The sequence below is a fragment of the Sminthopsis crassicaudata genome, chromosome 5 (genome assembly GCF_048593235.1).
Source record: "Sminthopsis crassicaudata isolate SCR6 chromosome 5, ASM4859323v1, whole genome shotgun sequence".
In the NCBI taxonomy this organism is placed as follows: domain Eukaryota; kingdom Metazoa; phylum Chordata; class Mammalia; order Dasyuromorphia; family Dasyuridae; genus Sminthopsis; species Sminthopsis crassicaudata.
This window is the reverse complement of record NC_133621.1, coordinates 243,571,606-243,643,694: the sequence shown is the minus strand read 5'-3', so window position 1 is coordinate 243,643,694 and position 72,089 is coordinate 243,571,606. Positions and strand designations below refer to the sequence as shown.

Below are 72,089 nucleotides of genomic sequence, written 5' to 3'. Positions count from 1 at the left end.
GGACTGGCCACATTCAAATGCCAAACATATACTTGCCAAAAAAATTATTTTATGAAGAACTCACATAGGGCAAGTGCTCACAAAGTGTTCCAAAAAAAAGTGATACAAGGACACTCTCAAGCTATCTCTTAAGAACTTTAAAATTATTACATGACGTGGGAGACACTGGCACAGGACTTCCCAGCATGGCATCACCTCATCAAAGAAGATGCTGTGCTGGGAAATGCTGTGTGATTTTAGGCAAGCCATTTAAACCTTCTGTGCCTATTTCCTAATCCAAAGCATTTGTTTGAAAAAGGTGACCTTCACAGGCTCCTCCATTGCTAATTTCTATGATTCCATAATCCAACAGTCAACAAGTACACAATTATTTTAAAAAGGGACAGTATTTCTTAAAGTGCTAATTGAGCCCCCGAGATGATCTAAGCTAGAGAAGGGACAGAAATTGGTATAGACTGGATTCACCAAAGCAGGCTTTCCAAAAGAGGTATAAAAATGTTTCTCTTTGCATTCTCATTCAGGTGCCATTGGATATAGCAACAATTAATGTATGGCAATGAAAGGGGCAGAAATCTATTTCAGTCTCTCTCTGAATTCTGCACTTAACAGATAAGTTCTCTTATTTGAGATAAAGATCATTTAGTTATAGCTTATAGCTGGTAAAACCTTTGAAAAAGCGTTCTCCTATGGGAAGTGGGAATTGCAATAGAACAGTGAGCACAACAGGACACTTGAGGTTGTAAGTGTGGGTAATAGATATTCCAAGTATTGAGATAGAAAGACTTGAGATTAAGAAAGACTTAATCCAGTCCCAGATCCCCTTCCCCCAACTTTTTCTATTTTTAAATGAGAAAACTCAGACACAGAAAGCAACTTCCCCATCTTCTCCCTTGCTCTTTCAGCATACATTAGAAAATGTAATTAATTCAAAAAAGAAAACAAAACAAAACATTTGATAACTGTGGTATTTATAGAGCATGGTGCTCAATTTCAGAAGATATAAAATCAATTTTGCAAAAGAAAAAAAAGATGATAACTATGAATTATGCAGAGAGATTTAGGCAAAGTTGATGCAGAATGAAGTAAACAGAACAAAGAGAATAATATACATGATGACTACAATGATGTTCTTCAAAAGGCCATTTCTTTTTTTAAAAATTTTTTAATTTTGGGGGGGATTTTAATATCACCTTCATTTCTAACTCTATCTCTTCCCATTCCCTTATCCTGTGAACTATAACACAGGATAAAAAGGAAGGAGAGGGAGTAAAGTAATTCATCAAAGGACACTAACACAACAACCAAATCTGATAGAAAATGCAACATTCTATATCCATATTTCCCTGCCTAAGCAAAACAAGAAAGTATATTTTCTCAATACACTTTACACTTTTTCTCAGTTACCAAAGGGCATGTCAAAAAAGTATTTGATCAACTGACATCTCCATTGCCTATCAGGCAAAGCACAACAGAGACAAGAAAACTATATTATTCTTTCGACAGCTAAGTTGGTATTTCTGCTTGGTCAATTTTGATCAAAGTTAATAATCAATTAATAATTGGAGGGAAATTCTTTTCTGTGTTGCCTGTTTGGTCTGCGGCTAAAACTCAGGAATGTATAGCTTCAGGGCCTCCAGGTGGGCTCCGTAATTAGAACATCTATCTATCACCAAAGCATGGAGTCTCTGGTTGGGATGCCCTACTTCATTATTATGACAGGAGTATATGTGTAGTTGAAAGGAGCTGTATGCTTTTCTGGTCCAAAAGGAAGAAAATTAGTCTGGACCTGTCTGACCCTGGGAGAACTTTGCTGCTGTCATCAACTAAGTCTCGGAGAAAATGTAAAAGATTGTAGAAAATTTGTTCTTTCTTTCTCAGATCTTATACATGTCTTATATGCAGTTGAAGCAGAGACAGAACATCAAATGGAGCTAAGGTCACAACACAGTGCCTTAGAAAGATTCAGCTTCACATCCTGGTTCTACCACTAACTCCCTGAAGGATTCTGATTGACTTTATCATCTTGTCACTATTGGCCTTAGTTTCCTCATCTGTAAAATAGAGTGTGAGTGACTATATGTTTTCTAAGATTCTTCCTATTATAAGTCTATGATCTTGGTCTGCACCTCAATGCTATAATGTAGTCCATCTCAAATTTGAATCTAATTCAGGACCTGAAAGGTGATTTGTTTCAACCCCTTTATTTCACAGATGAAGAAATTGTTATAAAATGACTTGTATAAAGTCACACAGATAGTAGAGCTAGGATTTCCTTTTTATCACATCTTAAAATATTCCATTATGTCATATGTCATAAATTGTTCAGTTACTTCCTATTTGTCATCTCTTTGTTTCCATTCTTTGCCACAACAAAAAGTGTTGCTATGAACATTTTTGTATGTGTAGTTTCTTTCCTTTGGGCAGCTAGGTAGTGCAGTGGATAGAGGTCCAGCTCTGGAGTCAGGAAGACTTGAATCATCTAACTTCAAATACTTATTGCTGTTTGACTCAGTTTCCTCATCCATAAAATGGGCATACTAATAGTACCTATCCCACAGGGTTATTGTGAGGATCAAATGAAATAATGATTGTAAATTGCTTAACATAGGGTTGGCACATAGTAAATGCCATATAAATATTAGCAATTATTATGGCAATTAAGCAGGACAGTGCATAGAATGTTAAATCTGGTATCACAAAGATCTAAATTCTAATTCTGACTCAAATAGCTATGGGACATTGAATAAGTTACTTATCCTCTGTTTGCCTTAGGTTCCTTATTTGTAAAAATGGGAATTAAAATAGCATCTTGGGTCAAATAAACTAAAATTTGTAAAGCATTTAGCACAATGTGTGGCACTTCATAGATGCTATATAAGTCCCTCTCTTCCTTTTCTTATTTCTCTTCTTCTTCCTCCTACTTCTCTTTCTGCTCCTCCTCTGCTTCCTCCTTTTCCTTCTCCTCCTTCTTACAAAATCTGTTTCAAAGCCTATTATATGAGACTGTCTTATTGCTGGAGATAAATGCTCTGTCCTGCATGAAGGTTGAGGCAAAGTTAGTTAGAGAGGTAGAATCTCCTTCAGGATTCTTCAAATTACTTTAGATACTTCTGGCTTCCAATTTCAAGATAGAATAGGCCAACCTCACTTTAGATTGCTGAAGAAAAACACTTTGGGAAGACCATAAGAGCTATCAGTCTCTATCATCCTTATTACTAGCTTATTACAGTAGAGACGACAGGGAGTTTCCCCTTGGGTAAGATCTAGAAGTCTCTTGGTTGAATTGAGTTAATTCTTTCCCAATGAGAGAACTCCTTCATTCTGTATCATATGGTGTATGTATATACATAAACACACAACACACACCTATGTATATATGTAAAAATATATATGCACATATAAACATACACACATGTATGTATATGCACATTGCATATACATGTGTACATACATATAATGTATATATGTATATACACATATATTATCTGATGTATACCTTCTTTGATTTCTATTTTGCTATGATCTAAGTTTTTTGACATTTACTGTGTTTAAATTTATCAAGGAATTGGTATTTGTTAGAAAAAGGGTTAAATTTTGAATATGAAGCTTGGGATCCCCACTTCCTCCCAATTATAATGAAAAATAGATAAGAACTTAGGCTGAACCTAATTATATTCCCTAGACTAATAATATTTACAGAAGTAGAGAGATATAATTCTAGTTCAGTAACTCCTTTTTCCTGAGGAGAATAGGATAGTCTCTGACTCCTATTTCCCCTACTGGCAAGGATTAAAGCCTCCCTTGAAAAAAAGAAGCTAGAGATTTCTATTCTGCCTCCCTTCGGAACTCCACAACAATAGCCCTTGCCACACTTGGGTCCACTCTTCATACTATTAGTAGAGCATTTCACAATTCTATCAAATTGTCAGTTTATATATATACATATATATTTGGAGGGGGCCATCTTTGTCAGTCTAATGGATGTGATGTAAAACATTCAAAACGTGACATAAAACTTATTTTAATTTTCATTTCTCTTATTATTAATGATTTGAAATATTTTTACATAGTTGCAGATGATTTGCATTTCTGTTTTTGAGAATTGTCTACTTATAGCCTTTGACTATCTATTGAGAGATGGTTCTTATGTAATAGTTCTTGTTCTTTTATGTTTATAAGAAATTTTTATAAATCTTCAAAAAAATTTCCCCAGATAACTATTTTCATTTTAATTTTAATTACAGACTCTCTATTAACAACTGAATCAAACACAAAATATTTTGATTGGCTTTCAACAAAATATACTTGTTTATATGTTGACACTACCAATAGAATGTGAGCTCCTTGAGGGTAGGCACTAGCTTTTGCGTCTTTTCATATCCTGGGTTCTTAGCACAATGCCCATTATACAGTAAGCATTTAATGAGGAATTATTGATTGATTAATTGTGAAGTAATTTTTTAAGTTATGCAGTCAAAACTGTCTATTTTAGCTATGAATTTTTTCCTATCCATAGGAATAATAGCTTTCTCTTTCTGTGATTTTCTTATTTACCCTATGACCTTTGATATTTAGGTCATATATTGATTTTGGATTTATTTTGGTATATTTCAGGAGATGTTAGTTTAAACCTAATTTCTTCCAGACTTCTTTCTAGCTTTTCCAGCAAATTCTGCCAAATAATGAGTCCTTATTTCATTAGCTTTAGATTAATCAAACACTATGCTATGTTGTTTACTTCTGGATTTTGTATGTGTAGTTTCTTCTATTGCTTAACTTTTTAATTTTTAAACTATTTCTAAATAGTTTTGGCAACTACTACTTTGTAGTATAGATTGAGATCTAGTAATGCCGGATCACTTTCTTTCCTATTTTTTTATCTCCTTTGAAATTGTTACTGTTTTCTTTTTAAATATAAATTTTTTTTCTACTTTCATGAAGTAGTTTGGTATAGTACAGAATCAATAAATTAAATAGGGTTATTGTGAAGATCAAATGAGATAATTTTTGTAAAGTTCTTTGTAATCTTCAAAGTAAAATATAAATGCCATTGTTGTCATGGACCAACCATGAACAATCAACATTTCTTCATTTGTGGCTGTTTTATTTCTGCAGTGATAACATGGTAGAGAAATACTGTAGCACCAGGAATATCTGGGTTTAAGTCTCATCTATCACACATATTGGCTTCATGACCTGTGCAAATCACTTAACATTTTAATGCTCTAGATGTTTCTATAAAATCTACAAACTACCAAGAAGTTTCTTTACAATTGCAAACTATAAACAATACACTGGTAGAAGTTTGTTCATCAATGAAATCATAGATCAAGTCCCTATTTCAGTCCTTTATTCTATAAAGTGTTTTGAAGTTCTGGTCCTATGTGTATCTTGGTAGAGAATTAACCGATATTTTGTATGTCCCTTAGTTATTTTAAATAGAATGCATTATTTTTTTCTTCTCTTTCTTCTGAGATTTGCAGGTCATACAGTTATGATTTTTATGAATTTATTTTATACCCCCTACTTTAGTTATTATTTCAATCAATTTTAATTGACTCTCTATAAAAAGTGATAAATTTATTTCCTTTTTGCCAAATTGATTACCTCAATTTTTTCTTGTCTTTTTGCTAAAGCTAGTATTTTTATTTATTTTTTAAAAATATTTTGGATTCGGGGGCAGCTAGGTGGCAAAGTGGATAGAGCACCAGCCCTGAATTCAGGAGGACCTGAGTTCAAATCTAATCTCAGACACTTAACACTTCCTAGCTGTGTGACTCTGGGCTAGTCACTTAACCCCAGCCTGAGGGGGTGGGGGGGAGAAATGTTTTGGTTCCCCCATCATATGTTTTAAAAAATTAAACATTTTATTTTAACTTTTGAGTTCCAAATTCTATCCTGCCCTCCTTTCTGTCCTCTCTTCTTCTCCCCACTCTTTGAGATAGTGAGCAATCTAGTATAGGTATACATGAGCAATCGTATAATCTATTCTATATTAGAATGAAAGAAAATGAAAATAGCCTTAAGCTAGCACTTTTTAGAACCATATCAAACAATAATGGTAATAATGGACTTCTTTGCTTTACCCTGATTTTATTGAAGGTTCTCTAACATTTCTCCATCATAGATGAAGCTAGCCTTTGATTATATATAGATAATACTTAACATATAGATGAATTATCCATTTATTTTTATGTTTTTGGAGGTTTTTTAAAATATAGAAGCATCATTTATTTTATTAAAAAATTTTCTGAATCTATTAATACAACTATATGATTTTTATTACCTTTCTTATTAATGTGGTTCATTCTGTTTATTATTTTACTAACATTAAATCAACTCTGAATTCCTGTCATAAATCCAATCAGATTATGGTACATAACCTTTTAAATATATTGCTATAAACTTTTGCTAATATTTATATTGAATAATTTTGTCCTGACATTGGGTTTTTTTCTGTGCTTCATCTCTTCCTAGATTAGGCATCAGTATAATATTTGTCTCATAGAAAGAATTTGGGAGGATTCCTTCTTTCACTACTATGGCAAAGAATTTTTGTGATGTTGAAATGAATTGTTTTACAATTTGTAATAATTCACTTCTAAATGTCTCTGATCTTTTTATGAAGGTAGAAAGGTGAAAATAACTTCCTGTGTGATAGAGGTGATATCTAACGTATTTCCTCTTCATTTGTTCATTCTTCTTTTTAAATTTTTTTGATATTAGGTAATTTGATTTTCTTGTATAAAAAATCAGATTAGCTAATAGTTTTATCGATTGGAAAAAAGTTCCTACCTTTATTTATAATTCACCTATTTCCCCCCAATTTTGTTACTTTTTTGATTTTTATAATTTTTGTTTTCTATTTGATTAGTTTGATTTCTTCTTTTTCCCATCTTTTTCATTGTATGCTTAGTTCATTGATTTTTTTCCCCTTTTTTCATGGATGAGTGTTGAGAGATATCAGATTTTCCCAAAGATTAGCTTGAATTCCAAAGGTTTTGCTAAATCCCCTCATTGATGTAGTTTTCTTTAATAAAAATATATGTTGTTTGCATAATTTGATGTTTGGTCCGCCAATTCTTTAAATTGTTAAAATCTGTTCATTGTTAAATTTTTGAAAAAAATTCTATCAAATTTCTTAGTCTCCATGTAAGCTTGCATCTTTCTTTAACTTTTTATTATATTTATTCTAAATATATATTCTTACATTTTTGAGTGCTTGTTATTTTATTGTGTGCTGGTCAATAATTTCTGGTTTTATTTTTATTTTGCATTTCTGTAATATCTTTCTTGTCTTTTTTTTTTTTTTTTTTGCTGAGGCAATTGGGGTTAAGTGACTTGCCCAGGGTCACACAACTAGGATCTGAGATCAGATTTGAACTCAGGTCTTCCTGACTTCAGGGCTGGTGCTCTATCCATTGTGCTACCTAGCTGCCCCCTATAACACATTCTGTAAAACAAAATGGAAGACTTTACACACACATATAATATTCCATTTTATTTCCATTCAGTAATTACCAAAGATATATCCTATCTAACTTTTCTAAAATTCCATTCAATCTTGAAAGGGTAAATGAAGTAATTCTCATTAACTTAGTTAGAATTTCCTAAGTCTGAAAGAAGTATATTGAAACAACCAGTTATTATAAATTAATTTTCCATTCTCTCCTGTAATTTTGTTATATTTACCTTCAAGTACTAAAATACTATATCATTCAGTTTATATGTATTTATATATATGGGGAAAGAGAGAAAAAAAGAAAGAGGTAACATTGATAATATTATGGTGTCTTTAGGCATAACATAATTTCACTGCTTATTCACTGACTTGATAAGACTCTTGAGCAAACATGATTAAAGCAGCACTTTAGGAAGGTCACAATTTTAAATAAAATAATTCCACAAAGTATCTTGGACTGCCTTAAATTATGAGCTCCTTGAGAACAGGGACTATTTTACTTTGTATCCTCACTTAGCACTATGCTATGCTAAGCACAATTTGTTCACAAGAATATTTAAACCTAGGCAAACACTGTAAATAAAGGCTTTATTTGTTGACTTACTTGTCTAGACTTAAGAAAATGTTAATAATGAAGATTCAATTTAAAATATATTGTGTATGGTAATTTTTTTCTCCCTAGAGAGTTGGTTGTTAAACATTTATCAGCATATTCCTGCTCTTGATTCCTTCATAATTCAGGGCCAGCATCATACATAGTTTTCACATCAGTTCCCTCATATAGTGAGGATGTTGTTAAAACTTTTTCTTAATGAAACCTTCATAGTTTGTCAGAATAAGGGCACCCTCACTTTCCTACAAACTGACTGGTTAGAGATGAATACCTGAATGGCTAAGTGTGTTGTATGTGGCCTTTCCATCTCTTTTCTATAGCCATTTACTGATATAAAGTCATAGTTAGGCTGTGGATAGTATCTCCTACCAGAGAGTCAGTGTAATATAGAAAAAGAGTGTGCTAGCCTAAAAATGGAAAGGCCTTGGGGGAAAATGACTGCAATACTTATCAGTTTTGTAAGTGACCATAAATGTATCTAAATATTTCTTTACTCATTTTTTAAATGGGGATATGAATAGTTTGCATGAGCTACCTTGTTTTTTTTTTTGTTGTTGTTGTTGTTGTTTTGTTTTTTTTCCAAGGAAGACACTTTGTAAATCTTAACATGCTACAAAAATGTGGCTTGCTTGGTATTATTTTGTTTCCTGTTATTTGAGGCTGCAGAGATGGGAGTGAGACTCATTCCAGTTTTGCATTTGATCATATACAGGTTATGTGTTTATGTTTCTAAAGGGTATACAATACTATATGTATATATGTATATATACATATATATATATATATACATATTATAAATCTTGAAATTTTACCTTAGTTATTTACAACTAAGATTGCTTTAAAAAAAAATAGAGGAAAACACAAACAGATCTTTAAAGCATGCCTGAATTAACCACTCAGAGGAAGCAGAGTAATACTGAGTGAGTGCTGCCAGTCTCTCCTTCAATTGCTACATTGTCTATGTTCAGTATGACCAGAGTTCTGAGATGACTGTGGGTATTGACAGGCTGCCATACTTGGGGTGGGCTCAACTCTTGGAATGTCTTTCTTTCCTCACTTTATCACTATTTTAAAATTTGTGAAGAAGGAGGAAAGGAGAATTTTTTCTTTATAGCCTACCTGCACATCTATTTTCTAAGAAGCTTTTGTCCACATGATGCTGAAAAATAAAAAAAAAAATGAAAATCATAAATCAGGACACCAAGCAACTATTTTGATCCATTTTATTGACTGGATTTGATGTCTACATGATGTGCATGTGTTATCTTTCTGATTTTCATTTTTGCTGTTGGGTGGTAAACATTTCTGCCTTAAAAGGTAAATGAAATACTAAAGTTACTTTCAATGTCTCATTTATGAATGTTTGTATTTTGCTGAAACAAAGGCTAAGTGCCTTTGAGACGCATTTGGAGTATAGTTCAATGCTTCTGTTTTATTCGAATTTTAACAGTTTTAGAAAATAGAATGGATTCTCATTGAATCGACATCATAGGAGAGTGAAGCACTCCATATAATTTATTTTTAGGAATCAACTAAACTTATTCCCTTAAGAACAAACCTTTAACAATTTTAACCATTATGAGAAAAAATATCTTAGAAGTCATCCCCGGAACTTCTTAAACTTTTTCCACTTCCATCTCCTTTTTACTTGAAAAAAAAATTAATGTGACTCTGGGAATATAAGTATATAAAATAGGTAAATAAATCAAACATTTACTGATAATAAATCATAATTTTGTGACCTCCCATATTTAGTCACAAGACCCTATATGGGGTCCCAACTCGTCATTTAAGAAGCTATAAGACCAGTCCCTCAGTTGCAGATGAGGAAATAGAGACTCAAAGAAGTAATATAACTTGCCCATAGTCACAAACTCCGTTCAGTGCAGAGATGGGATGAAGATCAAGGTCTTCTTATTCCAAAACCTGGCTTCTTTACAGTGCCTGAGATTTTTTAAAAATGGATTATTGGCTTCTCTAGCTTCTTGAACAGCACAGTTTAATCATAATTAGTTAGGGTCATTACTATAAGCAGCAATTACTTAGCTGATACTGTAACACAGTGATATCCTTGGGGATTATTGAAATGTATTTTCAATTCTTGTGATCTTTGGGCACTAGATAATTAGCATCATCTCTCATTTACACAGAAATTAAGTTGCTCACACTTAAACCCTAGGTCTCTGATCAATTTCAGATTTCTGACTGTTTTCATACAAAGGTGATCTTTGGCATACTTATTTCAGTCTTTGATCAACCTTTTTCTTCCTTCTGTGGTCTGAGCCATAAAGGGGGCTTTTGTGAATGTATAGAGAGATTCTCGGTGAAAAGAGTCCTCAGAAATAGTACTAGGTGTTCTCATTCAGCCAACCATCTCAGAGCTCCATGAACTTTACAAAACCAAGAATTGTTGCTTTCAAAGTCCACATTTTCCCTCTAGAGACTAACAAGCACAGATAACTCTCACTTCCACACAAAATAAGAAATGGGAGAAAAAAAATGTGGGAGGTAGAGAGACAAAAAGCTGAGGAAGTTGAAATACAGCAGGAATAGAAGGGAAACTGAGATTCTTTCTCTCTATTCTCCATACCTTATTCTAGCTGGATCTGTCTCCTCCACAATCTAGACCATGATTACAGTGGTGACCAATTGTATCCCAAAGACTTTGGATCTGAATAATTTCCCATCTTCAAATTCCAGTGTTCGGAATCCACCCAAATATCCTGCCAAGTTGCATTGACCTCATATCTGACAGAAAGGCACAAGATTCTTTCTAAAACAAAGGACCACAATCCCCAACTCATCCAAGCCTTCAAATCCAAAGTCTTTCAACTGGTCCAGGGCTCCCTGATATATCATCTACTTCTCCGTCTTCTTGCTAGTCACTACCCCTTCATACAGCACCATATTTTTTCTCTTTCCTTCCCTTCCCTGTTGGAGGTAGGTCTTTTTTGTCTGTATCCAGTGTTTTAAATTTATTCTGCCTTTTCCACAGCCAGACCCATAAGTGAAAAAGACTTCTCTCTCATTCACTCTGATTCACATGGTCAGATCCCACGGCTCAGAGACCTCTGGAGGAGAGGGACTTGGAGAAAAAAATTGGATAAGGGAAAGTTCTAAGAATTTGGCTCCGGCTTTCCTGCCTCAGTGGCCTTGAATTCGATTTCCTTAACAGCTCCCCGCTGCCCCCTGTCTGCTCACACCTGCAGATGCCTTTCTCTTTTTTGCTTGTTCTGCTTCCTCCCTCATTCCCTTTTCCATCCAGGGCTCCGAGCCCTCTTTTCTGCAAACACATCCCTCCCTCTCCTGCTCCCTGGGCAGAGCTCGGAAGGGAGGGACCAGAGACACCCCCTCCTCCTGGCAATCTCTTCTGCTTGTCAAAGAGGTGATGGTGGGGCTCTTTGCATTCCTGAGGGAGAGTGGGAGTGGGGTGGGGGGTGGGGGTCCAATGTGACTGTCTTCCCTTTCTCCTCAAGGGGGGGGCCATCCTGGAAAGGGGAGAGTGATGGGGTGTTGGGAAGGAGAGGTGCTCTAGAGAGGGGCAGGTGTAAAATGAGGGACAGGGTGGGAGGAAGGGTCTGGCCCAGGGCCTGATACGGGGCGGGGGGCGGGGGGGGGGGGGGAGAAGCTCAGGTTACAGCTTTGCAGGGAGTAGGGGTGGCCCGTGCTCTCGGCTTATCCTCTGACTCCCGGGAGGGGCAGAGCGCATATAACGGGAGCCGCAAGCGGGTGCTAGGAGCAGAGTCCTGCGAGGTTGCTTGAGACTCCCTCCAGCTTGGCCTTTTCCTGCGGGGCCGGCTGCATGAGGGCACGGTAGAAACCGGGACCAGCACCTTCCTCTGCCGCCTCCTTCATCCTCCTCGGCGCAGGGTCCCGGGTTAGTCATGTTTCACCTGCGGGGTCCAAGGACTCTCCTGCTTCTGGCCACTGCCCAAGCGCTGCTGATAGCTGCTGTCCTGTGTCAGGACGTGGATATCCGTAAGTTCTTCTTTCCATACCTTTTCTTGCACCTCGTCCCAGCGCGACGAGGGTCCTTCTGGAACCCATTGGTCACTTCTTCCTACCAGCAGGTGAAATAGTAGCAAGTGATACTCACTGGGGACTTGGAGGGGATCGGGGACTTAGACGGGATCAGAGACCCAGGACTCTCTCCCCGAGCTGGAGCCCTCTCTCCCCCCCTCTCCGAAAGCTGGGATGAAGATACTCTTGGCGGCTAATCACAGCTGATATCCGTAGAATAACGGATACGTCCCTAAATCCTGTAGGGTTATTCCATGGAAAATTGTCTGAAAATCTTGAGAAGGCTTATAAATTCATATACTCTTTCTTTCTCTCCTGCTTCACTGTTCTGTTTCTCTCTTTTTTCTTTTTTTGTGTCTGTCTCTCCTTCGCCCAAGACATTCACACTAACTTTAGTTCAGGCGCCTCACACTTCTCGCTTGAACAGAGGTCAGCAAACGGGTCACAGCCCATCTATCTATGGAGGAGAAGGATAGTCTGTATCTGTTTGTTGACAAAGCAGCCAGGAGCCAAAGGGTTAATTTACATGGTCTGGTTGGGGTGAGGGTTCAAAGGGGAGCCAGACAAAGGGGATACTCTGAGATAGACTTGCCACAAAGAAAGATTTTTGTGCGGCTTTTAGAGATCTTATTCTTTCTTCCTTCCCCCTACTGTTTACAAGGTGCAGTCAGAATCTGAAGGCTTAAATTACTTTGCTGCAGCATCCCCAGAAACTTTCAAGGATTGCGCTCTCTCCTTTCCCTCTCTCTCCATCCCTCCCTCCCTCCCTGCTTCCCTCCCTCTTTTTCTCTTTTTCTTTTTCTCTTTCCCTCCCTGCCCCCTCCCCAACAGTAGAAAGCATTCCAGACTCACCAGGCAATTTACTCCTCCAAACATCAGTTAAAATAGTCTCCTCCCTTTTCTGGTTTGGAGGTGGGGGTACAATACAAAGAACTATTTTGGTACACTTATAGAACGCTACACACCACAGAATCAAGAGGAGGTGAAAGGAGAAGCCAGTTGATTATGTCTATACATTTTTCATCTCGATGCAACTGGGGGTCTCAAGGTTTACAGTCCAAATCTAAACCGGGATCTCCTGCACCCTCCCTTGCAACCATTTTCTGAAAGGTTCCCTAGTTTGAGATTTCAGTCAGGACAAACGAAGCCTGGAAAGTGTATTAAGTACAAAGGATTTTTTTTTTTTCCTTTTCATATTCTTTTCCTCCTCGTCTTTGGGCACGTTACCTATAGGATGCCTGCCCCTTTCTTTGTATATTGCAGATTGTAAATCAGTCTTAGAGGGAAAACTTTAAAGGGAGAAAAAGTCACTCTCCAGACGAGGCACTCTCCCTCTTCCCTGAAAGCAGGCAGAGATTCCAGAAATTATGTGGAATGCTGTCTCGCGCCACTCAGACGGAATTTCCATTCATTAGCAGGGCTGACTTGCCAGGGAAAGCTGGAGCGGCCAAAGAAGTGCTCGCCATCAGGGGCACTGGGGAGGATAGATCAGGGGATATACAAGGCGGTTCAGTGATGTGGCATTTTCTGCACGCAGAGTAAATTATAGTCTTATCTTTGCCTAGCCACCGAATTGACACTTTCCTAACCTCAAATTCTCTTTTCTCAAACCACTCTAATTACTGGTCTGTGAATCATCTGTGCATTCGATATAGTTTTTGAAAAACACCCAGCCCCTCCCCCCATTAAAAAAAAAACTACCCCTCCCCATCTAAAGTTTTCCATTCAGTGTCTAAATCGTTTTTCTAAAATGGCAAAGGGCTTTCTTTGCCTTCTAATAGCTCTAAGGAATTAATTTTGGAGGTGCCTAGTTGTGCCCAGAACTTCAGTGGCTCCTCCCAGGAGGCAGTTTAGGTAATGTTACCCTAGAAAGACTGCCTGCCCTCGTGTCCTGACTCATTTTCTACTGCTCCCCTTAGTCCCCAAGATGTGACGTAGGGAACAGGCGCAGCCCAAAAAAATGTTTGAAACCTAGAGATCCCTAATGCCTCCCCAAGGGATTGAAGTGTTTTTGACTCCGGTGTCTTTGACCCACATCTGCATTTCAGAGTCTGAGTCTCTGAAAGCTCCCTTCAGTTCAAGCTAGAGACCTCAATCCCCTATTGTGAAGGTTGTTTGCGTTGGGGAGATTGGCAGCGATGGGTTCCAGATGGAGTTGAAATGCTGCCCGTATTTATTTTAAGCTGGTTCCTCGCAGAGACCTGTTGAATCGGGCTCTGTGTGAGCTCAGAAAAGGCTCATTCATGAAAGGAGAGGTCCGGTGGGCTCCCCTAGGGCTCCCACCTTTAGTACAATGCCCCCTCCCCCAGCTCCCAGCCGCCACCATAGGGGCTCCAGCCCTTCTCTGGTGGCAAAGACAAACAATTCCCAGAAAGAGGTAGCTTTTTATAGGGCTTCCACAAAGGGTAACATACAGTACGGCTATAATTAGGGTAACCTTAGAGGAGTTCATTGTGATGCTATCACCAGCAATTTATTAACAGTAATTAAACCTATTAATGGTGCTGAGCTCCTCTGTCCACACCTAAGTTATCCAGTTACTACATTGGCTAGATTTTAAAACAGTAGTATTTGTTCAGAAGCACATTTCCACAAGTTTCAGTCATAGATAATTCCTCTGGTTTTCTTTTTCATAATTTACCTAAGGTCACACCTGACTCAGTTGCTCAGTTTCTAGCTTCTGCTCAGCTCCTGACCCTTCTGTGATTCCTGAAGCTAGGTCCCAGTGCTTCCCATAGGGGAATATATCAACAATACATGGGGTTATTCCACCTAGAGCTTTTCTTACAGGAATTCAGCCAATCCTGTCCCCATCTTAGTCAAGACCCAGGTCAGCAAACCTATCAACACCAGCAAGTGGTGTTCCCTTAACAGCTGCATTTTCCCAAGCAGCTTCTGCCTTTTATCAGATTTATTTACTCTACCAATATTATACATCTATATTAGGAATATTTCCCCTGTGGAAAATGGAAAAGTAAAAATCTCTTTATATACAAATGATAACACTGTCCCTTCCAAAGCATTAAGGACTGTCTTCTTTCTCTTTTGATTTAGAAGTCTCTCTTATTATTCTGTGCTTGATGCTCCTACTTTCAGGTTTTTGATGAGAAAAACAGCTCTGAGCTCTCCTGAGCACATGCTACCAATGCAGCCAGCTCTTTGGCACAGTGTGCTCAGCTCCCTTGTCAACAAAGCACTCCTTTGCAGCACAAATTCCAGATGGGATAGGACATCGTTGTTCGTTTCTCTCAGCCTTTCTAGTTTGCCAGGGCTGATTGTCTAGTCTTGACATGATTGGGCAATCTGTGCCCCTCATAGCATCTGGGGAGCCTAATGTTGTGGAAATGGAAATTTGCTCTCTCTAAGGAGAAACAACTACATGACATATTAAGGACTCATATGATTCTGTATTTATTCATTCATTTATTCCACAAAGGCTTTGTAAAAGAAGCTATTGATGTACAAAGCATCCTTCTAGGCACTGAGAGGAAAGCACAAATATAAATAAAGACATAATTTTGCTGTTTGGGGAAGGTATGTAAATTTGATTTTTACATCATGTGTATCTTGACATGGGATTGAGAATTTTTGCACTGTCATGACTCTAGCTGCTCACAATCATCCTAATTCTAACATTGCAAAACAGTTCTCTCCCTACCCCCAACCTCCATCTCTTGATATGTGTCTGATATTTGCACAGTAAGTATCTGATAATAGGTATCTGACTATATTTTGTGTCCCCAATCTGTGATCCTTAATAGGTATTTGATATTGGAGTCTGTTAATATATTTTATGGGCAAAAACTCTGACAGATTTAACAGAATGCCTTTGAGGTCATATGTGGTTAACCAACCCAGGAAAACTCAGGCAAAAGGGTAGGATAAACCAAATACTTCTCACTCCATTTCTGTGAGAACTACCCATCTCTCTGTTTCTCCTGTGTAAGTTACTTTATCTTCAAAGAAAGGTTTATCCTGGGAGACTCAGTGGAGTTATATAGCTTCTTCTTCTTGCCTCCCCCACTTTGTCTTCTTTGTAGCTCACCTGCAAGAGAAAGGAAGAATTCAGACCAGTACACATTTGTGAATCAGGACCTATTCCCAAGAACAGCCATTCCCAAAGGTCCTGAAAGATAACAGAAAACATGCAGTTTAGCCTATTCTACTAACCTCCCTTCTATCGATTGCATTATTGGTCCTGGGGATTTCATGGGTGACAATGTTTTTTGGGGAAAATAAATTCTTTATGTTCTATTTGATAAATGTCCCAGAGGAAAAAGCGGTCTTTACTGAAGCTGTATTTATATCTAAGACCTGAGTTTATATTTGACTTTTTAAATTGTAATGACTGCTGCAACTAATGCTGACATTATAACCCTATTTTTCTTTTTCTCCTCTGGCTTTCCTCTTCCTTACCCATTCCTCCTACTTTTTTTCCACATTCTTACCCTCATCCCTTTGGTACAGAAAATGCAAACAGCTGTGTTCATGAAGGGCAGAGGTATAATGATAAGGATGTATGGAAACCTGAGCCTTGCAGAATCTGTGTGTGTGACACTGGGACTGTCCTGTGCGATGAAGTAATCTGTGAAGACATGAAAGACTGTCTCCACCCTGAGATCTCCTTTGGAGAGTGCTGCCCCACCTGTCCAACTGACCCTTCCACCGCCAGTGGTTGTAATTTATTTATTTCTTTTTTCATAAATAAATTACTTGCAGTCAGTGCAAAAGCTTTCCCATGGATGGGGACAGATCCAGAAAGTAGGGAAAACTGCTCATCCATGGGACTTAAAAGAAAGGCCACTTCTTGCTTACCTAAGACCTTGGGACCACTCCTCTGGCTAGTTGATTGGGAATTTTCTCTCTTTCTGCCCTTCTCTAAACTGCTAGATAATTACTGGTGGCACTGAAGTTTAGTTTAGTCTAGATAACCCAATAACTTTTCAAGAGATCAAGTAATTATCTTGAGAAATCAAAGCTTTTTAGCCAAGTCACAAATCATGTCCTCCTCAGTCACACTCATTACTCAAAGAATCCCTTTCAAATATAATCACCAGAGTGGAGAAGAAATCATGTCAGCCAGAGAGGAGATAGAAAAAGAACTTTTCTTCTCTTAAGAACAGAACTTGAGTGGTTTCTCCCCCCCCCCTTTTCCATGTATTTATCCCCAATAAAGGACAGTATTATGAGGTGAAGTATGAACTAAGTTACAGAAGTCCCACATGTAAACTGAGATTAGTCTGGGACTGTGTCCCTTTAGAGACCAGGTTTTTGTTTTTGTTTTTGTTTGTTTTTTTGAGTTCAAGACTCAACACACTTAAAAATTATTGAGCTCTCCCCCACATCACAATAATTTATGTGGGTTAAATCTATCCTTTTTTACTTTGTTAGAAATTATAACATTTTAGTGTTATTGTGAAAATAGTTTTGACCTTGAAAGGTGCTTGGTCTAAGTGGTTTAAGAACCCATTGCTCTAGACCATTTATATGTGATATGAAGGCTCACTCAATCCTTGTCAGTATCCAGAGATGAAGCCGAGACATCTCCTTTCCCTTCCTTACCCCCTTCCCCAACTCATATTTATTCATTTATCTGCTCCATTTTTACAAAGGAAACAAATCCAAATTTCATGGAATCCTCTCCATTGTTTTCCCTACCTCCACTAGTGTAGCTTAATTTATAAGAAAACAAAAGTGATGGAGAAGCAAGAAGTTTTCTTTCTGTAACACTTTACCTACATTGACTAATGTAGGCTTACATTAATGGCCCAAATTCCTGAATCATCTTTAAGGTGGCCAGTGTGAGTGAAGTGTTGCTTGCAGGTTATTTATTTTACTGGGGAAAAATAACTGGGAGATTGTAATTTGGGATTATGCTGAAATGCTTTTTGTTAACATTTGCATTTTGCTCTTTGCTCTGCTTACTTGGAGGAGACAGGCACCTCTCTAAAGTAAGGTTTTCTAAATAATCTTTAGTTTGGGAAGATTGGGGGAGGGGATGAGAGGGGACTTTCTGACTGAAGGCAAAATTAGACTAAACAAATCCTATCTTGAGTGTTTCCTTTCTTTGTAGCTGATTAACTCTTCTCTTTGATGCTTTACCACTATCTTGCTTCGCTCATTCTGTGCAAGAAACCTAGAGAAACTTCTGTTGTTCATAAGGTCATATAGCACAAAAGTTTGAAATTCTGATAGTTATGTTTACACCTAATTATTCCCTCCTCAGTTGTCCTCCCTCCTTACTTAATCCTTCTTTGTTTTGTCTTCTTTCCTGTTTTGTGTCCCCTGAAGGGTAAACATACATTTAATAAGTTTTATTTATCTTTTCATGATGACTTATGTTCTGTTCTTTTTTTTTTTTCCTTTCTAAATAGGGCATCTGGGACCAAAGGTGAGATTGTTTTTGTTTGTTTGTTTGTTTTTATCAGAAGTTTTACTTATATTTTTGGAGAGTTATTGTATGTTCTTTAGAAAGTATCTCCTATATAATAAGTAATCCCAAGCTCCTATCTCTGAAATGAGAGGTTTTTTTGATCACAGTAAATTTGCTTTGGCTCCTGTTTGATGAGACCTCTGTAGTATAAGTATCTAGAGATTTATTTGGGAAGGGTAGATTTATTGTTATCTAACCTAAGGAATATTTTGCATTACAGGGACAGAAAGGGGAGCCTGGAGATATTAAAGATGTAAGCTGTCAGTTTTTCTTTACCTACATACAGTTCATGTTTCTCAGGGCCAACTGTTTTAGGGATGGCCTATTTGGTTTTTTTCCCTCTAATTAATGGTTCTGAGTTCCTTTCCTACAGGTTGTAGGACCCAAAGGACCCCCTGGACCTCAGGTGAGAAAAAATAGAGAAATCAATGGTCTAACCCTTCTCCTAATTTAACACACATCACTTGCTGTTCAATTCATATGGTATGTGATATCATTGTTTCCTTCCCGTTCAGGGACCTGCAGGTGAACAAGGACCTCGAGGTGACCGTGGTGACAAAGGGGAAAAGGTAAGTAAACAAAGAACATTTATTGAGCTTCATTGCCTCCTTGGCCCCTCTGTGGTCTCACCACATGCCTGGCTGCTTCCCTCAAGGACAAACTGTGGGCAGGTAGTTACTCAGCCTGTTACTGAACACTGATCCCTTTATCTTTATGCCAAGGGTGCTCCTGGACCTCGTGGTAGAGATGGTGAACCTGGGACCCCTGGTAATCCTGGACCCCCTGGTCCTCCAGGACCTCCTGGACCCCCTGGTCTTGGTGGAGTGAGTATGCTTACTTTGTTCTCTTTCCAAAAAATAACCCATATATTCTTTTTGGTATACATATTGATCTGGCTGCCTTCCAGGAAGTCCCAGTATTAACTAGACTCATTATACAACCTCTCTAGACCCTCTAGACTATACAGCATAATATGACCTTTATTCAGTATGAAGCTGGGGATTGATCTAACTAGACAATACTGTTTTCAGCAGGGAAGAACTTCAATTGCCTAACTCAACCTTAGAGCTGTGCAACTGATTGATTCTAGATGTGGGAAAACATTGCCTAAATAGTTGTGTGCATTGAAAAAAAAAAGTGACCAGGATCCTTGCATGGGTATCTGCCCTGGCATATGCCAAATCTTTTCCCTGTTAGATGGTCCCATGTCACTGTGGGGGAAAAAATCTTGGAATTGACTTATTATATAATTTAATAGTTTGGATATTGGCTATACTTAAACAAAATTAACCTTAAATAAGGACATAGAGATTTACCAATCCATTACCAAAGTCTTTGGAGGTCAATAATCTGTCCAAGGCTTCAGAGTCTAATAGTACTATATAATCATATAAACAGGTTTTTTTCTTATGTTTTATAATAAATAATAGCAAATGTACCATTGTTTGATAATTTTTAAATGGATACTCATTTCATAAAACTGAGTAAACATCACATAAGAATTGAAGTAATAACAAAAAGGCAAAGGGTATGGTGATACCAGGACCACTTAAAAGGCATTTCCTATCCTTTATATCCTCAGCGGATACTGTCCAGTAGCTGGAGTTTAAGCTTATAGATTTCATCCCTTTAAAAAATACACTTAATAAAATGAAGAAAACCAAGATAAATTTGTGTCCCTAATTATTAAATTTATTTGCAGAATTTCGCTGCTCAGATGGCAGGAGGGTTTGATGAAAAGGCTGGAGGTGCTCAGCTGGGAGTGATGCAAGGACCAATGGTAAAAAAAAAAGATAAAGATTATCTCAAACTGAAAGGGTCCATTAGTGAGGGAGACGATCTTAGATTCAGGGAACCTGGCCACTTCTATTAGAATATCTGTTTATAGTAACATCACTCTTCATTACTTAGCAGAGAGCAGACTTAAATGTTTGGTCTTAAATGATTTAGTCTTTCTTCATTGAGTACATTCGTTGTCAAATGCCAAGTTATTTAATGAATTACCACAGTGGGTAAGGTGGTGATGTTGATGGTAGAGGTGGTTTGTTGGGGAGGAGATGTGCATGTATGGAGTCATATAGGCTGATTTGTATAAGGGCTAACTTTTATTGCTTTTGGAAGGAATGTTGGAGAATGTAGACAGCAGCTACTGTTCCTTAGGATCCCACAAGATTTTCTGCAGGATATTTCAGCCCTGAGGCTTTACTTGGCACATGCTAAATGAAACTCAGAAACTTTAGTAAACAAGGTTGCTTTCCAGGAGTTCTCTTTTTGAATGGCCTTTATGAATAAAAATAGTTGGATATGTAGCAAAGGAGGCTATATGAAAGAGGTGGCTGATAGTGGGAAGCCCCTGTATATCCTTCTTCCATTATAGAATTACCCCCTTGTTTCTTGTCTGGGTTTCTTGGCTGAAAACAACACATTGAGCAATGGTGGTTAGATGTCTCCTGCTCAGGGCCCTTATTTTGTGTTCCAATGCAGGGCCCCATGGGACCAAGAGGACCTCCTGGCCCTTCTGGTGCACCTGTGAGTATAGTGACAGCCTTTTTAAAAATACCTTTCAAATGATTTTTCAATTTTTTCTTTAATCTTCATACCATGAGTGGCTAACTCAAACATTCTGGCTTTCCATTTTAGGGCCCTCAAGGATTTCAAGGCAATCCTGGTGAGCCAGGAGAACCTGGAGTCTCAGTAAGTATTCAGATGTGACTATGGCCTTCCTCTGGGAATATTCATACAATACAGCCCCATTACCCTGACCACCAACACCTTTGGAGGCCTGCATTCATTTTACTGCCATCAGACAAACACACCAGGGACCATACAGAATGCTATCACACCATTATTTTTCTTGGGTTACTATTGCTAGCCTAAGATATCCCATCACAGTGACAAGAAAAAATTGCTTTACATTGCCTGGGAGGCTGATCTTTCGTATGAAATGTATTTTGGAAATCACTGGGCCACCTAACTGTCTAAAAGTATCCCAGAGAACAGTTTTTTAAAAGGACACACTATGGGATCTATAATGAGGAAGCAGAGCCTAAGATTGTATCTACCCCTTACTACTGAGATTGGGTAAATGCAGATAAAATTAATTACCTTAAAAATCACCTGTTTGGGGGCAGCTAAGTAGTGTAGTGGTTAGAGCACCAGCCCTGAAGTCAGGAGGACCTGAGTTCAAATCTGACCTCAGACATTTAACACTTCCTAGCTGAGTGACCCTGGGCAAGTCATTTAACCCCAATTGCCTTAGCAAAAAAAAAAAAAAAAAAAAAAATCACCTGTTTTAATTATTTTTCAAAGGATATGGGACTACTAAATGAAATACTAATTACAAAAGAGATGTGGTCACATTTCTCTTTTCTCCAAGGAATGAAATCTCAGCAACCTAGATTCTCTTAGTATTCTTTTCTTTATGAAATTGAACCTTAACAACCAAATAACTTGTGCACAGGTCATTCTATGACCAAAGGAGTTTGCACCTTTTCCTCACCTCACCCTGACTCAAACTCAGTGTATTAGGGCTACATCTCAGGGTCATATTCCATGAGTTTGGTCCCCACTCTTGGTGGCGTGTATAAATTAGGTTTGTGATCATCCCTATAGCCTGATACTCAGAAGTCTTTAAGCTTCCCAGAATATAATTCCCAGAATAACTTCATTCTTAGCAGCATCTGCAAAATTTTATAATTTTGTCCTACTGTTTTCTAGGACAATGACATTTGTTTAAGAGGGAGTCAGGGAAACTTTTTCCAGGCCTCTCAAAATACTTCCTCCTGGCAGTGGTAGTCAGACTATTTATCAACTCTTGCTATTGCCCATTAAATTGTTTCAGGTATCTGTCAACTGACATGTATGATTAGTAGGGTTAGCTCAGGTAGTTATCTCTCTTTGTTTTTAGGGTCCCATGGGTCCTCGAGGTCCTCCCGGTCCCCCTGGAAAACCTGGTGATGATGTGAGTATAAAATAAAACTTCTATTTTGAGGAGAGGAATGGGAAGCCTATGAAAAGTACAGAGATACTTGTTTGATGTGATCTTTAATATAAAAGAACTACCATTTTGTTGAGTGTTGAATGCTTACAAGGAAGGAAACCTGCCTACTTTAGGAAAGGAGTTGTTCAACTTCATCTTTGCTTACTTGGATGGGAGGCAATATACTGAGGAGAAAGACTTAAAATATGAAGCTCTTGTTAGTGATGACAATATTCTATGGGAGAATAAGCTCTGGAGTTCAGGGGATAAGAGCTCAGGCTAAAAAAGACCTTAAATATTATCTAATCCCATTTTCTGATTTTACAGATAAGGAAACTAAGATTTATCTAGACTGTTGCTCCAGATTTAGTGAAAAGAAAAATATTGGCCTGTAGCCCAAGAAATGATAGGAAAAGATCTAAAAAATAAAAGTGGGGATAGAAAAAACACAAAGAAAAAAAGTACAGATAGATAAATAGTTACAGAAATATCCAAGAAAGCTAAACTGTTTCAATTTTAAATGAGTTAGAAAATGGACCAATTCATCATTTAGTCAACTAATGAAAAAGGAAAGAGTTTTATATATAAACTATCACTTAAGCCTTCATTACAGAGATGAGTACTTCCTGATATACATAATATTTCTCAAAGATAAATTCGTGTACCTGGAATGATAGGGAGAATAAAGTGGGTATGGTCTTTGCCTAAGTGGAATACTCTAAGATTTATCTTATAAATGACAAAAACATTAGAGGCAATGGTGGGATAAAGATATAGGGAATTTATCCATTGGGGAACTAGCTGGAAAATGGAAAAAAACAATTTTCTTCTTATAGAGGTATGGGTACAGAGGTATTCTGTAGAAGCAGTATCTTTTAAGGAGGAGATTAAAGGATAAAAAAAATCATCTACTAAAAAGAAAGCCTCTAATTTTTGAAAAAATGTGGGAAATGCAATGAAATTAGAAATAAAAGGGACCATTCTAAAGGTCCAAGAGTAGCAATGATACTGTTCTGAAATGAGCTTAGAAATAAGTTTTGCTCCCCTCAGGGTGAAGCTGGAAAACCAGGAAAATCTGGTGAACGTGGTCCCCCAGGTCCTCAGGTATGTTTACTATCTTTCCTCATCTCCCAAACCAGCCTTTTTCTTAGATTGGAGTTAGGATAATCAAACCTATGATTCCATAGTGCATTTATATAAATTAAGTACTGCAACATTTGTCAATTAGGAAGAACTGGTTAGAAATCTTTATAATTTTCCCAACCTGACAGTGAGATAGTACTTTCCTTGTGTTTCACTAAAACCCCTAGCAATGGGAAATGCTAATTTTTTTGATACATAGCGAAACCAAGGCACATAATGGCAAAGGGACACAGTCACAATCATAGATCTGAAGTTACAAACAAAGTACACATTCTGGGAATTCATTCTGATTGCTCTCATGAGGCTTTTCATTATTTCCTCAAAGTATTGTCCAAGAAATAGGGTTTGTACCACCTAGTGTCTATTTCCTTTACATTTTATTTTTGCTTTGCAGGGAGCTCGAGGTTTCCCGGGTACTCCTGGTCTTCCTGGTGTCAAAGGTCATAGAGTAAGTATTTTTTATTAATAGGGATAGGTCATGGTGGAATAGCTGGGAGTAAAGGAAGGACTTGGGTTGAGGTAAGAATAAGAATAGCTATGTTTCCTTTTTTTACCAGATATGTGAATGAATTTCCTCTCTCGTTCTCTAGGGTTACCCAGGTTTAGATGGAGCCAAGGGGGAAGCTGGTGCTCCTGGTGCTAAGGTAAGGAAATAAAAAGACATATAGAATATAGATGCTTTGAAAGGAAACTTTTCCTTCAGTAAGGGAAATCCTACTAACTTGGAATTTACTGCTGGGAAAGAACAGCTTTGGTGACAGTATCTTTTTTAAAAATTAATTTTATAATCATAATTTTTTTGACAGTGCATATGCATGGGTAATTTTTTACAACATTATCCCTTGCACTTACTTCTGTTCTGAATTTTCCCCTCCTTCCCTCTACCCCCTCTCCTAGATGACAGATAATCCCATACATGTTAAATGTGTTATAGTATATCCTAGATACAATATATGTGTGCAGAACTGAATTTCTTGTTGCACAGGAAGAATTGGATTCAGAAGGTAAAAGTAACCTGGGAAGAAAAACAAAAATGCAAACAGTTTACACTCAATTCGGTGACAGTCTTTATCAACATAACATAATTTATCTTCCTCTTTCCTAGTGGGAATTCAAAAGGTCTAGATACTCTTAGGAAAGAGCATAGGGAACTTTTCCAATCTAGAATGTCAATCTGGGAATGTTTTATAGTAAAATGACAAGCTATGCAAGATACTAGGATTTTCTTGCTTTTTGTTCTTTGGGGAATAGGTTCACACATGCTGACTCTTTGCTTCTTTTTCCCAGGGTGAAGGTGGATCTCCTGGTGAAAATGGTTCTCCTGGACCTATGGTGAGTATGAAGTTCATCTTTTAAGAGCTCTGGAGTCAGGCTTTTCCTGGCATCTGAACACACCTTGAAAAAAGTCAAGCATTTTTTACATTTACTAATATATGTCCCAGGGTCCCCGAGGTCTACCTGGTGAGAGAGGACGAAATGGCCCTCCTGGTGCAGCGGTGAGTGTGGAACCACATCTCTTACTTCAGGGATTTGGGGTAGGCAGTGCCAGGGCCTAGCCTTTGGTTGGCAATTACTCTGAGGACAGAGCACTCATTAGTCATTTCAGTTAGCTTTATTGCAAAGCTTCTATCTACTTCATTGAAACAGGTATGTTGATTCTGTGCTCAGGTAAGTGAAATCTTTGCTTTAGACTAAATGCATCCTGATAAGAATTCTTACCCAGAGAAACTAAAAAATAAATCTTTTTCTTTGCCTTTCTTAATCATTTGAAATTCATCACCCAGGTGACCCCTTCTTTTCTAATTTTGTAGTTGGTGTAATAATCTTGCCATCCTATGTTTCATTTTGCACAGATAGCTTCAAAGAAACATAAGAAATTCTAGTAGCCGCACAGATACCTTGGCAAAGAATGGAGAAAGATGTTTGATAGCCCAAACTCAAATTCCACTCACAAAGTAATGATCTCTAATTAAATTAGAGAGGATGTATCACATGATACTATAAGGTTATGTGGTATTTTGAAGATGTGTAAAGTATTTTTACATATTCTTATTTGATCATTCTCTCATTTGAATGTAGTTCTGCCATTTATCACCCTGGAATTCATAGTCAGTTTTGTTTGCCTTGCATTTATTAAGTATTTCGTAGGCTATAGTATTGGAAGAGATCCTAATAACTATTTAATCTAATTTCCTCACTTTATATATCATCTCACTAGATTATATTTATATAAAATATAAAACAACTTCAGGTTTACAAAGCATTTTTCATGAGGCAACACTGTTAGGTGGGTATAACCACTTTCACTGCCAGATAAAGAAATTGAGCTTCAGATTATTATAGATAGTATTGTAGGTAAAAAGAGAAGAAAGTATCTTTGCTCATTCATTCAATAAGTAGCTATACATACTTGTTATTGATATTGTATTCTTTAAGGAATTCTAATCTATTTGCTTAGAAGGCAAATGAGATAATTATATTATTTGTCATAATTATATTTAAACTATATAAATTATGCAAAAGTGAATTATTATTGTTACAAATATAAGAGCATGAGAGACTCAGAATACAAAAGCCAGTGTATGATAATGAAATTAACATACAAAGATAGTATTCAGCAAAAAGTTCAATCCCTGACAAAAAACAAAAAAAGGTAGTGAAACTTAATTCATGAAGAAAAATAATCCCTTAAGCACTTACAATGTGCCAGGCATTGGTTTTTTGAGGAGATCTCAAAAATTTGTATTTTAATAATTATGGCCAAGAAAAGGGAGAGAATCACAAAGGAAAGGAAGCTCCATTGGGCATGTGTTGGGATTGTATAGACATGAGGGCCTTGTATTCCAGGCTGAGGAGCTCAACTTTGTCATAACACACAATAGGAAACTACTTTAAGTGTTTGCCATAGATTCATGACATGATGAAAATAATGCTTTTAAAAGATTGTCTTTTCAACTGATATTTCAGATTATCCGTCACCCAAGCAAGAAATTTCAGCATCCTGAGCAGGAAATAATTTTCTACATTCCTCTAATCAATGATTAAAAAGAACCTTAGTCATACCACTGATTGCACATTTGTACAGGGAAAATTGCCCCTCAAAAGCGCATCAGTAAAATAACTAGGCATGATCTTTATTCATTAGCAAAACTTGCCAAAGGGCATGTTCTGTAATAGTGTCATTTTCTGTGAGGAGGATTAGAGAAAGTATTCTGCCCTAGCCAAAAAGCACTGCCATTCCTGCCAATTACCAGGATCCCAGCTTATAGGTACTAAAGAGTACAAGGGATTGCTTTCTAAAATGCCTCAAGTGACAATGGCATTATGCCCCGTGACTAGATGAAGAGGGAACTGAGAGAACTATAATTTTCTCCCTGTTCTTTCCCTGTTTCTACCAAGAGTCCCTTCTTTTTGGTTTCCTTTCCTCTAGCACATAACAGCATTAAGTTCTGGCTTTCTGACTATACCCACTGATGCTACTTCATTATGCCTTCCCATACTGACCATCTCCCAGTCTCAGAGGCATTACTTAATCTAGTGGTGTGGACCATGTTGCTGATGCTGTAGCAGAATTGAGAGGACTTTCCTAGAGCTAACCTCTTATAAATAATGGAGGCTAGTGACTTTGCAGCTCTGTTGTACTATCGAGCTACCTACCTTTATACCTATATAGGTATATATATACCTACCTTCTAGCTCTGGGGCTATGCACAGCTGGAGTATCTGCCTCATTGATCACATACATTCTCCTTGGAATTAGACTATATAGCTGACAGCCATTCCCTCCAGGAATATAAGTTTAAAAAAAATCCCCATGCTGGATTTTCCCCAGCAGAAGTTTAGTCCCCATGGACTAATATGACAGTTACTATCCTGATCTCTCTGAGTCCCCAGATATTTGCTCTGGAGTTACTCAGGGCCATGGGAGATTACCAACCTTCCCATCTGGCAAGGCAGGTTGAATTCTCTGACCAAGCAGTAGCAAAGTGTTGCTCTCTTCCAATCCTATTTTTAATCCAGTTTTCATGGATGCTAATGCTCTCTCCTTCTCTATGCTTCAGACCAGATTTTCTGAGCAATAGTAAAGACACTAGTTTGTGTGCCCAAGTATGCAAAAGGGAGTAAGATGAGATATGACTAGAAAAGTTGCCCAGATTTCTAGGACTGGTATAGTTGGGGCATAACCTTTCTGAACCCCAAGTGCAAAAAATCCTTTGCTACAATTAGCAATAGCAGCTGGCTCTGTAAATTCTATCCAATCACTACCTCCTATGTCGGTGTCTTGTCCCTCTAGGAACTAACTCTCACTACCACTTTTTTGAATTAACCAAATATTTTGCAGGGAGGTAGAAGTATGCAGAGCACCAGACAAAAACACAAACTGATACTGCTGGAGGAACTGGTCTTTTCTTCAAAACATAGCCTAGATTTATTTCCAGCATTCTCTATAAAGGCTGGCTGGTGCTTTCCTTGTTTGGTGGAAAACTCAACTTATTTGAGTAAAAGGCATTCTTGTCTCAATGAGAATTAGACAAAACAAGATGCTGCTTAATTTTTTTTTTTTTTTTTTTTGCTTCCCATCCCAATTTGGTCTCAGTAGAGGTTTATTTATTTGTATATTTATTTTAATTAACAAGCTTAAATCTTCTCTTCCTCCTACAATATTGAACCAATTGAACAAAAAAATTTAAATAAAAGTACAGCCTTTGGCATAAATATATATAAGCAAGCAAAGCAAATTGCCAAATTATCCATCTACAAAAACATAGGTATCATTCTGAATCTTGAGTTTATTATCTTTCTGTCAGGAAGTGAATAGCATACTTCAATTTTTGTCCTCCAGAATCATGGCATGGTATGGTTATTGTATAAATTGTTCTCATTCTGCTTACTTTGCTTTGTATTAAGTCATATAGGTCATTACAACTTTTTCTGAAATCACCCCTTTCATCATTTCTTCTGGAGCAATATTATTCCATTAAATTTATATATTTTAATTTTTTAGTCATTCCCACACACAGAAAGATAGAGCAGAGATGTAGGGGGACAGAACCTCCTTTTTTCTTTCTAATGAGCCCAGAACAGAATCAGTGACTCATTTCTAGCACATATAGGAATCTCTTCTGGTATTCTCTTTAGCACCATTGGGTACATTCCCCTTGGAATCTCCTTTAGAATTTACAGTTTAATCCCAAAACTTGGAGTTTATTATAAGAAACATGAAAAAGTCTTGGGCAAACTCTTCCTTTTGTGTTTAAGCCTCATTTGAAATGTAAATTCTAATTAAGGAAGACCTCCTTCTTATGGATACTAAATAAAAGTAGCAAAGCTACTAGGTAGATGAATTACTTTGAATTTCAGGGATTCAGCTTCCTTTTAGAAAGTACCATAGTGGTTGATATCAAGTAGAACACAAAGTCACTTAGTGATATCTCTAGTGATCTTGGTGTGGCTAATCCCTTAATTGTCTGTGACTACTTTGCTAGGTAGATTGAGTACAATGAGAAAAAGGTTTCAGATTCAGAGTCCTTAAATTTTGTTCTGTTCTGTGGTCACACCTGCCATTGGTAACTTTATCTGGATGTCTTAAATTCAAGTCGTTGGTTTGGAAGGGAAGTGGATGAGAAAGCACAAATCTACTCCCTGGGAAAATGACTCAAAATGATTAAGTTCATAGTGCTGGATTAATAGTTTCACTTTTATATGTGAAGCATATAGTCTAATTAATGATAAATAACAATAATGTCTTATTCTATAATATTTCAGGGTCTACAAAATGTTTTTCCCCTCTCAAAAGTCAGTTTGGGACAGTGGAGCTCTTTTCCTGTTTCTAATATTAACTGTTTGATGCTGGGTGTGACTTAACCTTTAGATACTTCAGGCAACTCCACAGGATTTATAACAAACATGTAGTTTCCACCAACAACCCCTTGAAATAGGTAGATAATTATTTTCTTCATCTATTTTATAGGTAAGATAACTTACTTAGAGTGACTTGCCCAGAGAAACACTTCCAGTAAATGTTCAAAACAAGATTCAAAATTAGGCCATGGAATTAGTTATGGAATAATGGATTTTAGAGCTCAAACAATCTGATCCAACTATCTCATTTAATAGACAAAGTAACTAAGGTTCAAGATAAATTAAGTTTCTTATTCAAAGTAAAGCAACCAGGCATCCTCTTCATTTCAGTAGTCTTTCCACCATGCAACCTTGCCTCTAAGGAACACAGGGGCAGCAAGTATGATTACTTGTGGAATTCAATAATAGTGGGAAAATGCCTTAGGAGTCAGTGAAGCTTCATCTACCTTGCCTGAGTTGATTTCTGTGGCAATGAGATGTCATCAGGATGAGTGAGGGTCAGAGTCCCCTTCGAGTCACTTAGGTTGTCAGTTGACAGCTGCCCAAGGGCCAGGGAGAGCTGGGACTGACTTCTGCCTTGGACACTTAATGTGTGAGCTTAGCCAAATCTTTGTTCAAAACTTTGAACATCTGTAAAATGGAGATGATACTATCATGTATCCCATAGAATTGCTGTGAGGATCCAATAAGAGAGAAAGCATTATCATTTTGTCTTACTATTTAATTCAGATAAGGTGTAGTTTATTTATGAGCTAATGTCATGAACAGTTCCTGGATATATTGGAAATGGAGTTTTTGATTCTTGTATCTACAACAGTATACTCTCAAACACAGGCAAGATAAATCCAAATGATCCTTTGGTCTTGACGTTCTCAAACCCAGATTGAGTGAAAACAGGAATTATTTTCAAATAATGTCCAGTTTCCTCTTCAGTTTCTAGGACACGTCAAACTTAGTAACTTCCTTAATTCATGTGTGTATATATATATACAAATTTGTTTGCATCTTGGGGACGAGGGAATCTTTTCTATTTGCATTTCTAGGCAATTGAATAACAGACTCCTCTTTCTGATTCCCTTTTCCTTCTTATTTTTTTCACAGGGTGCTCGTGGCAATGATGGTCAACCAGGTCCAGCTGGTCCTCCTGTAAGTTGACTCATAATCATTTTTTGGTGGTTATGGGGAGTGAAGTTAGGGAGAATGTTAGGAAATCACAGGCTTGGGAAAGCTTACTTTTTATCATGTTCAGAATCAGATATTCATTTTGAACTCTGGAGCTAGGCAAGTGGAGGCTGAGGTGTTTCAGAGACTTTGACCTTAGAGTGGTCTTTAATGAGGGCCTCTGTCTGGAGACCCCTAAGGATACTGGCATCTGAATGCCTGTTGTGTTCTTTTTAACTGGAGATTATAGCCAGAATTTTTGTAGAGCTCAGACAGGCTCATGTGGGGGAGGACTGAAATATAGGCTCACTTGGAGTCTTTGAAGTTTTGTCCCTTTCTCAGCCAGAGACTCACTACTTTTCTTTTGACCATAGGGTCCTGTTGGTCCTTCTGGTGGCCCAGGATTCCCAGGTGCTCCAGGAGCCAAGGTAAGTTTGCTTTCAAGACAATTGTGAATCCCCAAAACATCAATGAATTCCCTTCTCCAAAAAAGGGATTTTTGAACTCCTCTTCCCTTCTAAGAAATCTTAATTTTCTGCCCCCATCCATTAGTAATCCCCTTCTATGAAATGAATAAAGCCAAGAATTTCTCTAGGCTCACCTGCTGGAAGGAAAAGTAAAGATAGCATAATAAGTAACTGCAGGTAAAATTACAGACTCAGCAAAGGAAAGGCAGACAGAGAAGTACAGGAAGGAAGAAAAAAGAGAAAGAGATCAGAGAGATTATAGTCAACTAGGAGGGAAAGGTAAGAGGTCTACTTTCTTTCCAACAATCTCAGGAGTTTAGAAGCATCAAAAAGTAAAACAGCTAATAAAACCAGGTTAGAGGGAGAGGAAAAGGAGTAATAATAAAATGAAGAAACAGTACTCTTTCCTTCCTTCTTTCCTACCTTTTTCTCTATTTCTGGCTCTACCAAAGTCTCATTTTTTTCTGCATCAGTTGGTATTCATAGTTTTTATGGGACTCTTTTTAAAATAAATTCCATAAAAAAATAATGAATTTGACAAATATGAACACTTTCATATACTAAGAATAGAAAACAAAGTTTGCAGATGAAAAACACATCTATTATATACAGCTTGGTTTAAAAAAATTAACCCTATGTATATAAAATTCAACAAGTTAGCAAATTAGTTCCCAAAACTGTCCTATGTATGTCTGTCTTCTTTTGGACTTTGTCCTGTTATCTTCTGAAATTTTTTAGAATGTTTTACTGATACTTTTAAATTTTCTCTCTCTCTCTTTTTTTTTTTTTTTTTTTTTTTTTTTTTTTTTTTTTTTTTTTTTTGGTCACAGCTATCACTAGCTCTCCCTATTCTAACCAATATTCCATGTCTTTCAAAAAGTTATTTGTAACAAATAAGCCTCCAAGACCTTCACACTTTGGCCTTGTTTGAAAAAGTGTTTCATTCTGCAATCCTAGGAATCTTAGTCATAGAATTGATTAGATTTCTTAAATTTTTAGTGATTGTTTTCTTTTGCAATGTTATAGCTATCATACAAATTGTTCTGCCTCTGTTTACTTTGTTTTTCGTGTATCTTCCCGAATTTCCTTTTCTGACACCACAACAATTTTTCAATACAGTTATACATCATAATTTGTTCAGTTATTTCCCAATTGAGGAAACTTTCTTAGTCTCCAGTTCTTTGCTATAACAAAAAAGTGATTCTATAAATATTTTTGTCCTTTTGGGTCCATTGCCTCTTTCTTTAACCCTTTTGGGATATATGTTTAAAAATGGTATAGCTGCATGGCAAAGTTCTCATCTGCAGAGCTAGAAGCCCCAGACTTCAGTGAGTGTCTGACAGATTGTGATGCTTTCCTAGTGTTCTGTCGTAATGAAATCACAAATAAACAGAATCCAATAAACTAAATCCACAGCATAAAAAAAAAAAAAAAAAAAAAAAAAAAAGAAAGAAAGAAATGGTATAGCTGGGTAAAAGGATTTGCATGGTTTAATGATTTGTTTTTTACATAGAGTTCTTAATTGCTTTCCAAAATAACTAGTCTGATTCATAAATCCAGTTATATAGTCTTAATATAATTTCTCTTATTACGAGTAATTATTACTAATAATAACTTGGTGAATTTGGATGCTTATTGGTTTCCTTTAATAATTTATTTATTAGGTAATGGCTTTTTCTTTTGTATATTTTGTATGCAATTATATGCAATATGTATTCAATTGCTTGTGTATTTTGGATTGCAGACTTTTATTAGGCAAATTTTATGCAAAGATTTTTTTTCCTACTTTCCTTCTACTTTTAATTGCATCCATTTTATCTCATTTATTTATATTTATTATTTATTTTTATTTTTTATTTTTTTGCTGAGGCAATTGGGGTTAAGTGACCTAAGGTCACACAGCTAGGAAGTGTTAAGTGTCTGAGGTCAGATTTGAACCCAGGTCTTCCTGACTTCAGGCTGCTACTCTATCCACTGTGCCACCTAGTTGCCTCCCATCAATTTTATTTTTGCAAAAATGTTTTATCTCCTCACCTAAACTCAGCAAGATTTTCCAGGAAGTTTCACACTGGACTCTCTCTCTATCCCTTTTTTGGTCAATAACTATTTCCTTAACCATAATTGTGAGAGTATCTTCATTCCTTTTCAATTTTATTGTAGGACCTTTTCTACTCACAACATACATCCATTTGGAGTTTATTAAATATATAACGGGGGATCTTAGCCTAGATCCATTTTTTTTTGTCAGCTTTCCCAGCATTTTTTTTTTGTCCAAAAAAAAAAAAATCCCCACTAATTGAAGTCTTTGCATTTATCAAATAGTAGGGCATTGTACTCTATTGTTTCTAGATCTTATATGCCTAATTTATTCTAATTTATCCATTTGTAACATGCCCACCTGGCAGTTACAATTACTAGTCTGTCCTAGGCCCAACAGAGTATCTTAAGTGACCACTGACCTTTGCAGTGTCGACTCTACCCGACTCACCTCCTGTGAGGCCTTCAAAGGTCTCTGGCCATGATCTCTTGAATCTATAGCTTAATAACCCGTAGCGCACTCAAGAACAGCCACGTGTAATCTTAAAAGCCTACTCACATAATGCCCTGACTTGATGCCCTGACTTGTTGGAACACCTGGTCAGAAGACCCAGGTGTTCAGTACCAAAATCCTTACCTTATCTTGGCTTGGCCACCCAGGTTAGGGAGCCTACTGATTAAATTTTTAATTTTCTAACTTATATACCAAAACAGTTTTGATGCCTTTGTTTTGTATTATTGTTTGAGTTATGGTGCTGCTAGAATCTTTTTAATCTTTAGAATTTTTAATCTTTTAGAATCACTTTAAAAAATTAATTCCTTTGAGATTTTTTACTTTTAGTTCCTTCAGCTGAATTTTATTATTTTTCTACTTATACAAACTTTGCTAGTTAGATTGATATGGCTCTGAATCTTTTAATTATGTTAATTTACATATAGTTTTATTACATTAACAAAGTCCAGATGTGATTAATTTCTCTTTTTATGTTTACATCTGTCTTCATTTCTCTAAAGATTATTTTTAAATGATTTTAATATGATTCTTTTATTTGTCTTGGTAGGTAGATTCCCAAGTATTTTTTACTTACTTTGAAAGCAATTGTTTTTTCTGTCTCTTTCTGATGTTTGACACCCTTTTCTTTTCTTTTCTTTTTCTTTTTTTTCTTCTTTTTTTTTTTTTGGCGTCACTCTCTGTACTATGTCCCCATGTCATTCCCACTCCTCCCTGAAAAAAAGAAAAAACAAACCTTTCAGAGTCATTTTAATAGAATTCTTCAGAGGATTAATAGAGACCAGTGGGAGATTACAACTCAAGGAAAGGCCTCTGTGACTCCAGAGAGTACAGTGTGAAATTTCCTGGAGTTTAGGCCAGGAGATGAAGGTGGTCAACTAGTATCAGGTTGCTTTTTCCTCCTGGGGTTTCCATGACAACCAGACAGTAACTGAGGCCCTGGGAGCCAGGTGAAGGAGAGCCACTATAAAAAGGGACAGAACAAGGTAAAGGTACTTGGTCTTTACAAAATAATGATTGTAAATGGAAGATAAGAAAGTTCTGAGAAGAGGAAAGGCAAAACCAGAAATTTGAGCAGATTTTGCCCTCTCTTTCAAGTTAATCCTCCTCTCTCTGAATCACTTTTTAAAAAAAAGTTTTAAAAACTTTTAAAAAAAGTTTCAGGAGAAAATAAAAATTGGCTTGTATACTGCTCCAAGGTATGTGTAATCACATCCTCTAGGTTGAGAAGATCTTTGCTCCAACACATCAATTTTAACCAGGACTCTGAGCAGCTCTGGAAACACTCCATCTCTACCTTGTAGAAATGAATGTATGAGGTCAGCCAGCATTAGGAAAAGGTTAAGTGACTAATGACATAAAAGATCAGCAAACTTTTCACCTCAACTATGTTGTTGATGATGATGATGATGATGATGATTATGATCTTGATGATGATTATAGAAACCCAGTTACTATTATCATAGCTTCTAGTTGTAATACTCTCTTGTGACTATTCACAATGCAAAGGAAGTCTATAATAAACAGAATGTTTCAAAGAAAGAAATTTGTCATTTGGAGTGGAGGAAGCAGATATCCTACCTCTTGTGGCTTTAGTTTTTATGAGGCCTTTTTTTTGGCCTCTTGAAAATTATATATCTGAAGTCTATAGTTTTTGGCCTAACATATCCTCTCAGAGTAGCACATTGCTAAATTAAAGAGGCCCATTAAAAATTCAAGAATGTGTAAACACATGTACTGAAAACATATACATGTGTGTATGTGATTGTATACACATGTGCAAACCTGTATGTGTGACCTGTGTTTATATGGGACCTGGAATCTCTATAGCCTATATGTAATTTGGATATAAACTTTACTTACTGGCTTGGTGAACAGTTTCCTTCTCTTATTCCCTTCATTTTAATGATGTCTATATTCCTCACTTTTTAGGGAGAAGCTGGTCCTACTGGTGCCCGTGGTCCTGAAGGTGCGCAAGGTCCTAGAGGTGAATCTGGTACTCCTGGGTCTCCTGGACCTGCAGGAGCTTCTGTAAGTGACAGTTGCTCTTCAGCATAAATGGCCCTGGAAGGGATAAGGGGTTGCCCTGCAGTGCAGAAGACAGCAACAAGGTTGCTGAGAACAGCAGGATATCAGATCAGGACCTACTAATTCCCAAAATCCCTGATCATAGGGCTGATATCTTATCCAGAAAATATAGAAAACAGGATTCCATACCCTTAGAAGTTATTGGAAAAAGCATTACCTTAAAGAAGAATATAAAGGCAGGAGAAGGATAAGATTCTGCCTCTACAACATCTCTCTCATTTGTCATATCTGTTATTTTTCACTTGTACCTAATTGTTCTCTTCCGTTGCTAATTCATTTTCCACCTCGTTGCCAAAGTGATTTTCCAAAAACATAAATATTATCACATCACACACTCCCTCACCCCCACTCAATAAATGCCAAAGATTCCCTAATCCTATGTAATCATTATATAATAATTCTATGATGGAGACTCCTCTGGCATTTAAGGCTCTTTATGACCTAGTCTCAATTTATCTTTTTAATCATATTATTTATTATTCTCCTTCCTACATTCTTCATTTTGGCTAAATTAGTCTACTTGTTTGTACAACATTTCATTTCCTGTCTCTGCACTAGACATATGCCTCATGCCTGGAATGCACTCCTTCACGTTTGCTTTTTAGAATACCTGATTTTCATCTTGGCTTAAACATTCTTAAATGAGACTTTCCCACCTGGTATATGTTTCATACATATTTCTTTCTGCATATATTGTCTCTAAATTAAAAAAAAAAATCTGTCTGGGATTTGAAAGTAGTTGATTTTTATCTTTATTCCTACACTTCATTGCAAATGAGGTGAATTGGATTGTCTTGATTCCTTCACCCCTAATGAGTTATATAATCTCTGAAGTTTTCTTTCTAAACAAATCCTTCAGACTTTCCCTCTATTTTTGAGCCTGAGGCCTCCTTGTTTCAGCCCTACCTTTTTTCCTGGAAGAAGTAATCAGCAATTTAAAGTTATCTGGTTTTTTTCAATTTAAAGTTACCTATAACAAAAGTATTTATTATTTTGAAAACAGTGTCAATCCTCAGCCTTAAATTATCCTCCCCATGAATTGGAGAGTAAGGTTCTTTTTCTGTTGCTCCAATAATGTCACTCTTTTTTTTTTTAGGGTAACCCTGGAACTGATGGCATCCCTGGAGCCAAAGGATCTGCTGTAAGTGTTATCTCCTGTCTTTTTATCCTTCCAGTTTAGCTAGACTAAGAAAAATCTAGCTTTCTCTGGGTAGTGAGAGGATAGACCAGGGAATGGCTCTCTCAGGGAAGGGATTCAGAGCTTAATACCTTCTTTCTTTAAAATTATAATCTAAGGAGATAAAATAGTTCTATTGTATATTTCTAATCCTTTAAGGCTTACCTTTCTTTATCTGATTTAATTTTTTGGAACATGTCACTGTATGATCACTGCTTTAAATTTTTATGTTTTTGAAAGCTTGTATAGTAGATTATGAGTTCCTCATTTTTGCATCTTTGGTCAGGATGAGCCTTCCACAGAAGGTAACATATTAATGCTCCCTTAAGGTGAATTTGGTATGTGAATCCATATAACTATTCTGATCACAAGCAGTATTGTAGAGGAGTAAGCAGAGGTAAAAGAAGGAACAGGGAAAGAATATGGAAGTCTTTCACTCACAAATTGCCTCTAGTTTCTCACTCTTACACCCCTGGAGTGGAGCATACCTCCCCATTAGTCCTGACTATTCTTTGCTTAATATTTTTAGGGTGCTCCTGGAATTGCTGGTGCCCCAGGTTTCCCTGGTCCTCGTGGTCCTCCTGGTCCCCAAGGTGCAACTGGCCCTCTAGGTCCTAAAGGTCAAACGGTAAGGGCTTCAAGCTTACACTGAGTCCTAAGGACTTCCCTTCATTGAGTCAGAAAGCAACCAATCCCTTCATTTGTGGAGTAATAGAAAGGATGAGGGGTTTGGAATCAGCAGATGTGGAACATAATCATATGGCCTTTCATAATCATTTAACCCCTTTCAATCAATTTCTCCATCTGTTAAAAAAAAAAGTGAAGCATTTGCATTAGATGACCATTGAGGTCCCTTCCAGTCCTAAATCTGTCCAATCTTTAGTCAGACCTGAACTATTTTTCCACATTACATGGGTCTTCTCTTCTTTGGAATCACCAATGACTTTTTTTTTTTTATTTATTTTTCCAAATTATCCCCTCCCTCCCTCCCTCCACTCCCTCCCCCCGATGGCAGGTAATCCCATACATTTTACATGTGTTACAATATGACCTAGATATAATATATGTGTGTAAATACCATTTTCTTGTTGCACATTAATTATTAGCTTCCGAAGGTATAAGTAACCTGGGCAGACAGATATTAGTGCTAACAATTTACATTCACTTCCCAGTGTTTCTTCTCTGGGTGTAGCTACCTCTGTCCATCACTGATCAACTGGAAGTGAGTTGGATCTTCTTTATGTTGAAGATTTCCACTTCCATCAGAATACATCCTCATACAGTATCATTGTTGAAGTGTATAATGATCTCCTAGTTCTGCTCATTTCACTCAGCAACAGTTGATTTAAGTCTCTCCAAGCCTCTCTGTATTCCTCCTGCTAATCACCAATGACTTTTACAAACACACATACACATAGCCTAACATACACACACACACACACACACACACACACACACACACACACACACACACACACACACACATTTTAATTTTGTAGTAAACAGAAGAATGAAAATCTTTTTTTTTTTCTTCCTTTAGGGAGAACCTGGAATTGCTGGCTTCAAAGGAGAACATGGACCCAAGGGAGAAACTGTAAGTGTCTAGGGTGAAGTCTTAGGATCATTTTATTTGTTGCTCTCCTTGTCTTGGAACCAATCCACTCAGCTCAGAGCTCCTACCTTGGGTTTAGACAATCCAAGCACCTGGGAGACATATTTCTTTTCAGGACTATTTAATAAGGATATGAAGATGGCCCTTTACCACAGGCCAATTCTTTACCACAAGCTAAATTGTTAGATGAATAGTGTGACTGATTTAAGTTTTTCCTGGTGCCATGAGTTATATATCTTTGCCTTATGCTTGTGCCTTAGGAACATTCCTACTATTTAGCAGGAAAATCAGGATGGTAAAGGGACCTAAGAGTACAGCAAATAGGAAACAAAGAACTCAAAAAGAAAATGATAGCTGTCTTTAGGCTCCTGAAGGTCTATTATGGATAGAGTGTTTGGAGCTATTCTGCTTGGTCTTAGAGGATAGAATTTTTAATTTGCAGAGAGAGAGATTTAGGTTTGATATAAAAAAAAAACAAACTTAGCAACTATTGCTTCATCCAGGAGTAGAAATGACTATCTTGAAAGGTCATAACTTCCACTGCTGTTGGAACTTTTCCATTGAAGGCTAGATGATTAATTTGGGGCATGCTATAGAGAGAATTCTCAAGTCATTTTACTTAGACAAACTGTGAAGTCGCTTCCTGAACTTAGACTCTTTGATCCCATTACCAAAATATTTCCTGGAAATCAAGGAATAGGGAACCCTAAACAAAATATGGTAGCTGGAGATGTTAAGTTTCATATCTAGTTACTTACAGCCATCTATAATCTAGATGATCTAGTTTTACTTACTTATTGGAGAGAAATGAGGCTATCCTGGGATGGAGGAATCAGCCTGTCTATATAGATATCTGGTAGTGTCTTAGAATCATAAGATCTTGCTTCAAATCCTCCTTGTGGTAGGAGATGGAGGGTGGGGGGATAGAGGTAGGGAGGGCAGAGTCATATTGGTTTAGAAAACCCCACATTAGGAGCAGCTACATATCTAGAGCCAGTGGATAAAACACTGACTCTCAATTCAGGAAGACCTAAGTTCAAATTCAGCATTAGGCACTTAACAGCTGTATGACCCTGAACATGTCATTTAGTCCCAATTGACTTGAAAAAAAAATTATTACAAAAACACCCACACATTAATATTATCTATGTTCTGTTATATTTTTATTTATGTTGCTAAATATTTCCCAATTTAGTGTGCTTCAGGCTACACTCCTGAATGTTACTATCTATAATATAGCCAGTGGGGTAGTATGTTTAACATTTCTGAACTAAGGTACCTCACCTCATCTCTGGCTCAGATTTTGTACAGCAGCCCATGAAATAGAATCAGAGACAATGGTTTATCTGTAGCACTTGTTTTTGTTTGTTTGTTTGTTTGTTTTTGTTTTTTAACTTAACATATGTTGATTTACATTCAGTCTCCTTATTTCTTTTTCTGGATGCAGATGGCATTTTCTGTCCAAAGTATATTGGGATTTCTTTAGATCACTAAAACCATTAAGGAGAACCAAGTCTTTCATAGTTGATCATCGTACATTCCTGCTATTATTATGTACAATGTATTCCTGGTTCTACCTGTTTTGCTCAGCATCGATTCATGTAAACCTTTCCAAGCCTTTCTAAAATCAGCTTGTTCATCATTTTCATAGAAAAATCATATTCCATTACCTTCATATATTACAACTTGTTCAGCTATTCCTCAATTGATGGGCATCTACTCATTTTTCAAATCTTTGCTATCACAAAAAGAGCTATGTAGCACTTGGCCTTGACCTCCCACTATAGAAATGGGGTTTCTGTAATTTCTAAATATCCTTTCCTAACTTTGGTTTATTGTTTTAATTTTTAGTTTAGATCATGTTGCTAGATAAATTCACTTAGTAATTTTTGATATGCTTTCTTTTCCTCTTTAATATTCAGAGTCAACAATGTCCTTGTAAACTTTGACAGTGGCCCTTTTCTTTAGGTTTGCTGCTGCATATATTTGAATTTGTTTCTGGCCAGCATGCATAGCATGGGAACTGTCCTGTGTGTCCCTCTGTATCAAGTCCCAATCCAATTTGAAAAGTCTTCTTTACCAGTTAAATCATCTTATCCCAAGGATAAATTTTATGAGAACATATTCTGCTCCCAGGAAAGGATTGAGGAGGCTTCTTAGATTTACCAGAGTGGCACTGCCCTTGAGAAGCAGCTAGATTCTTAACAGATTTTTCTTTTGTGCTTTCTCCTCAGGGCCCTGCTGGACCCCAGGGACCTCCTGGTCCAGCTGGTGAAGAAGGCAAGAGAGGTGCCCGTGGAGAGCCTGGTGCTGCTGGACCTGTGGGTCCTCCTGGAGAGAGAGTAAGTAAAGCCATCCTAATGGTGGGATGTGGCTAAAAAGCCACCACACTGAGTTCTAGAAGTCATAACCTCCTCTGCCTTTGGAAGTTTTCCATTAGATGATTAGTTTGGGGCACACTGTTGAAGAAGTTCTTAAATCAAGTTCTAGGTAGACAAATTCTGAGGTCCCTTCCTGAACTCTTTGATTCCATTATCAATTTCTCTTCTATTCTCTATGCCATAACAAAAACTGGAGATAATTATTCCTTTTCTGTTTAAGGTGCTCCCATGTGATAACATACATGAAACTCTTTGGGTTTCTTTACAGTGAGGGAGTAGGCTTAGGATATTATTCTTAATATCTTGCTCTACTCCACCCCCAATAAGAAAGAAGTCTAAAGAACTTTATTTTGAGGCTGAAAAAAGGTGATACTCTCTAGTTTCAGTGATCTGAGCAGGGTCTATTCTTACTGCTTCACCTTTCTTTCTTTCCAGGGTGCTCCTGGCAACCGTGGTTTCCCAGGTCAGGATGGTCTGGCAGGTCCCAAGGTAAATATTTCTTATTTTATCCTGAAAATAGCTCTAGAGCTTGTTTGCCTGCTCATGGCTCTCAGCTTTGGCCCCAGGCTAGATGTTATATGAGTTTTCTTTTAATTATCTCCTTTTTTTTACTTTCCTGTGGACAGGGAGCCCCTGGTGAGCGTGGACCCAGTGGTCTTGGTGGTCCCAAAGGAGCCAATGGTGATCCTGGCCGTCCTGGAGAACCTGGTCTCCCTGGAGCTAGAGTAAGTTCCTCAACTTCTTTGGACAGATGTTTCTAAGACATAGAGATGACTTCCATACCCATACCCATACTATGTATCAATAGTCATAGACTTTGGAAAGAGAACTTTGTTGGACATTTGCAAAACAGGCAAAGACAAGAAAAGATGACCACTACCATAGTAATTGTAGGAAGGACCAATTGGAATGGAACAATTTATCTCTTTCAGTGTGGAGTAACACACACACACACACACACACACACACACACACACACACACACACGAATTCCTTTCCCTGCCCACTTCCACATATTTTTGCAGTAAGGATCTGCTCACCAAGGTTTTTTGGTGATGCTAAGCAAAAGGAATACAAAATACAAAAGCCTAGTATCAGGAGTTGACATGCAGGGAAGACTCTGGATCTGACTCCAGGCTGTGGGCCCCTTCCTTTCTAAGAAGGATATTAGAGTCAGGTGCTCATTTTTTTGGATTCTGGCCTTGCCACCTACCCCTCTTTGCCCCATTTGGATCTTATGATTAATTACTTCAATACAAGAAACCTTATTCCTATTGACTAACATTCTTTTTCTTGCCCTTTATCATCCTTTTCCAAGACTGTAAACAAAACAAAACAAAAAAACAGAGCTCTATCTAGAATGTGAGCTAATGAAGGGGAAGCACAATTCCATCCAGGCCTCCTGATATTAATTTTATTTCGTGTACACAGGGTCTGACTGGTCGCCCTGGTGATGCTGGCCCTCAAGGCAAAGTTGGTCCTTCTGTAAGTTAAATGATCTTATTTTCTGGGGTTAGGAAGAAAGAATGATGTGTTAGGAGAAAGTATATTTGGGGATGTGACAAGTTAGGAATGGGTGATTTGGGGGACAGGGTACAACTTGTAATAAACTATTTTTTGGTTAGTAACATGTTGACTGTAGACTATTTGGCTGGTAGCATATTTGAGACTTTATTTATTGGGACTTTATTTATTGAGATATAAGTGTTATATATTGAATAGATTATATGATCCATGAAGAAACTAATTAGAATTGAAAATGTGTTGCTCCAAGGAAATTGTCCCTTTTCTTAGGGAAGAAGAAAGCCCAGGATGTTTCCTTTCTAGATAAGTGTTTATGAGGCAAGCACTCCATTATGTGATTAATATAATTATGCTAAGACCTTTATTATTAGATATTACTAGTTTGAGTTCTTGGCTCTTATATGATGGTGTATGCATAAGACTTGGAGGGACAATCTCTAGTGTCTGAAATTGATGTCCTTTTTTCCAGGGAGCCCCTGGTGAGGATGGTCGCCCTGGACCTCCAGGACCTCAAGGAGCTCGTGGGCAGCCTGGTGTCATGGGATTCCCTGGTCCTAAAGGTGCCAATGTAAGTCATATCTTGCCTTTTCCCCTTTCCTATGTGACATTAGCCCTCCTATCTTGTGTTTGGTGCCATTTCTAGTTCATGAACTGCTAATCTTAGGTTGAAAGAAAACATCAGTTTTAGTGTTGTATGTAGCACCAATTTTTCATGTGGTACCTTCTATAATCTCTATGCTACATGAAGCTAAAGTACCCAAGTTCATGTTAAACAATTCTCCTTAGAACTACTTGTCCTCTCATTCAGTATTAATTTTTAATGGTCTTGGGCATGACACTGCAACATGGTGCCAGATTCTTGGACTATCCCAACATATCTCCTATCTCAAACTGGATATAGAATTGGCAATGTGCTTCAATCTTTGATCTGCCACCTAATTGCCTTTTATTCCACTGTATTATTCTCTCAAGGACTTTGCTTGTATAAATGGCTTTGGATTAATTCAGGCCTCCTAATCACAAGATTATGTTTTCTTTCCATTAGGGAGAAGCTGGCAAGGCTGGTGAGAAAGGACTACCTGGTGCTCCTGGACTAAGGGTAATTACACACCTTTGGTCACAATTATTCCTACACCTTCACAGCAGCTATGAGTCTAGGAAGGCAAAAAGGGCATATTGACGAAAACATTTTAATAAACATCACTCTCAAGAAAGGGCAAATTAAAATGGCGTCTTTCACTGTAGTCATTGGTTGATTTTTTCTTTCTGAAGCCCACATTGTGAAGGATGCCAGAGAAATCCTCTAAAAGATTTAGACTTTAACCTTTGGCTGCTTTGAGACAATGGATTAGGTAGACATTGGGATGTCAATTGGGAAGCCTTCATTGTGGAAGAGAAATGTAAAGGTTAGGGAAAGACACTGAAAACTCAGTGATGTTAAAAGAAATGAGTGTTGCATGGGAATTAATTCTAAAACACAAGAAAAAAGAAAAGGAACTGGGAAATACATTAGAATTCAAAGAAAGGATGGAAGTAGAGGCAGAAAGAGAGCTAAAAAATGTAGGTGTATAGAAGGGATACTGAAAAATTAGGAACTTTAACAATAAGTGTATTGCTATACTATTGGAAAGTAGATTTTATTCATGGAATTGTTAAAAAACAAAATAAATGAAGGAATAGGGAAAAAAGATAAAGGAAAGAAAGATTGGTAGATAGATAGATAGATAGATAGATAGATAGATAGATAGATAGATAACTTGTAGAGAGAATGTGGAAAAAATATCCAAGACCCTAAAATTAGAATGCTAGATGTTTCTTGAAGTCAGTTGAGATCCCTATACTACCTTTACTTTCTTTCTTTTGTAGGGTCTTCCTGGCAAAGATGGTGAAACAGGTGCCTCAGGACCCCCTGGACCAGCGGTAAGCACTTGTATAATCTCTCATGGACATGGGTATCAGAGGTGAGAAATGCCCCAGTCTATCTAGAAATGTTAACAGATTTTGACCCTGACAGTTCCCAAACATTTAAGTGCTAAGTTAACATCAATCACAATCCAAAAGGTGATTGGGAAATGGGTGGAACATGAACCATTATGCTACTTTGAATTCCTATCAGGATTGCTAGTGTTATAAGCTATTAAATAGGGAGAATTGCAGCCTTTTTTTTTTTTTTTTTTAGTGTGTGGTATAGATGCCATTCATATATGTACCATCAATATTGGAAAGTCCAGCAAGTTACTACTTTCTACAATTTCTTGCTATTCTTTACTTCAAGTTCCTCCCCTGTTGTGCTTTTCAACTGTTTCTCTTATCTCTTTCATTCAGGGTCCTGCTGGTGAAAGGGGTGAGCAAGGTGCTCCTGGACCATCTGGCTTCCAAGTAAGTGCCAGATTCAATCTTTTTCCCAAGGCAAGAATGGATTAGATTAGAGGTTTTTTTGGACCGTAGTGTAATGTACACTATCAGAGAGAGCTAGCATTTATTGGCTGCTTTGGAGGAAGAATGAAGAAGAAGGCTGTCACTCTATGCTAGGCTTAGAGTATTCATCCATTGTTACTTCTCTTTGAGATCAAGTCTGAGCCAAGGTTACCAATTCTCCCCACTTCATTCTAGATTATATCCCTGGATAGTTCTTACATATATTCAGGGAAGTCCATTATTGGAAAGTGGTCTACAATGGCAGCTTCCTAACTTGACATCTTGGTGAATGACTCAGTGGCCCCAGAGTAGGAAGGGACAAAGTCTGATGATTAGAAGTCAGGACATGGGGCAACTAAGTGGCTCAGTGGATGGAGCACCAGCCCTGAAGTCAGGAGGACCTGAGTTCAAATCTGGACTCAGACACTTAACACTTCCTAGTTATATGACCCTGGGCAAGTCACTTAATCCCAAAAAAAATTGTAGAAGTCAGGACACTTGATTTATCATGCCCACTTAAACACAAGTCTGGATGTATGTGAACACAGACCGATTGCTGTAAGGTTGTTCCTCCTATAAGGACCAAGGCACTCCTTCATGCTGTGTTTAATATGTATCTCTTTGGCTTCTAGGGACTACCTGGTCCTCCTGGCCCTCCAGGTGAAGGTGGAAAACCAGGTGATCAGGTGAGTGCCAAAATGAGGGAAAAGACTGTGTTATTGTTCTTTGCACTCCCAAAAATTATGTTGAATGTAGATATGTATCCTAATGGTGCTCTGTGCTAGGAATTCTATCAAAAACTCATTTTATTGAGATATGCTCCATCCCTTCCATACAGAGGCAAGCAATGTAGCCACCTAGGTTCCCAAGCTAAGAATACTTCCCCAGTGAGCTCACCTCACTATTGGAGTCTGCTTCTATGGGGCTCAAAGCAAACTATTGTCTGGGCACCCACCCCTTATGACGCCTGGAAAATTCTTCTTCCTCTCATATTCTTCTGTTTTCCTAGGGTGTTCCGGGTGAAGCTGGTGCTCCTGGTCTTGTAGGCCCCAGAGTAAGTAATGATATCTAATTGGGTTACATCATAGCAGAGTCCTGGCCATTTCTGGAATATTTCCCTGGGACTTATCCTTCCCTTAATCCTATTCTGAATTAGAAATTCTACTCAGTGCCTCAAAATCCATTCTTCTTTATTGATTAATGTGCACCCAACCTGCCCCATCTTTATCTTTGTTCTTAACCCTTCTCTATTCCTTGTAATGAGGCTGATATCCCTAATCCTGTTCTACCCCCTGATCTTTCTTTAATTTCTTCTACCTTAGGGCGAACGTGGTTTCCCAGGTGAACGTGGCTCTCCTGGTGCTCAAGGTCTGCAGGGTGCCCGGGGTCTCCCTGGAACTCCTGGCACTGATGGTCCTAAAGTAAGTGGGTCCTGAAGATTTGGGGATAAGGTCTTGTCATGTTACTCAGAGATGTTGCAAAATGTCTGCTTCCACCTTTCAGAAGAAAGGATTGAGAAGTATCCATAAAGGAGAGAGAGCTGGAAAGAGTAAGAAGGGATAGCATGGGGAAAGATAGTATAGGCAGAGAGAAGACTATATGGATGGGAGAACAGGAAGGAAAAGGCCTCTTTACCCTTGAAGCTTAGCTGTTCATAATTCACATCACAAATTCTTTCTCTTCAACCTAGGGTGCTACTGGTCCAGCTGGTCCTAATGGTGCTCAAGGTCCCCCAGGCCTGCAAGGAATGCCTGGTGAGAGAGGTGCAGCTGGTATTGCTGGGCCAAAGGGAGACAGAGTAAGTAGTTCTCAAGCATGAATATTACCCCACTCTCATTACCCATCTCACTTCATTCTAGATTATGTCCCTGGATTATTCTTATATACTCAGGGGAGCCCATTATTGGGAAGTGGTTTAGAATGGCAGCTTCCTAACATGACACCTTGGTGGCCCCAGAGTGAAGTCAGGACATTTGACTTCTCATGCCCACTTGAACACAAGTCTGGATGTATGTGAGCCTGGACCAGTTTCTCTGCTTTGGGATTCAAATAATGATGTTCCTTCCTTTTTGAAGGACTTGGAAATTCCCTGGGACAAGAATGACCTCTGGAGGCTATATAATTAGAACTTTTCTGAATGGAATTACTTTCCTTCTCCTATCGTTGACCATAATCTAGGTTATTTTATTGTGTCCTTGATTTCCAGAAGCTTTCTCTTTACTACTTCCTCTTCCCCATCTTCGTGATGAGTTAAGGACAAGGTCTTGTGCCCCTTTCTACTTCCATATCTTCCTCCTTCCTTGAGGCATCCAGGATGCTCACATGTCTTTCTATGGTTTCAAACCACTTCCCTCTGCTATAAATAAATATCCTTCTCATTTCTGCTTCTACCCTAAAAAATAATCCCTTTCCTTTGCTCCCTAGATTTGTTTTACAGATTACTGCTCACATTCTTTAAGAGGTTCTTTCCATCCATTTGTCTTCCAGGTTTACATGGTCTCTTCTTGTCTATCTCCTTTACATTTCACTGCATTCTTTCCAATTAAGTAAAGGATAGGGCTCCCTTATCAGCGGAAATAAGCTCTTCTAGCACAAGCTAATTTGGCACTGTTTGTCAGTGTGAACAGTCTCCTTGACCTTTTGACCTCCTCCAAGAGTGCTTGAATCCTTCTCCAAATTTGGTCAGCTCGGTAGCTCCAAGTTGGGTCTGGGCATTGCAGGGGAGTACTCAGACTCCATCTAAGGAAACAGTTGCAATGGAATGGTGGGTAAAGTCCAGTATTCTCACTTAAATTAAATTAAATCTTATCTTTATCCTCTTAGGGTGATGTTGGTGAAAAAGGCCCTGAAGGAGCTCCTGGCAAAGATGGTGGCAGAGTAAGTAAAGGGAACTGTGTTAGTTGGCAGATTTTAGGCATAAAGAGTATGATTGACACCATCTCTGGGAGCTCATTTTCTTGCACTTAATACCGGGGTATTAGGACAGAAATCCAAAAGCTTTGGGAATCAAAAGCTGTGGGCTAAGCAGAGACAGAAACAATCTAGTTGAGAAGGGGGCTGGAGAAGGGCAGAGTGGAGCAAATGAGAAAGTTGATGAAATTTAAGGAATTTAAGAGAGCCAACTGGATCAGTGGCTGAATGTTTTCTGGAGGGTCTTTGATGTGTCCCAGATGCTGTCTCAATGCCTTATCTCCCTTTTCCCTAGGGTCTGACTGGTCCTATTGGTCCCCCTGGTCCTGCTGGCCCCAATGGTGAGAAGGTGAGTTATTAGTTTTTCCTCCCTCAGGTCACAGCTGTGAATGTCCACAGATAAAGCTCCTATTGTAAATCAGGAGATTCCCTTCTGTATTTCTTCATTTTACCCTAAATTCTTTTTTTTTCCTCCTTGTCCATCACCTAGGACTCTGCTCCCCCTTTGTGGCCTGAAGGCACCTCGAAGCAGGGGTTATTAGGCTGAATGATTGGGTTATATTATCTTGTATTTATTGGTGTCGTAAGGAGATCACTGCAGATTCCCCACTTCCCTTCAACCATTTCTTTATCTTCTTTTTAGGGTGAATCGGGTCCCCCTGGTCCTGCTGGAACTGCTGGTGCCCGTGGTGCCCCAGTGAGTTCTTTTTCTTATTCATTCAGTTCTTACCCCTCCCTGATTGCTTGCTCACTTTGAACTTTTTCTAGCTAGCGGGTGCTTGAGACTCTGAATGTTGTCTAGACAATGTGCACTTTTCCTTCTCTCTGGACCTTGGTGAGAACATGGAAGACAACAAATTAGATAAAACTGGATACTTGGGTTTCATTGGCCATGGTATTGTTTGTTGCTTAGGACCACTGTGCTGAAAAGTAGATTTCTGAAGCTGGATTTATTCTTTTGTCAAAGGATCTTGGAATCTTCAGTTACTTTCTGATGCCCTTAAAAGAGACCCTAGACTAGAAATTGTTAGCTTTTTTGTGTGTTATGGATCCTGTTGAAAGTTTGATGAAACTTCCCTGAAAAATGTTTTTTAAGTGCATAAAATGTTTTTAAGTGCTAAAACCAACTATATTGAAATATAGTAATTAAAATATTAAAATTTTCCAAGTTCATGTACTCTTGGAATCTGTCTAAAGATCTTGTGGGAGTCTATAGACCTTTAATTAAAAATTCCTGTACTAGATCTAGTTCTTAGGCCATGTCAGTGAAATATAGAAATCATTGATCTAATTAATGTGTTAAATGCAAATAGGAACTGGTCAGAAGAATTTTTACATTCAAGAAGTTTTACTCAAAATGGAATTTTCTATCAGGCAGCACCTTGACCATCAGATTATAGGACCTGACACTTCAGGTTTCTAATTTTGACAGCTGTTTATTAGGACTAGGGGGAGGGATGCTAAATCCCAATTAGCACTTTTCCTTTTCTATGGTCTAAGTTCAAGGTGGCCCCAGCCTCTCCTTGTCTTTGGGTCACAAGGTGGGAATGAAGGCAGTCAAGTTGTGGGAGTCTTACCTACCTGTTCACTGGGACTCCTTATATTGTAGGGTGAACGTGGAGAGACTGGACCCCCTGGCCCCGCTGGATTTGCAGGTCCTCCTGTAAGTAACTTCATCTATTGAATCATTGGATCTTTGTGTTTGCCATTCAGCTTACTATGGCCTCTAGAATGGGATGTGGATCACATTCTAGAGTCTTTCTAGGTTCTCCTCTGTTAAATTAACTTTTCTCAAGCCTAGAGAATAGCTTTGGTTCTATGAAGAAATCCAGAGAGTATATTGGGTTACACTGGACTCCCAATGAAAGCCAGGAAAGCCACAGCAAGCCATTGTCTCTTTCTATTTCTGTCTCTTTTAATCCTAAATTTCATAGAGCTCTGCCTATCTTTCTGTCTAGATAACTTAGCCCTCTAAGCAGGATTTTCTTGCATTGGCCCAAAGGGATAAATATATAATGAAACAAGATCTTCACAATTCAATAGAGTCCAAAGTCTATGAACACTCATGGCATTATTTCACTATACTAAACTTTCTTTCTGTTTTAGATATGGAGGGTGGTCTAGTAGGTCTGTATATTCTGGGACTTTGTCTTGACCTGTAGGGGATGAGGAAGTAGGAAAATGTTGGAAAGATTTGGAGAAAATTCAAGATCCCTAATCTTCTTCTTTTGTTTAAGAGGGCTATAGCATGCTTTCCAATATAACACAATATACATACATACACATGCATGTACCCCCCCCACACACACACACCCCTATCAACTGGAGAAGGGTTATCAACTATTTTTCTCATCTCTCATGTTTATTCCTTTGTGAAACAGGGTGCTGATGGTCAGCCTGGTGCTAAGGGTGAACAAGGAGAATCTGGTCAGAAGGGAGATGCTGGTGCCCCTGGTCCTCAGGGTCCATCTGGAGCACCTGGGCCTCAGGTGGGTAGCACTAATTTCTCTTAAGAATTTATTCTAGAAGTCTGGATTCATTACCAGGAGAGAAAGAAGTATCAGGCATGGGTAAACTAGACATAAAAGGTCATCATGGTCATGGCTATGAGGGGAAGGTTGAGGTTGATGCTATGAAGTAACTGCTACCTTCAGAACCTTAGTGGTCTAACTGTGCCTTCATGGGGGTTTCAACTAGGCTTCTGTTCAGGAACTAGCTATCTAGGAATAGTTTGATTCTTTATAAGCCCAGATCTAGGAGCAGCAAAAGCCAATGCTTTAATATCTATATTTCTGAATCTAAGGGAGAAGCTACTGGAAAGATCAGTGGGAATTCAGAGAAGAAAGCTCAGGATGTAACGCTAACTCATCCCTGGAGCAAGGGGGAATTATGTGTGTCTGTAGAACCAAGCAGAGACCAATCATTTTCTAAGTCTATAATGAATAGAATCAATTATTGCATCTCCATATGAATGGGAGTTAGGTTGACATATCAGGAAAAATTTCCTGGAGTGCAGGCTTTGTGAGATACTGTAGCAGACTTCCAGGGAAGGTTTGGCATCTCCATCCCCAGAGATCTCCCCAAAAAAGGGAGCTGCATATCTGTCTGAATTTTCTGAACTGATTCTAGTTCTAATCATTCAGTACTATGAATCCTTTGTCTAAATTCTCTTTTGTGAATTCTGGTCCCCAAAATGGAGATCCTTTAAGATAGTATGTTACTCTTTTCCAACTCACTCAACTCTTTTCCCATTCTAGGGTCCAACTGGAGTGACTGGTCCTAAAGGAGCCCGTGGTGCCCAGGGTCCTCCTGTGAGTATTATCCTGTCCCTTTTCTCTACTTCCCCAACCCATTTTGGTAGGAACCAAAGAGAGAGGTAAAGTTTGGAGACTATAGGAAGTGAGGGAGTAAGTTCTGGGAGAATACAAGGGCGTTTCTCCACTCCTCAGTACTACTCACAAAAGCTCTCAGTCTCAGAGGTATTTCTGTTAGACTTTCAAGCCACCTGGAGAGCCCCTGAAAGCATTCAGAAGAGATAGAAAGGTGTGGAAAAGCTTTATGTGCTTGTCTTAGGGACAGAGCCATTCTGCTATTCTTATTCCTGCTCTCTTTGCATTCCTCTGTTTTGTTCTTTCTCCTTGGGTCTTGACAACTCCACAAAAGATGGACAGTTAATTTATTCTGGGGATTAGGCTTGTGGCCATACAGTAACTCATAAGGTATTTTTGGAGCCTGATCTACCTTTCCTCAGACTTTCTTTTCCTTCCTTTATTCAACCTGTCCCCTTCCAAGGTAGGTGACGCTTTTGGGGAGCCTAGTGACTGGATTCAGTGAGACATATCTAACGTCAACATTTGGTCAGCCCCAAGAGGGTACACTTTTTCCTTGGGACCTATGGACAGAAAACCTCCCATATTTTACCTTCTTCCCTCGCAGCCCTAGGACCCAAACCATAAGAACTTCTTAGAATCCTAGAATCCAAGTTTTAGATAGAGATTAATTCTCTAAGCTTTTCCCTTAGGTCACAGGTTCAATGACTTCTCTTTTTCTACCCAGGGAGCCACTGGATTCCCAGGAGCTGCTGGCCGTGTTGGACCCCCTGGTGCCAACGTGAGTGATTGATCCTTATTGTTTTCTCCCTCTGTTATCTGGGGTTAGGGTGTAGATATGTGGGCATTGGCAGTAGGGAGATTGGCAGGACTGAACACAGGCTGGGACAGGCTACCCAAATCAAGCATTTAGAGGACTGACTCTGAAACACTTCTTTTCCTTCCTGAGTATATGAACAGACTAGGAAGAATAGAACAGGCAGGAAATCCCTTGGGTGTGAAAACTACTCCCCTTGGAGCAAAGCCAGCCCACTAAAAGCAGTTGTGAGAAGGAAGAGGGAACTGGCCCTTAGGTAGGGACACATTTGTCTTTGATCCCCACCTTCTCCACTAACTGGGAATAATACTCCCTAGAAGGTTTGGGACTAAATGTCCAATATGGAATCCACAATTTCTTGACTCAGAGAGAACAGTAGGGCTCAATTGCCTTTAATTAACTATAGCAGAGAAAAGTCATTCTTCAGGAGTTGGATCAGGTAGGCTAGACCTGAGAAATCTATGACATTGAGCATCAACTGCATGCCCAGCACTCTATTTTATATATATACATTATATATATACATATATACATTTATATATATACATTCTGAGAACAACAATATAAAATATGATCCCAGCCTATAAAAAATTCTTTTTATCCAACCAGGAGACAAGTACAATTCATAAAAAGAGAACTAATCCTACAGCACAGTAACTGAAAATGCTTCAAGAACATGGGGGCTCCTTCTGATGGGCTGAATGCTCATGACCAACCACACAGGAGTTGTGGATTTAAGTGGGAACATGAGGGGATAGATAGGATTTAGGTAGTTAGAAAGGAAAATGGAGGGCATTCCAAGAATGAAGACTGGACCATTCAGATGAAGGCAAGTAGAAGATAACATTGGGAAGCAGACTGGGGCTAGATTACATCATACAGAGGAAACAAGGAAGGCTCCTAGAAGGCTTGGAATAGTTTTTGCAGATCCTCTAGAGCCCTTTGCTCAGGGAGCTAAAGGTATATATGTACATTCTTCCTAAATCATTGATGGGCTGAAGTGAGAAATCATCAAGACTTGGTACTTACTGATGTTGTTTTCTTCTTCAGGGTAATCCTGGCCCCCCTGGTCCTCCTGGAGCTTCTGGAAAAGATGGTCCCAAAGGTGCGAGGGGAGACAGTGGTCCTCCAGGTCGGGCTGGGGATCCTGGGCTTCAAGGTCCTGCTGGAGCACCTGGAGAGAAGGGAGAGCCAGGAGATGATGGTCCTTCTGTAAGTCTTGTGGCCTGGCTTGTGGCCTTGTGGCCTTTTTCTTAGGGCACCCCACAAATCTGGACAGTGTCTGATTCCCAAGGACTCAGCTTAAAGCTTCCTGTTCCTCTCCACTCACTTCCTATCACCAGTAAACAGGGTAGCTTTTGGACTAAAGTGGGGGAGGGGAAATAGAAGGGAGTTTTTTTTTTTCCTTTTTTTGAAGGAAAAGAACCATATCAGAACATGATGAACCCTAGTTCCTTGAAAAGTTACCCCATGGGGATAGGTATAGATTGGCTTCCTTGGATCTACTTTAACTTTGTCTCTTCTTCCTCCAGGGTCCTGATGGTCCTCCAGGTCCCCAAGGTCTCGCTGGCCAAAGAGGAATTGTTGGATTGCCTGGTCAGCGTGGTGAAAGAGGCTTTCCTGGTCTTCCTGGTCCTTCAGTAAGCATTCATCCCTCTTGATTATTGCATTAGACATTGGTTTGGAGCATTAACCAGAATTAACCAAATTGTCACTTAGGTTCCATGGGATAGATATCCACCTTTCTCCCTACCTAGAAACTATTTCCAAGATCCCCTACTCCTTCCAAATGAGAAGATTCCTGACATATCCCTTCATTATCCTTTCCATTCGGGGTTATTGAAACTATGGATAGGGATGGCTAACCCAAGTTCCATTTTCTACAATGGAGGGTAGGAGAAAACAATAAGCAGAGAGGCAGCTTCTTCTCAGGGCCCAAACCTGAAGATTGACTGAGACTTTTAACATGGCTTGGCTACCTGTTGGCATCAGTTAGTTCTTGGCTTCCTATGTCTTTCATATCAGCTGGAGTGAAATACCACTATTCTCTTGCAGAAAGCTACTAGGGGGACTGTGGATTCAATATCTATATTTTTGGTCTTTCTCTAGGGTGAGCCTGGAAAGCAGGGAGCTCCTGGAAGTTCTGGAGATCGTGGCCCTCCTGGTCCTGTGGGGCCTCCTGGCTTGACTGGTCCTTCTGGTGAACCTGGCCGTGAGGTGAGCAATGGGATTTTATTACAGGACCTACTCTTGCTCTAGAGAAGGCAGAATTCCAGATGTTTCATTTTGGCCTGTCCAATGAACACTATCTCCAGTCTTTCTTTCAGCACCCCAGCTCTTTTGTAATAGAAACAATCATTAGGAAAGTCTGTCAGGATGCTCTTAAGCAGCCATGAATGGGATAGGGAGGATTAAATGCTGGGCAAAAAAACAAAAGGAAAATAAATGAGAGGAGGGAGGGGAACTTGAGAATAAATGGGTTGACAGGGCAAGATTCAGCCTTGAAAAAGTGGGGAGGTGCTTGCTGACTAAAGATCCTTGCATGGGTCTGTGAAAGGACCAGCTCCATCTACAAAGAATAAATATGTTTCAATAATTTTCCATCAGAGGACAGCTGAAGAGATATCTCTAAATGACAGCGTTACCAGGTCTGGGGTAGACAAAACAACAGGAATGGGAGAAGAGGAGAATAAAGGAGCCTTGCGTTCATTTCTATTTTTCTTTGCATAGGGAAGTCCTGGTGCTGATGGGCCTCCAGGCAGAGATGGTGCAGCAGGAGTCAAGGTGAGTGTGACTCTGGGGTTCCTACCATCCCATGAGGTTCATAGAAAGACAAATGCATACATTTCCTTGCCATCAACAACCACCTTTTATGCATTTTTTCCTTCACGAGGGCTCAAGGAGCCCAGAAGACCAGATTCTGCACTGGTTCTAAAAAAATTATCTCCTTATCTCTGCTGGGAGGAGATAGGGAATGATTCTGGGAGAAGCAGATATTATTCCTTTAGCCCAGGAAGAAGGTTTTAGCTCCCCTTTGGCTTGGGATGACAGAAAGTGTCTTTTGAAGAGTCTTGGATAAAAGAAGCAATGGGCCATTACCTCACAATGTGGTATTTCTGTCCTGACAGGGTGATCGTGGTGAAACAGGTCCTGTTGGTGGTCCTGGTGCCCCTGGGCCTCCTGGTTCTCCTGGACCCGTTGGACCAACAGGCAAACAAGGAGACAGAGGAGAATCTGTGAGTGTCTTTTTGTCATAGACATGTTTGGCTATGGGGAGCCAGCTAAGTCCTCATCCAAGCCCCCAGGATGAAGGACTATACATTTATCAATGTGCCCAGGGCAGAGTAGGGACTGAAAAGCAACTCTTAAGTTACCCCAGCTCATCTAGGTCAAGCTAAATGGGACAATAATTAGCCTCGCACCTGAAACTTTTGCTCAGAATTAAAGATAGGAGGTGTTCTAGCTTCTGGGCTTCTCTTTGATGCTGTTCTGTTTCCCCCCCCCCCAGGGTGCACAAGGACCCATGGGTCCCGCAGGACCAGCTGGAGCAAGGGGAATCCCAGTAAGTACCTGAGAGTCATATAATAGGGTTTGTCAAAGATAGAAAGGGACAAAGACTACCATTCTAACTTTGCCTTCCTATTCAACTTTAGCTCACACTGCTTTGTTCTGTCTGCCTCCTAGGGTCCTCAAGGTCCCCGGGGTGACAAAGGAGAAACTGGAGAGGCTGGTGAGAGAGGACTGAAAGGACACCGTGGTTTCACTGGACTTCAAGGTCTCCCTGGTCCTCCTGTGAGTACTGCTAGTAATGGCTATTTGCTTGTGGACCACTTAACTTTCTCAGTCCCCATTGGGTTTTTTATGTCCTATAAAAGGAACTTGGGATCATTCTGGGTCAAACCCAGAGTGTCCCAAAGTTTGAAGGAGAAGGAGAAGAAAAAGAGAGTACATGGAATATTATTGATGTAGGACAGTTATTCGTACCTACTTCTCTTAGTTCAGATAGCGTTGTTTTCCTAAAAACAGAGATCTGTCTGTGTACTGACCTCTGACTCTCTCCAATACAGGGCCCTTCTGGAGATCAAGGTGCTTCTGGTCCTGCTGGTCCTTCTGGTCCCCGAGTAAGTAGTAAGGAGTTGTGTGGATAGGTGGGGGAAGAAAATAGGGTCTTTGCTAAGTTTGTGGAAAAAAAAATCCCAAATGTGGGATCAGGTCAAGAGTTGGGTATTCATATTTTGGGGATAGATATTTCTGGGGTTTTTGGCACATTGGACTCAACTGGATTTCTTTCCGCTGATCAGGGACCATGACCCATGATTGTGTCTTTTTACTCTATGCATCAGATGCCAATCCTGTCATGTCCCCCATTCCTATATTCCTTATTCTTTTAATCTTTTTTTTTTTTTTTTTTTAGCTTTTGGATCATTGCAATGTCATGTCAGATATAGATTAGGGGAGATCTAGGACTGTGTGTGAAGTTAGTCATCCAAAGAAACAAAATAAGTCTCATTGACACAATATGGAATACCATATAATTATAGCCAAAAAGGATCAAATGCTCATAGAGGTCCATCAACTGAACATGAGGTAGTAGCACAGTCCTGATTTTTAATAATCCTCATCCTTCATCCACATTATAGTAAGATTATCTCTATCTATGTGCATGTGCTTGCCGGCCCAGGTCTCATCATTTGCATGACAATCTCCCAGCAACTGGAATGAGACCAAATCTTGAGAATTCTCACCATTTTTCTTTCTTGGTCTTCAGGGTCCACCTGGTCCAGTGGGTCCTTCTGGCAAAGATGGTGCCAATGGAATCCCTGGCCCCATTGGTCCCCCTGGTCCTCGAGGTCGCTCTGGTGAAACTGGCCCTGCTGTAAGTGTCCTATCTCCATCACTATGTCCCTATAGCTAACCCAGGGAGTTTTCTGAAACTATAGCAACCAGTGGGTTCCCCAGTTATTTGTTGTCCATAAATAACTATGTAAGTGACAGATCCCCTTATCTTTCCTACCTCTGGATTCCTAGGATCATGAAAAGCTCAGAGTTATTGGAGGGAAAAGGTGTGAGAAACAGGATAACTTAGATCTTGGCCTAGTGTTGGCTACCATTCCCTTTCTCAAGATGAGCATTTTCTTCCTATGTATGTCCCTAGCTACTAAGGATGGGCTTTCCCAGCTCACACAGCTGATTTTTTCTCTGAGGTTCTTTGTTTTCTACCATAGGGTCCTCCTGGCAATCCTGGACCCCCTGGACCTCCAGGTCCCCCTGGCCCTGGCATCGACATGTCTGCCTTTGCTGGCTTAGGCCAGAGAGAGAAAGGCCCTGACCCTCTGCAATATATGAGAGCAGATGAAGCAACTGGCAACCTGCGGCAGCATGATGCTGAGGTGGATGCCACCCTCAAGTCCCTCAACAACCAAATTGAAAGTATCCGCAGCCCGGAAGGCTCTCGCAAGAACCCAGCTCGTACCTGCCGAGACCTAAAACTCTGTCACCCTGAGTGGAAGAGTGGTAAGTTAGGAAGGCAGGTACTGTATGAAACTCAGAAAGGGGCAGTTTTCTATGGCCCTGAGGCTCCTGTCAAGTGAGAATCTACTTTGATCAGAACTTAAATCATTCTTCCAAGGTTCCACTAAGTCCTAATGACTCCTTCTTGCCCCAGCTACAGGACCTTAGTTCTGCTCCAATAGCCAGGCTCAAATTTCCCTTATGTGGTCCTCTGCTGAGATCAGTTCTGTGGAAGAGTAGGATCCAAGCAAACCAGTTCTTACTACCTGTGCCAAACATCCCTCCCCATTACTTTGAGTTCTTTTTCATGTGCCTTACTTCCCCTAGGTTGTCCAGGAACCACTATTTCTTTCTTTTCATTAACCTCCTCATAATTTGCCTTTCTCTCATGGTTTCTGTATTCCCTGAACTAGTTAGCCTTAGTCCAGCTATCCAAGCTTCCTTTTGGCCCATGTTTCCTGTAGTGTTGCTTTGTCTACTTTGAATTCTATGAGTAACAGGTGCCCAGTCCTGATCTCAGGAGTCCTCTCTCCCTGCAGGAGACTACTGGATTGACCCCAATCAAGGCTGCACCTTGGATGCTATGAAAGTTTTCTGTAATATGGAGACTGGTGAGACATGTGTCTATCCCAACCCATCCAGTGTCCCCAAGAAGAACTGGTGGAGTAGCAAGGGCAAGGAAAAGAAGCATATCTGGTTTGGAGAAACCATCAATGGGGGCTTCCATGTGAGTGCCCCAACCCCTCCTGAGACTGAAATGATGCAACAGAGTCTTTATTCCATTTATTTCCCTAGAAGCTTGTTTTTATTTGTTTTGACCTTCCATTAGTCTAGGCCAGTGGTTCTCAAACTTTTTAAATAGGGGGCCAGTTCACTGTCTGTCAGACTGTTGGAGGGCCGCATATGGCCCACAGGTCGTAGTTTAAGAACCCCTGGTCTAGGCCTACAAACCAAGCCTTTGCAAGAATGATTGCCTCCAATTATAGAAAAAGGAACAGATGGCTTAGAGTAACTCTGGAGAAATAGCAGCACTAGGGTTCAGAAGCACATGTTCTACCCAATGACTCTTTATCCTGAAACTAGAAAGCCCATTCCCACACACAAAGATTTTGAGGAGACATGAGGACACTCTGGTTTCTAGAACCCTACAGTCCCTCTCCAAATGATGGGCCTTTGGGCCTCCTGACCCTGCTTTCTGCCCTAACAGTTCAGCTATGGAGATGACAATCTGGCTCCCAATACTGCCAATATCCAGATGACCTTTCTACGCTTGTTGTCCACTGAGGGTTCCCAGAACATCACCTACCACTGTAAGAACAGTATTGCCTACTTGGATGAGGCAGCTGGTAATCTCAAGAAGGCCTTGCTGATTCAGGGCTCTAACGATGTTGAGATCCGGGCTGAGGGCAACAGCAGATTCACATACAGTGTATTGAAGGATGGCTGCACGGTAAGAATCCCCCAGACAAAAAGAGTCAGGTTGAATTCCAGAAACATAAAAGTTCTAGGGCTAATTCTAGAATAAGAAAAGGAACTGGCCTGTTTGGCCCAGAGTACCTGACCAATATATCAGGTATATCTTTGAAGTAATAACAGAAAAAAGGCATGATGGAAGGTTGGGGCTAGATTCTTCTACTTTTAAGGCATTTCATTTTTTTCAGAGAAGCTAAGGGTTTACATACAGTTAGTGTTCAGGATGACTCAGAATCTATTCCTATCCTGAGAGAGACTAGACATAAATGAGCCCATTTGCTGAAGCATTGGGGGGGGGGAGAGAAGAGAGAGAGAGAAAGAGAGAGAGAGAGAAAGAGAGAGAGAGAGAGAGAGAGAGAGAGAGAGAGAAAGAGAGAGAGAGAGAGAGAGAGAGAGAGAGAGAGAGAGAGAGAGAGAGAGAGAGAGAGAGAGAGAGAGAGAGAGAGAGTTTTCCCTGAGAACAGGGAATTTAAAAGGGGGAGGTTTTCAGCTAGCTAGAAAAGAGGAATTGGAATTGACCAAGATAGACAGTCCTTCCAATGGAACCTTGTTCTGTGAGCAATAAACATACCTTCTAAACATTATCTTTCCCACCTCTTTTCCAGAAACACACTGGTAAGTGGGGCAAAACAGTCATCGAGTACCGATCACAGAAGACCTCCCGTCTCCCCATCATTGACATTGCACCTATGGACATTGGAGGGCTGATCAGGAATTTGGTGTGGACATCGGCCCTGTCTGCTTCTTGTAAAAACCCAAATCCAGAAACAATCCAACACAATATGTACCAAACCCGAAGGACCTGAGTACTTTACAATCTCCAATCACTCTAGGACTTCTGCACTGAATGGCTGACCCCAATGGATGCCCATTTGTTCACATGCTTACATTTTGGACATTTCCCTCCCTCCTATTCCAAGAGGCCAGAACTGGACAGACCTCAAAGTAAAACCTCGGTGATCTTATTTATTTATTGTCTTCTTGTAAGACCTTTTGGTCAAGGCAGAGGCGGGAAACTAACTGGTGTGAGCTAAAGCCCCCCAAGTGACTGCCCCCAGCCTAAGCATGTACCCTTCAGGTGCTGGGCAGATGCAGGAGTTGTGTGTGTCATACACAATGGTGCTATTCTGTGTCAAACACCTCTGTATTTTTTAAAACATCAATTGATATAAAAAAAAAAAACCTTGTTGGAAAGTACAAGTTGATCTGAGCTTTGTTCTTTTGTTAATGTTCCTTCAATCCCTCTCTCTGGAGGGATGGCCAACAGTCTTCTAACTTAAGACCTGCCCCCTGTCTTATGTGATAGGTTTTTGTTTTTCAACCAAGATGAAGGAAACTGAGGTCCATACCAGCCTCATACTTCCCTTGTTTAAACTACCTCACAGTAAAATGAAGCCTGTTTCTTCTTATCAACTTTGGAGCCAAACAAAACCCAGTAAAAGAAACACATATCTAACTGGGATTTGGGGAGAGCCCTATTTTTTGAGGATAACAGTATGGAACCTCCAAAGTCTGGGTTTTCCTTCCTGGGGAAGGTTTAGCTGGAAAGGAGTGGCAGATGCAGTATGTGCTTTGGAGGTGAAAACCATGTATGGGCCACTGACCATTGGGTAGGAGACATCAGGAAAACTTCCAAGAGAAAGGCAAGGGTGGAGGCAGGAAAGAAGCCAGGGGAAGTAGATGCTGGAGATACAAGTGGAAAAGCTACATAAGAGAGACTTGGGTAAGGGATAGGAGTCCCTGTCTCTCCCCAGCCAGGCTTGTGGATCAAACCACATCCTCTCTTTTTGGCCTTTCCCCTCCCCACCACCATCAGGTGCTCCTTGCTTTCCAATGACATTTTGGGGGGATTAACTAGAGAGTAAAAGCTGTCAGCCCTGGGGGGAGAGAGGGAGACAAGGCAATCTCAAGAAGAGCTGGGATCAGGGACTCTGCACTACTTTGTAAAATAAATTTCTAAAGATATTTGACAATGCCAATTTTAAGTGTCCTAGACTAGGGAGCCTCAAACATACATATAACACTCTCTCCATGGATAGTTCTTGTCCTGTCTCTGTCCTTTCTCCATTCCCTCTCCTTACTCCCTTCCTTTACAAAGTAGGCCAATTTTCTTTCAAAAATAAAAACTAAAAAGACACCTTTGTTGGATTTGTTTGTGTATTAATTTCCACTCTATGATGTAATCTTTGTTGAATGTTTATCTTATCTGGGATATTCCATGACAAATCAAATAAGACAAATAAAAAATGTTCATTAAAAACAAATAACTAAATGGCTCTTATTTTATGATAAATGACCCACTGTAACAAAAGCAATTAAAGGGATCCCTACAAATGCCTATTGAAAAAGCATAATTACAAGCCAAACCTTAATTGGGTCACAAAAGTTTGTAGTGCACTAAAGACATTAAAGAAATTCATAACTTTGTTTTCTACCATACTTCCAATAATTATGTCACATCTATTTTAAGATTAAGTTCCCAGAATTAAAAGACCATGAATTTTTACTGCTGAGGAGTGATCAGAGTTGGTATTTGAGCTCAGACCTCCTGGTTCTAGTTTGTTGTCATCCTCTCATCTTTCAGTGATGAATTTAAGCATCTACCTCACCCTAGCCCCTGGCCTCATTGATTGAACCATACCAAATCCTGTGCATTCCCTAGATGCTTAATGCAAGAGCAAATGCCTGATAACTCTTCTGCATGGACTGAGGAGTGAAACTGAGGATGAAACAAAACAATCATCTATTGATAAATATTTATTAAGCTTCTGAAATAGGCAGAAGTGTGCTAAATGCTAGAGTTGCAAAGAAGGGGAAAATAATCCCTGAGCTCAAGGTGCTCACAGTCTAATAGACAAAATAATATGCTGAGAATTACATACCAACAAAACAAATACAGAATAAATTTGAAATAACCAAGAGGGAAGGCACGAGAATAATCGTTATTGTTGTTTGTCCTTCATTCTCAAAGAGGACCATAACATTAGGGAGGTGATGCTATGACATGCAAGTGAATTGGATTTAAGTAAGGGAGGCCTATGCAAAGTCACCTGCCTTACTTTCTCCTCCAGAGCCATCTGGGTCTAGAGTTAAGAGGGAGAAGGAAATTTTCTCTTAGAAGTGGGAATTTTTGCTGAGACTTGAAGGAAGCAAAGAAATCTAGGAGTGAAAGATGAGGAAGGAGAGTATTACTGGCATGAGGGACAGCCAGTGAAAATGTCAAAGAAGGAGTGCCTTGTTGGAAGAATAGCAAAGAGGGAGATGTCATGGGATTGCGGGCAATGTAAGATATAAGAAGACTAGAGATGTTGTGAAAGAAGATTATGAAGGGTCCTGAATGTCAAACATAAATTTGATCCTGGAGGTGCTAGTCATTGGAGTTTATTAAATAGAGGGGTGACATAGTCTGACCTAAATTTTAGGAAGACCAATTTGGTAGCTGAGTAGACAATGGATTTGAGTGGGGAGAACCTTGAGGCAGGCAGATCCACAAGGAAGGTATGGCAAAGTCCAAGTATAATATAATGACATCCTACTTTAGAGTGGTATCAGGGTCAGAGGAAAGAAGGGATTTTGAGGGATAGTGCAAAAGGAAAAGGACATGCCTTAGCAACAGATTGGATGAGGGAAGGGGTATGTGTGTATGAGAGAGTGAGGAATCAACACAAGTTAAATCTGTGATATTATCAAGATGGCTACTGACCACAAAAATATGCATCCAAATCTTCACTATTTATCTTGTACAAATATGATGCTGTGGATAACACATTGGAATAGGAGTCAAAAGACCCTAGTTTAAATCTTATCTGACATTTAATATTGTAAGACTATGGACAAATCGTTTAACTTCTATTTTCCTTATCTATAAAATGAGGGGATTGGATTAGAAAGTCTTAGCCATCTCTTCTATTTCTAATTCTATGTGGTACAATGGATAGAGTGCTGGATCTGGAGTCACTTACTAATACTTACTAATTATATGACTCTGGGCAAGTTGCCTAACCCTGCTTGCCTCAGTTCCTCATCTGTAAAATGAGTTGCAGAAGGAAATGGCAAACTATTCCACCACCTTTGCCAAGAGAACCCCAAACAGGGTTGTAGAGTCAGATGTGACTAAAACAACTGAACAACATTATTTTCCTGCAAATCCTCCATAGGGTACCATTCTCCTCCAACATTTTAGAGCCTCCTAGACAAAAGCTTCTGTTTATGCAGAAGTGAAAACAATTATTATCAAACTTTTCTGGAAATCATAAGAAGGAAGTTTCTTAGTCATCTGTAAGAAAGGTTTTAACTCAATTAAAATGTAGACCAAGAAGAAATCCTATTGGATGCAAAAGAAGAGGCAATTTTTAAAGTCCCAAGGATGATAGGCTCTGGAGGCAGAGCTCACATAACACACTTCCCCCATTCCCCCCAACAGTCCTAGAAAATGTGCTATATTGAAAGAAAATCAAGGAAAACGTGAGAGTGATTTTTTCCCCCCAGAACCAGACAGCCTATGAAGATAGACATAGAGAAGTACAGACACTGGAATGAATACTGAAAACTTTCAGGCTTAGTTTATATTTTTTGATAGAAGGTAACCCTAATTGTAAATGGATGAAGTCATCCATGAAATGGAAGAGGATGGCAGAATGTATTAGAAACTACTATCTAACAATATGTTATTTACAAAAAACAGATTTTTAAAAATCCCAACATTTTGCTAATGAATCAATACTAAACAATGTACTAATTAGCAAAGCAACAAAATCTTCTTAAAAAATTAAATGAATTTAGGATGAGAAAGAAAATAAAACTAGTGAAGGGCCTGAATTTACCTCAGACTTAGATAAAAAACAGCCTTAAACAAGGATGAAGTTAAAAAATTGAATAGAATTTTAGAAAAGTTAGATATAATAAACTTTGGGGAAATATTAAAAGGATATAGGAATGAGTATTCTTTTTTTTAATAATAGTTTTTATTTACCAGATATTTGCATGGGTAATTTTACAACATTGACAATTGCCAAACCATTTGTTCCAATTTTTACCCTCCTTCCCCCCCACCCCAAATGGCAGGTCAACCAATACGTGTTAAATATGTTAGAGTATAAATTAAATACATATATGTATACATGACCAAACAGTTATTTTGCTGTAGAAAAAGAATCGGACTTTGAAATAGTGTACATTTAGCCTGTGAAGGAAATCCAAAATACAGGCAGACAAAATTAGAGGGATTGGAAATTCTATGTAGTGGTTCATAGTCATCTCCCACAGTTCTTTCCCTGAGTGTAGCTGGTTCAGTTCATTACTGCTCTATTGGAACTGATTTGGTTCATCTCATTGTTGGAGAGGGCCACGTCCATCAGAATTGATCATCATACAGTATTGTTGTTGAAGTATGTAATGATCTCCTGGTCCTGCTCATTTCACTCAGCATCAGTTTATGTAAGTCTTTCCAGGCCTTTTTGAAATCATCCTGTTGGTCATTTCTTACCGAACAATAATATTCCATAATATTCATATACCACAATTTATTCAGCCATTCTCCAGTTGATGGGCATCCACGTAGTTTCCAGTTTCTGGCCACCACAAAAAGGGCTGCCACAAACATTCTTGCACATACAGGTCTCTTTCCCTTCTTTAAGATCTCTTTGGGATATAAAGCCAGTAGCAACGCTGCTGGATCAAAGGATATGTACAGTTTAATAACTTTTTGAGCATATTCCAAATTGAGCTCCAGAATGGCTGGATATAAGGAATGAGTATTCTTACTCTCAGCTGTGTGAGGCACTTTCACAAAAACTGATTATGTATTAATTTGTAAAAGAATAAGTAAAATAACAAAGCGTAGAAACATTCAACAGCTTCATTAAAGATAATAACAACTTTAAGACAACATGTTAAAATTTGTGGGATGCAGCCAAAGCAGTACTTAAAGGAAAATTCAATATCTCTCAACACTTATATAAATAAAAGAGAGAAAGAGCAGATCAATGAATTGTTCATACAACTAAAAAACTTATAAAAGCAACAAATTTAAATCATTCTATTAATCACCAAAATAGAAATTCTATAAATAAGTTTAAAAAGACCAAGCTTATAAAAATAAAACTAGGAGCCCTGGACATAGTTCTAGGGTGAAAAAGAGTGCTTATGGTTATTAAATGACTGGAGTATAGAAAAAAAAAAATAGTGACCACATCTAGAAGAACTGAAAATTTGCAACCCCTCCCCCATATGCATACTTTCTCATATAAAATATAAACAGTTTGTCCTTACAGCTAGCCTATGTCGAGGGTCCCTGCTTTTGCTTAGTGCTCCTCCCTGCCCTGGGACTGCCACCTAGAGCCACCTATGGGCAATTCAATAGAGTCCTCTTTCCAGAGCCAGCAAAGGGTCCCCTGTAATCTCCTTTTGAGCACACTTGTCTTTTTTGCACAAGGGTGGGATTTATCAGTGGCTTGCATATTATCCATTATATATGGAGTTAGAACATCTTAGTATCACCTTTCCTCCAAGTTCCTTAAAATATTTGGACCTTTCATAACCCAAAAGAAGAAAAAGGCTTCTAGTTCACTTGGTAATGTGAAAGTTTGTAGAGAAATTCACCCAGAGGCATGCTGGTAAATGTTTAACCACTGACTTGTTGGGGTGTGAGGAGGGGGAAGGAAAGTATACATGATATATGTATAGTCTACATTATTAACATTTTCTCCATTTTTCATAAATATGGGCAACACAAAATCATAAATCAAATTCTAATTTGTGGAGTTTGTGTTTTCTAAGGTATAAATGACCACACTAGAGATTTAATAAATAATTCTCTTGAGAAGGAACAACCTGGTTCCTGCACACTCCTGAACCCAGCTGCCCACACATCCCTAAAGGAAAAAATGGGAAAAGACTCCAGATAAAACTGATAAAGAAAATCAAAGAAAAATATGTGAGCTCCTCTATAATCCTTAATACAGTCCTGAATTGTAGCCAAAATAGTCAGAAGCTACTCTAGTCTTTGAGAGAAATTATTCTGGGCAGCTAGGTGGCACAGTGGATAGAGCACCAGCCCTGGAATTCAGGAGGACCTGAGTTGAACTCTGGTCTCAAACACTTAACACTTCCTAGCTGTGTGATCCTGGGCAAGTCACTTAACCCCAGCCTCAGAAAAAAAAAAGAGAGAGAAATTATTCCCTGAAAATCATCACAAGCTTCCTGAAGTCAATAGGTTAAATAAACAAAAATACTTTCAATTTGGGATGGTAAGAGAATGAGATGGGAAAAGACAACCCAGACCAAGTTCTAGTAATAGGAGAGAATAGAATAAAAACTGACTGTTCAGAATGGAAATGGGAATAGAACCTTCCTCCATTGGTCATTGCATGAGAAAATAGAAAATAGAGCCAATTTGTGAAATACTTAGGACACTGGGAGCCATAACATTTGAGATAGTTATAAGACCAGCATAATTTCCAATATCAGATTGATATCTGAGCTACCAAAGAAGCAAAATAAGCCTCTTCAACACAATCTGGATTACAACTGACCATGTATAATTATGACCAAAAAGGATAAGATGGTTACAATGATACAACTAAACATGAGACTGTCTTGATTTTAAAGAATCCCAATTCAGAATCCACATTAGAGTAGGATTTTGTATATATCTCTGTGAGTTCAGGAAGCTTTTCCTAATCCCTTTTCATTCCATTACTTCTGTCTGTTGATTATTTTCGATCTATCCTTTACTTAGCTTGTTTTGGACATAGTATTTTTTGCATGTTGTTTCCTCCATTAGATTGAAAGTTCTTCAGGATCAGGGACTGTCTTTAGCTTCAAAGGTTCATGCCTTTGGCTAGGGAATCTCCAAATAATGAGGGAAAGGAAAGGGGGAACCCCATTTCTCCGGTGCATAGATAATCCCATGAGGCACAGTGTCCCCTGTAAATGAATTTACAAGCCCGAAAACCTAGATTGATAAATAAAAGGTTTATTGTAGGAATTTGGAAGTAAAGCTCAGTTAGAAAGACGCCAGGACCAAAGGTGGCCATTGGCGGGCAGGGACCCTTACCATGTGTTCGCTGGAAGGGCTCCTGCAAAGAGGGCGTTCCAGCTTGTTTCTTTTATACCTAGAAGATGATGGGCGGTACCCAGTTCTGGCGGGCTTTTCGGTTAGCCCCATCAGGTGAGGGCTGGGGGAAGCTGAGCTGAGAGTGGGGAGGCTGGGCCCGGATATTCAAAGGGTGCCTTTGACCAGGATTTGTGAATCAAGGTCAGTCATGGGTTGGGCAATTAGGAATCTTAAAGGGACCCCAACCCTCATCACAAATATGTGGTTATTTCATAGTATGAAGCTCAATACCATTAGTAGTAATAGTGTCTATATTAGTAGATCTGAAGTAATCCATGTGAATCATTCTTGGGAACCTCCTTAATATTAGTATTAATGGCTCCATGCTACTCCCCCCCATGCCTCTTAGTGTCAGAAAGCATCAAAATTAGGCTTTCTCAAAAGTCCCTCAGCTCCAATTACAAACAGACCTACAAAGACAATATTACTTTCTTTTTTTAATGCAATAGCAAACCCAGAAACAATTTGTATAGTAACTCTTATTTTTGCATTTAGTTTTGATCCATTGAAAGGGAAAAGACTTCAAGTAGTATTTTACTTAGATTTGACTCCCAAAAATTATTCACATCTTTACACTAGATGGTGCAATTGAGCCAATGGAAAAACAATGACCTCCACACTGAAGCAATAACTTGTATCAAAAGACATTGCTAAAATAGTGAATAGCCTACCTTGAGAACTACTTTTCACCAACTATGAATTACTTTCCCTAGTCTCAATTTAGGATACAATAAATATTGGGCACTAAACACATTTTTTTCATTCACAAAAGGGACTATAAGCATGTTATTTACTGATTCCTGGACAGCAAAAAGGGTACATCTATCATGCACATGCACCTTTTTTTTTTTTTTTTAAACATAAAAATCGTTTTTCAATAACCCCTTAGAAGAATTTCCTATAGTCCAGTTCTCACAAATCAATCTTCAGGTTGTATTTTTCCATCTCTGTGTTTGGTCTTTGACCAGCCAGGCCACTTTCTATGGAATTCTGTAAATGCTCATAGAAAATTTAGTTGAATTAGTGGAAGTTAAGAGTCAAAAAATCTGTGCTGAATTCTCAACTCTGATATTTACTATCTATATGACCTTGGACCTTTGTTCTCAGTTTCTTCATTGGCAAAATGAGAGGGAATTGGCCAGAATGTCTTCTAGGTCCCTTATGGTATATTTTCTGATATGTTGAAGATTGTTTCCTACCCATAATCACTCCTTTGCCTTTCCCCTCCTATCCTCAAACTATAGATCACTGACCCTAAAGGCAAGGTGAAAGAAGAGTAGGGAAAGGTCAAGCTTATTATACCACAATGAATCTCTGAAAGTTTTGGGAAGAGGGAAGGGAGGGAATGAGAGTCAAGTTTCTGGCCCCAAGAGGATCCCTCCTCTGTTCCTCTATTCCTAAATCCCCAGGGACCTCAAGCCAAAGTGATATGGCATGGAACCCAGACATGCCTTTGGCCACTGTCATCTGGGGGTTGGAGCCAATATCAGATAAAGCATTTTGCAAACCTTAAAACTATGCATAAATGCCATTATCATTTTTATTAGCCTAAAGTCACTAAGCTGATGAAGATTCCCTTCCCTAAGCTTTTTTCTGCACTCCAGGGAAGCTCAAACACTGCTTAAGAGTAATACAAAGGTGTGTTGATTGGCAAACGTTTAACAACTGGCTTCCCTGGATGGGGAAGCTCACATGGATGCTCACACTTTTAATTTATCTGCAAAATCTACACTTTCTTAAATCTAGGCAATCAACAAGCTCCATTGTCAGTAAGATAAATGCTTTCTCACATCCCTCTGATTTGGAAGGGACTGTGAGAGGTACAATAGTTAGCTCATTGCTCATTCATCAGTCCTCTTCTAGTCTGTTGTTACCTGGTCTATTCTAGCAGAGGGCACCTTCGCAAGATGGTGGGGTGCTAAGAAGATAAGGAAAATGTATAATGTTGGGAGGCTGGGTAGAGACAGGTATTTAGAATTGAAAGATGAGATTTGAAAGCAGAGGTCTTGGGGTCAAGTCTGGTTTTCTTTGAAGCCTAGGGCAGAATATTTACTTAATCTTTCTCTTTCTCACTTTCTTCCTCTAGGGACTAGAAGCAAAGGATTTGGGGTTGCAAGGAACTTTAATCTCTTAGCCAACCACCTCCTTCTATTGAAAGCAATTGAAGTCAGAAGAGATTATAAAAGGATTTGCTCAAGATCACAAGCAGTATGTGATACCAGGGATTCAATTCAGCTCCTTGGACTAAAGCCAGCATTTATTTGTACCTCCTGGTAAACACCTTTTAACGAATTAGTTCCTTTACAAAATTGACTTGTAAGGCAGGGAGCAATTGGGCCTGACATCTCTTTCTTTTTGTACTTTGAACAGAGTACAAGATAAAAGTTGAATTAAAAAGCAGCAAGAGAAACTGAGATTGGACTGAGAAAAGATCTTACTTAGCCCAAAAGATTGTGTTTATTTTATATGGTGTTTAATTTTTTTCCAATTATATGTAAAGATATTTTTCAACATTCATTTTTGTAAGATTTTGAGTTCCAAATTTTTCTCTCTTTCCCTTCACTCCTCCCTCCTCAAAATAGCAAGCAATCTGATATAGGCTATACATGTACAATAATATTAAACATATTTTCGTATTAGTCATATTGTGAAGGAAACATCAGAAGATAAAAACAAGAAAGAAAAAACAAAACAAAAAAAAAGAAATTTTTAAAAATCAAAATAGTGGACTATAAAAGATGTGAAAAATATCCTTTCTACTCTTTCACCCTGGAAAGATTTAGGAATCAGATAATAATGTACGTTGATAATAGAAGATTAATCTTTTTAGCCATGGCTATACTGTAGCCATCAATGTTTTTATTGTATATTGTATTCTCTTTTCTCCTTCCTAGCTCCATGTAAATTTCATGAGGTCTGCACCCATCTTGATTATACTTCTATCTCAAAATTCTTTGTCCCTACCAGGTACAAGATAAATAAATAAGAAAAAAAAAAAATTAAGCGTCTCCTATATGGTCTCTGCCATTAAGGATAGATGCTTATACTCCATTTGAGAAAAAGTGTGAATTAATGGAAATGCTTTGTTGTTTGGGGTCAGAAAATATGAGTTCAAATTCTTCCTTTGTGACCAAATTTTTTTTGCTTTGGTTTTCTTACCTAGAAAATGAAAGGGGTTGGATATCTAAGGGTTTCTGGCTTGAAATCCTTTTATTTTATGCTATTTAAGCCCATAGCTAGTCAAGCCCATATTCCATAATCTAGACAAAGACTTCTTAAATTGTGGTTCAAGACTCTCTATGGGATCATGTAACTGAATGTGAATGATTGCAAAATTATGATTTATTGTCAACAAGTGTTTGATTTGTATACCTATTTTATATACCTATATACATGGGATTAGGTAAAAAAAATTTCTAGGTGTAAAAGGGTAATAAATAGAAAAAGTTTAAGAAATCCTGGCCTAGGACATATTTCTTGATATAACATTTCTCATTATTGGAACCAAAGGAGAATAAGTTGGAAAAATATTTGAATTATACTTCTCAGAAGGTGATGGGAGTCTTCACCATGATGATATTAGCCAGGTGAGTGATCTGCAATGTTAGGAGTTTAAAAAATGTCTTTGAAGTAGGTTAGTGTGGGGCAGCAAAGATGGTGGGAGGAGATGTGGAATAAGAAGCAGATAGCATAGATCATGCTATGGTATCTTACAACTCCAGAATTTTATCTAGAAATTGAAGATAGTTGTGAGAGATGACAATAAGAGTCTTGGGCTTGTGTAATTCCCAATTCATTGCTTATTAACTGCTTCATTAAGAGAAAATAGTACTTCCTAAGCTGCTATGATGATATGAGAAAAGAGAGATTTAAGCAAAACTTAACTTTAATTTTTATATTGGTGAGTGATCTGGCTGTGTCACTCTATTACTGTATTGTTAGCAAGACTAGCTAGCAAGAAATTAATTGGGGAGTTGACTGGTGGACCTTGGGAGTATTTTAAAGAGGTAGTCATTTAGTGTGATGAAAAGAACATTTTAATTCATTAATTTTTGACCCACATGATTGGAAGTATACAGTCTACAAAGAAGTAAATTGTAAAAACACTAAGTGTGGGTGGAGGTGCTGGAGAAGATTTTATTTGGAGCATGTGGACTTTGAGATCTTCAAAGAACAAAGAACTGTAATGTCCAATAAAGAGTTGGTGAAGTGAGACTTTAGTGCAGAATATAGAGAAATGAAACTAGTATCTCACTCTGTAAGAAAGGAACACTTTCAGCCTAGAGGTTTACCTTAAAAAAAAAATTCTCTTCCTTATTTTTAGGGAATATCAGCCTTTGGATAGAAAAGATGGTTTCTGCGAATACATGCTCCCATGCTCCCAGGCTTTTGGACTATGGATAGACTGCTTTACTGAAGCCAGGAAAATTTGAATCTGACTCTTGTAGCACTTCTGAAATCTATGGATTTCTGAGAAAGTCACTTAACCTCTCTGAACCTCCATCTTTTTAACTATAAAATGAGGAGGGACTTGATGACTTCTAATGTTTTTGCCAAGATCTATGATCTTATGCACTTTGCAAACAACAGCATGCATATGCAAAACTAGTAATTACCAGAAGACAGGGGTCTATAAAAGTCCAAACTAAGAGATCATAGGGGCTTCCCTATCCTCTTGTCTAAAGGCTCATATGAGTTTGGAAGTACTTCACATTTTTTCTAATTCCCTGTTGTTGCAATTCTTACTTATAATAACATTATGAGAGAAACAAAAAAATTTGTCATCCATCTCTGTAGGATGATTCTTAAAGAGACCTGAGAACTTGCTTTCAAGAAACTTAATTTTTCCCTCCTCACACTTGTTCAACAAATTCACTTGTTCACTTGCTTAATATGTGAACCTCTGGATTTGATTATATTTTGGCATATTTGGGAAAGGGGAAGACCTACCCATGGCTCACACATTCTTCAGTAGAATAATCTCACACATAGCTACCTCCCCCTTATAGAAATGGAAGGGAGATATTCCAGAATCATTTTCCTCC

At 38.7% G+C, this 72,089-nt stretch overlaps 1 protein-coding gene across 1 annotated transcript; it reads left to right on the top strand.

Annotated features, from left to right (window-relative positions):
• Positions 1-11,778: 11,778 nt before the first annotated feature.
• On the top strand, positions 11,779-59,893 carry COL2A1 (collagen type II alpha 1 chain). The gene is given in 55 exon segments (XM_074270706.1): positions 11,779-12,053; positions 16,563-16,769; positions 18,470-18,486; positions 18,749-18,781; positions 18,902-18,934; positions 19,044-19,097; positions 19,251-19,352; positions 20,231-20,308; positions 21,013-21,057; positions 21,169-21,222; positions 22,436-22,489; positions 23,558-23,611; positions 24,045-24,098; positions 24,241-24,294; positions 24,938-24,982; positions 25,093-25,146; positions 30,614-30,658; positions 31,048-31,101; positions 35,621-35,719; positions 36,873-36,917; positions 37,483-37,581; positions 38,494-38,547; positions 40,800-40,907; positions 41,382-41,435; positions 41,573-41,671; positions 42,378-42,431; positions 42,940-43,038; positions 43,516-43,569; positions 44,337-44,390; positions 44,796-44,849; positions 45,521-45,574; positions 45,898-45,942; positions 46,211-46,309; positions 46,579-46,686; positions 47,712-47,765; positions 48,094-48,147; positions 48,442-48,495; positions 49,408-49,461; positions 50,180-50,287; positions 51,056-51,109; positions 51,855-51,908; positions 52,995-53,156; positions 53,477-53,584; positions 54,054-54,161; positions 54,675-54,728; positions 55,073-55,180; positions 55,453-55,506; positions 55,629-55,736; positions 56,012-56,065; positions 56,713-56,820; positions 57,170-57,458; positions 57,995-58,182; positions 58,663-58,905; positions 59,534-59,630; positions 59,633-59,893. Coding segments are annotated over 55 exon segments (4,470 nt in total). The 5' UTR covers positions 11,779-11,959; the 3' UTR covers positions 59,680-59,893.
• The last annotated feature ends 12,196 nt before the right edge of the window (positions 59,894-72,089 follow it).